The 72,089-nt window shown below is 46.6% G+C and overlaps 2 protein-coding genes across 6 annotated transcripts in view; both read right to left on the bottom strand.

Annotated features, from left to right (window-relative positions):
* The window catches only part of DNAH14 (dynein axonemal heavy chain 14), a 153,971-nt gene extending 151,101 nt beyond the window's left edge, over positions 1–2,870 (bottom strand). For 3 of the 4 annotated variants that reach the window (XM_072140043.1, XM_072140044.1, XM_072140045.1), the window contains exons 1-3: positions 2,731–2,870; positions 796–963; positions 449–579 (exon numbers count right to left, since the gene is read on the bottom strand). In XM_072140043.1, the coding sequence (XP_071996144.1) occupies positions 449–579; positions 796–963; positions 2,731–2,733 (302 nt within the window). In that variant the 5' untranslated portion in view covers positions 2,734–2,870. The remainder of the gene's footprint in view (positions 1–448; positions 580–795; positions 964–2,730) is intronic. The other variant, XM_072140046.1, reaches the window with a different exon arrangement.
* Positions 2,871–18,392: 15,522 nt separating this feature from the next.
* On the bottom strand, positions 18,393–69,033 carry CNIH3 (cornichon family AMPA receptor auxiliary protein 3). Of its 2 annotated transcripts, none has more exons than XM_072140041.1 (6): positions 68,601–69,033; positions 37,266–37,334; positions 31,558–31,605; positions 22,253–22,365; positions 21,967–22,110; positions 18,393–20,628 (listed from the first exon to the last, which is right to left on the bottom strand). In XM_072140041.1, exons 1-6 carry the CDS (start codon positions 68,679–68,681, stop codon positions 20,601–20,603), a joined length of 483 nt encoding a protein of 160 aa, XP_071996142.1. In that variant the 5' UTR covers positions 68,682–69,033; the 3' UTR covers positions 18,393–20,600. The 2 variants fall into 2 exon arrangements, with proteins under 2 accessions (XP_071996142.1, XP_071996143.1); XM_072140042.1 differs by lacking the exon at positions 68,601–69,033 and adding an exon at positions 65,780–65,982.
* Positions 69,034–72,089: the final 3,056 nt, after the last annotated feature.

Below are 72,089 nucleotides of genomic sequence, written 5' to 3'. Positions count from 1 at the left end.
GAACCTCACAATACACACCTCTGCGGCTGCAGAACCTCACAATACACACCTCAGCGGCTGTAGAACCTCACAATACACACCTCAGCGTCTGCAGAACCTCACAATACACACCTCAGCTGCCGCAGAACCTCATAATACACACATCAGCTACTGCACTACCTCATCAAACACATCTGAGCTGCTGCAGAACCTCCTTATATACACCTCCACTGCAGGCAAACCTCCTAATAAACGCCTCAGCTTCTGCAGAAACTTAATACACAGCTCACCTACTGAAGAACATCATTATTCACACCTCAGCTGCTGCAGAACACAATAATACACACTGCACCTGTTACGGAACCTCATCATACACACCTCAGCTGCTGCAGAACCTCTTAATATACAGAATAGCTGCACAGCTTAGCTGTATGACAATGCGGAGGGGATCAGACACACAAGTGCTCACATTTCTGGCTCCTTTCTGTAGTCTCGTCGCTTCCCCCTGCTCCTTCTCTCTCTGTCCTCCCTGCAGATGGTGGTGCGGATCGGGGGGAGACACAACTCCATGGATCCAGGAGGAGGTTTTGGTAAAAGACCCTGCAATAAGAGAAGGCAAACAAATCTTAAAACCCTGAGCACATTCACATTTCTATAGAAATCCCAAACTTTAACCCTTTAAGAATCTTTTTTATGTAAGAGTAGATATTGGGCCCAGGGACCCCCCTAGTTCATTGATTCTGGGTTCGGATCACAGGTTCCTCTGTAGCGAGTAGATAGCAATAGTGTCATGTGGATGGAGAAGGATCTGCTCACCAGCGGGTGACCCCGCTCATCACTGCGGGCGACTCGCCCGGGCATCACCGGACTCCTGGAGATCATCTGGAGAACATCCGAATCCTCCGCTCCAAGATGCAGGCGAGAGAGGAGACCTGTCCTGGGAAGGAGCCGGCGCTCTCCTGTGTGCATGACGGCTCTTCCTTCCTGGGGGGGAGAATGACAAATATTAGGTCACCAGATTTTACCCTTATTAAACTCCCGGTCCCCACAGGTAGGAGATGAAATGTTCTTTCTAAAATTCCCTCTGTTATGTTGCACCTCCCTCTTTTACCAATGAGCAGAGAAGAGTCATTTTTTCAACTGTATAAACTATGTTACAATGTATTCTTAACCTCCTACGTGGTGACAATCACAGGCTGTGGGTGGAGATTGAGACGAGTCATTTTTCCCCAATTCTTGCAGCTTTGTGGATCCCTCCTGGTCCTCATTTAGAGCGACTACGACTATCCCTCTGTTTAATGTAGTCCTGCAGGTATGGGATGGGCTGCTGCGTATAGGGCTGGTCTCTACCCGTCCTGGTCCGCTTTCTCCTCTGTCCTCTAATCCATTGGGTTTGACGGACCCCCTGTTCTTAACGGTCCCAGATAACTCAATAATCCAAGTCCGTTGCGTGCTATCCACAACGAGTCTGACGTCTCTGGGTGACATATTGCCGTAAACTATGGAACTATATTTTGCCTGTTGAGTCAAGTTTAAAGTCTGAAGGGGGAAAGTCACTTTAAACACCCTTTTTTTTTTTAGGTTCTATAGCACCTAGAAACAAAGTGCTGGTGTCATATTAAAGATAAGAATTCAACTTCTCAGATCACATCAGGTTTGTGGTTTTGAAAGCGACAGATACAAACCGAAGATACAGACAGCTAAGGAATCAATGGGATTTGGAGTTTTATCTGCAGCTTACATTTCCAACTATGCCTTTAGTTCCCTGCCCATTCTATCAGTAGCAATGAGTTGCACTGACAGGGCACTTGTACACCAGGTCACAGCTGGCCATAGCCTTCATCTGAACAGGCACAGGCAATAGGCGGTACACAGGTGCCGGACAGTAATACCGTGTGCCACCTCCCTTCCCTACTAGCATAGAGGGTGTAGTAGTCACAATGCCCAGCTCTACACCTCAATTTAGACTAAATCATGGCTTGTACACTAGTTGTCAAGCCTTGATAAATCCCCCCCCCCCCCTGTATCTCACACAGAACCTCAGATCTGAAAGATGAGAATCTTATCTTTAATAAGACACCAGCATCATGTTTCTAGGTGCTATCGAACCAAAGATAGGTAAGTCTGAAGTGACGCTCCCACTGCAGCCTCTAAACTTGATTCATCTCAGGCAAAATATGACTCTACTCTGCTCACTGTCACATGATGGGGATTTTTTATAGGTAAATGGGGGAGATTTCCCATAAAAGAGGGAATTCTAGGAAGGACATTTCATACCCCTGCCTGAGGGGGCCGGGAGTTTAATGGGGTTTAATCTGGTGACATGATCTCAGTGACTATAAGTGGACATTAGTGGAGGCAGCGGAGCTCTTACATCCATCATCATGTTTAGGAACAAATAGATCAAAACTAAACTGTTGATGGGAAAAACATTTGAACCACCAATCAGCAAATCAGATAATGGATTTCACATCCTCTGCTTGCTGTCAGCTCCCAGATCACCAGTCACACACGGCTGCATCGCCGCTCCTGTTCACATTGTGGGATTTGACATGGATTTCCACACAAAAATCTAAAAAAAAATCTGTGTCAAAATCCACTTCCCATTAACAGAAAAGTATAGGACCAAAGGGACAAATGCTAGTGTCTGGGTGATATGAGGGCTTCCATTCACTGACAGCAAGCAAAGGTGCCGCCACTGACACACAGTCACATAAGGAGTATATAGAGATAACCCGGGGCCCCTCTCACCATACACACCGCAGCTCCCGCCTCACACCCGGCCGCCCGGGCAGCTCCGGCCCCCGCAGTGCACGGACACTGAGCAATAAAGACTTGTTTGTTGTGATTTCTCAAAACTCTCGGCAGAGAGACGCTGCGTGGGGTTACCAAGGAGACCGGGGCGTGGTTTACACAGGGGACGAAAATAAACTCCTCCCCCTTATCTGTCAGTCACGGGAGAATAATAACATCATACCATGTGCAGAGAAGAAGGGGTTAATAAGATAAATGACCCCCATTGGATAGGACTTATTATTATTGTTTTTTCTCACTTCAGCTCCATGTTTTTTTAAGTGATGTGTACAGGGGAAAAGCATTTTATGTATTTATAATCTTACATTTTATTTTGCCTATTGCTGGTGGAGGGAAGTGTCTTGCATTATACAGTGAAACCTCTTTGCCCGCCCAATATTGGAAGAAAAATATAAATTTTTTTTAACCCCTTCCCGCTGAGGCCCTTTTTCATTTTTGCGTTTCCATTTTTCACTCCCCACCTTCAAAAATCTATAACTTTTTTATTTTTCCATGTACAGAGCTGTGTGACGGCTTGTTTTCTGCGTAACAAATTGCACTTCATATCGATGGTATTCGTTATTCCCTTTCGTGTACTGGAAAGCAGGAAAAAAATTCCAAATGCAGTGAAATTGGGGAAAAACCGCATCTGCGCCGTTTTCTTGTGGTCTTGGATTTTACAGATTTCACTGTACTCCCCAAATGACAGGTCTGCTTTATTCTTTGGTTTGGTACGATTACAGGGGATACCAAATTTGTATAGGTTTTATAATGTTTTCATACATTTACAAAAATTAAAACCTCCTGTACAAAAAAAAAATATATTATTATTTTGCCGTCTTCTGGCGCCAATAACTTTTTCATACTTTGGTCTACGGAGCTGTGGGTGGTGTCATGCTTTGCGACTTTTGATGATGTTTTCAATGGTACTATTTTTAGGACTGTACAACCTTTTTTTACACTTTTTATTGAATTTTTGATATTTTTTAAAATGGCAACAAAGTGCCATTTTCGACTTTGGGCGCTATTTCCCGTTACGGGGTTAAACGCAGTGAAAAACTGTTATTTCATTTTGATAGATCAGGCATTTTTGGATGCGGCGATACCTAATGTGTTTATGATTTTTACTGTTTATTTATATCAGTTCTAGGGAAAGGGGGGAGATTTGAATTTTTAGGTTTTTCTATTATATATTTTTTTTAAACTTTTTTTATTTTTATTTTTACTATTTTTCAGACCCCCTAGCATACTTTAACCCTAGGTTGTCTGATCAATCCTATCATATACTGCCATACTACTGGGGATTTTCCTCCTCATTCATTACAATGTGGTAATCGCACATTGTAATGAATGGGTTAAAACAAGACAGCCTTGGTCTTCGGAAGATTGTCGACCCCTGATGACGTCACGCGGAGCGACGTTCCTCGTCAAGATGGCAGTGCCCATGCACCGCCATTTTTTTTAAGCTGCCGGAAGCTTTGCCACCGGCGATGGACAGGTTAACACCCATTGCGGGTGCTACCGGTAAGTGTTTTCTGCAATATGCAGCAAAGACTAACCGACTGTGGAGAGGGCTCAGCCGGTGATCCCTCTCCATGCACCTGCACCCGGCGTGTGACGAACTATTACGTCACACGTCGGTAAGGGGTTAAAGGGAAGTTAAAATGGGTGAAAAAATCTTCCACTAAAAGAAAACCCGTCTTTTAGGGTGCGGTCACACGGTGCGTTCTTGATGCGTTTTTTCGGGTTTTCCTTGTGTTTGGCTGGTTTGAATCTGTTTTTCTTCATTTGTGGAAGTTTAGGCCGCTGTGAAAAAGTTAATACAGGATTCAAACTGTATTAAGGATACAAAAAAAACGGACCTTCTCTCCCTTGTCCCTCTCCCTCCATTGGGTCTAGGATCCACTACTTGTGTTGTTAACCCTTTGTCCTATTTTCAAAATATTTGTCGATAAATACAGTTAAAAAAAACGGACAAAGAGCGTTCCCAGAATGCACTTCTTCAGGAGAGGATTGGCTGTATACACTCACCGGCCACTTTATTAGGTACACCTGTCCAACTGCTCGTTAACACTTAATTTCTTATCAGCCAATCACATGGCGGCAACTCAGTGCATTTAGGCATGTAGACATGGTCAAGACAATCTCCTGCAGTTCTCCCGAGCATCAGTATGGGGAAGAAAGGTGATTTGTGGCCTTTGAACGTGGCATGGTTGTTGGTGCCAGAAGGGCTGGTCTGAGTATTTCAGAAACTGCTGATCTACTGGGATTTTCACGCACAACCATCTCTAGGGTTTACAGAGAATGGTCCGAAAAAGAAAAAACATCCAGTGAGCGGCAGTTCTGTGGGCGGAAATGCCTTGTTGATGCCAGAGGTCAGAGGAGAATGGGCAGACTGGTTCGAGCTGATAGAAAGGCAACAGTGACTCAAATCGCCCCCCGTTACAACCAAGGTAGGCAGAAGAGCATCTCTGAACGCACAGTACATCGAACTTTGAGGCAGATGGGCTACAGCAGCAGAAGACCACCCCGGGTGCCACTCCTTTCAGCTAAGAACAGGAAACTGAGGCTACAATTTGCACAAGCTCATCGAAATTGGACAGTAGAAGATTGGAAAAACGTTGCCTGGTCTGATGAGTCTCGATTTCTGCTGCGACATTCGGATGGTAGGGTCAGAATTTGGCGTCAACAACATGAAAGCATGGATCCATCCTGCCTTGTATCAGCGGGTCAGGCTGGTGGTGGTGGTGTCATGGATCCATCCTGCCTTGTATCAGCGGGTCAGGCTGGTGGTGGTGGTGTCATGGATCCATCCTGCCTTGTATCAGTGGCTCAGGCTGGTGGTGGTGGTGTCATGGATCCATCCTGCCTTGTATCAGCGGGTCAGGCTGGTGGTGGTGGTGTCATGGATCCATCCTGCCTTGTATCAGCGGCTCAGGCTGGTGGTGGTGGTGTCATGGATCCTCCTGCCTTGTATCAGCGGGTCAGGCTGGTGGTGGTGGTGTCATGGATCCATCCTGCCTTGTATCACCGGTTCAGGCTGGTGGTGGTGATGTCATGGATCCATCCTGCCTTGTATCAGCGGCTCAGGCTGGTGGTGGTGGTGTCATGGATCCATCCTGCCTTGTATCAGCGGGTCAGGCTGGTGGTGGTGTCATGGATCCATCCTGCCTTGTATCAGCGGGTCAGGCTGGTGGTGGTGGTGTCATGGATCCATCCTGCCTTGTATCAGCGGCTCAGGCTGGTGGTGGTGGTGTCATGGTGTCTTTGGGCCCCTTGGTAACGCCACAGCCTACCTGAGTATTGTTGCTGCCCATGTCCATCCCTTTATGAGCACAATGTACCCTGTAACATCTGATGGCTACTTTCAGCAGGATAATGCGCCATGTCATAAAGCTGGAAGCATCTCAGACTGGTTTCTTGAACATGACAATGAGGTCACTGGACTCAAATGGCTCCACAGTCACCAGATCTCAATCCAATAGAGCATCTTTGGGATGTGGTGGAACGGGAGATTCGCATCATGGATGTGCAGCCGACAAATCTGCGGCAACTGTGTGATGCCATCATGTCACTATGGACCAAAATCTCTGAGGAGCTTCCAGCACCTTGTTGTATCTATGCCACGAAGAATTGAGGCAGTTCTGAAGGCAAAAGGGGGTCCAACCCGTTACTAGCATGGTGTACCTAATAAAGTGGCCGCTGAGTGTATATACTGTATGACGCAGATGTATGATAGTTGTAGGATAAGACACTTCTGTTGGATTCTGTTTTCTTCTGGTGAACATTTGACGTTTTCTTCCCTCAGAGCGCGTTTCTCACACGGATCATTGTGCAGCCCGAAAATAGACCCACAATTAGGAAAAGCTTTTAACCATCCAGGCGTGATGTTATATCCATACCCAGGGGTCCGGAGGATTCCTGTATCCACAGCCCCCCTGGGGGTTACGGCCCTGCAGCAAATCTTCTAGGTGACTGTTCACACTGTGTCCATGTCACTCACATACACTGGGGGTCATTTACTAAAGGCCCGATTCGCGTTTTCCCGACGTGTTACGCGAATATTTCCGATTTGCGCCGATTGTACCTGAATTGCCCCGGGATTGTGGCGCACGCGATCGGATTGTGGCGCATCGGCGCCGGCATGCGCGCGACGGAAATCGGGGGGCGGGGCCGAACGAAAACCCGACGGATTCGGAAAAACCGCCGCATTTAAAAACCGCAAAAGTGTCGCTTGGGGATCGCTTACCTTCACTTGGTCCGAGGTGGTGAATTCCGGCGCGATGAGATGACTTTCAGCGCAGCAGCGCCACCTGGTGGACGGCGGAAGAACTACATTCATAAATCCCGGCCGGACCCGAATGCAGAGCAGAGAACGCGCCGCTGGATCGCGACTGGACCGGGTAAGTAAATGTGCCCCACTGTGTCCTCATCTGTCCTATATTCCCATAGGACACTGCGAAGGCACGGTCCACGTAGGTTGGTGGTCTGTAGATACTTACCTACATGTCAGATTTTTCCCACTGACTTTCTACATTAAGAAATACTCCAACTCCTTAGGTGTAAAAAAATTAAAAAATTAAAAAAGTCTATAATATTTTTACTATGTTAACCCTCCATAACCCCCGGGTCTCCCACAGTCTGGTTGTATGACTAGGCCTCAGTGACATTAGATGTCAGTTTTCCAGGCCTGACTTACAGACACTTGGCTGGTGGAATATTTTTGGATTTAAAAAAAAATTCCATTGCGCTTTCTGCCTCTTTAGATTAGACTTTTTATATAATGACACGTCTTATATAGAGGAAGATTTTCTAGACCCCGGCCACGTAACAAGGTGGTTCCAATAGGTCCTCAGGTCACAGCACAAGACAAAAACAAGTGTAAAATTTTATTTGAAACCTTTAAAATAAAATCATCAAAGTTCTTTAATTTTCTGTTCTGTGACTAAAAGGGGTGGTTAGAAAATACATTTATACCATATTTATCCCCAAAAACCCAAGCCCCGCTCAAATCCAAAACCTGTTCTTGTCTCTGCCATTTCCAGTGGTATTTTTCAGTTTTATACAATTCATGTTTTTTTTTTCTAAAAATAAGGTAATCGCTTATTTGCAAATAGGTATGCTAAACCCATTCCACATGACCAAATGGTGGCTTGTTTTTTGCCGGATAAGGTGCACATTTTATTGCCACTATTTTACAGTTATACACAATTTATTGCATAAATCATATGATATTTTACAAAGAATTCTATTCCTGTTTCCAGCTATCTTTTATTTTAGATTAGCTTCTCTGTGCACTAATTTCTTTTTGTGTATGCTCCCCAATTGCTACCTAACCCTATCGCTTTACACTAGCTTTGACATCTGACATAACAGTTAAGTGTAGAAAAGAAAATAAGTGCAGCACAATCTGGAGCCATATGGAGCCGAATTTGTTAGGAATTTGGGAAGACATGTCGGAAACTTTCCGCAGATGCCTGGGAATACTGAGTTCTATGAGGATCGCTCGGATCATATTGTGCTAATAATACATGACAACCCCTGGAAAGCCGCAGCCTTGACAGTCACGCTGCTTTTAATGACATTTTAATGTCTCCTTTCTCCAATAGTGTTGGGAGAGAACGGGAATCGGAGTATCCGGCACATTAGCCGAGTTGAATTTAGTAACTTTGTTTGAGGTTGCTCTGTGTGCGACAATCCACGGGGCCTCCGATCAACGTAAGGCGAGCAGCGGGGATGCAATCTATCACACTGCAAGCCCTCCCAGCCCTGCCCGCCTGTCCCCAATTAACTAATTACAGCACAAGCAGTTACTAATAATGGGAAAACGAGCGAGATGATAGAGTGCAGGGACTTGTCTTCCAGGCAACCATTTGTCTGCTTCACACACTCCATTTATCTGAGTGGTTTGTCCATTCATTATGTGTGTGTGTGGGGGGCTGACAGTGATAATAGGGGGGCAGGAGATACAACGCGTTTCATGGTACAGTTACTGATGACGGATCTGGCCGCCTGCTAATAAATGATGAAAGTGACTGTATTATGTGTGTTATTTGTTTACTTTATTACATTTAACTTTTGTAGGATTTTGTTGCTTTACAGAACACACCTCTCTACTGCCCCCACTGGTCGGATATCTGGAGAGGATGATCAGTGACGAACGTGGGGGATGTAAAGTCCTGATTACCCCATCTATACAAAGTGATTGCCAGTAAGAGTCCTGATTACCCCGCCCACACACAGGGATTGGTAGTGAGAGTCCTGATTACCCCGCCCACACACAGTGATTGGTAGTGAGAGTCCTGATTACCCCTCCCACACACAGTGATTGGTAGTGAGAGTCCTGATTACCCCGCCCACACACAGTGATTGGTAGTGAGAGTCCTGATTAGTCCACCCACACACACTGATTGGATGTTAGAGTCCTGATTAGTATGGCAACACAGTGATTGACAGTGAGAGTCCTGATTACTCGGCCCACACACAGTGATTGACAGAGAGATTCCTGGCTATCCCATCCACACAGTGATTAACAGTGAGAGTTCTGATTACTCTGCCCATACATAGCGATTGACAGTGACAGTGTAATGGCCCACAGGACGGGGCATTACAAACCAACTTGCTCCAGTTGGCATCCTGACGAGCTGATGTAGTCTGGCTTACTCTGTTAGGCAAAAATAGGTAATTCTATCTATTGCCAATTGATGCATTCCTTAGCCTGTGCTACCACCGAGTTTCTAAGGTACTACAACTAATTGGTGATATTCCTGTGAAAGAAGGGTTAATGTTCTAACTGTTTAAACTTAAATGTAACATTATGTTATTCTTCCCTGCAGCCAAGACCAGTCATTAGTTGGTGAGGCCAACATACTTCACCATGAGCTCCTGCAAAACTTTGTATAAAGGGTTCTGGGGTTGTTTTCATTAGTCAACATGAGAAGTTTTACTGGGACAGTCAGCCTGCAGCTTCTGTCTCCCTTCAGAGGGCACCCCTCTGCCAGATCAGTGACTCTGTGTGCTCCTCTCCACAGAGCTTGTACTAGATTGCTATCTAAGCAGCCTAAGCTACTGGACTAGGGCTGAGATCCTTTACCAGACTAAAGATCCAACAAGCTATTCCCTTGTGGAAGCTGCAGAAAGAAACCTGTTTAACTCAACTTGTTATCTGTTGCTGTGTTTGGATTGTCTGCTTAATAAAGAGATTGTTAGTTTATGTTCATCATCCCTGTCTGCACATGTGATCCCTGGCTGCTGCTAACATCATGACCTCCCATTCACCATCTGCCTCCTCTCACTGCATGTACCCAGGGGGAACCCTTCACTACATTGCAGCCTCCCCTTCTTCTTGCATCCCCTCACTGGCACTGACAGGCGTGGATGAGCCTGTTCACCTGGACCAAGCCACCTGTGACACAACTCTATAATCCAGCCACTCAGGTACCAGGGAATCCAGCTGCCCCCACACCAAGGTCAGGCCCTGGTAACTGGACAGTGCAGGAGTCCTGATTCCCCCACACACAGTGATTGGAAATGAGAGTCCTGATTAACTCGCCCACACACAGTGATTAGTAATTCAAATCCTGATCCCTCCACCGACCCACAGAGATTGACATTTACTGCCCTGCCCACTGTGCTATGCAACCAGTTTGAGTCACCTCTTGGGGCATTATCCCCAAACCTCCCCAGTTTTCACCCCGATCCATGAATTTGGTCTTTGCCGCTGGGATATTCAAAGGCTGTTACCTCTTATGGTGGTCCCAGTGTGAATAGCAATGGGCACAGAGACACTGGTGGGTGACAATTAGAGATCAGGGACAGTCTAAGGTCAGGGCAGGCAGAAAAGTAGCAAAATCAGGAAACAGTCACCAGGCAGCCTTGGATCGGAGATAAACCGCTGCTAATGTTACAATGTTTCATAGTAACATTTGGTTGGCATGGCTGGTGGTAAGTTGATTGCCCTATGGTGGTATCTGTAGCTGTGCAGTAGTATTCATCCTCTGCTTAGCCATTTAGTATGGGACACTGTCCAATCCCACCAAGAGGATGCTGGCACCTTGCTGTTCTCTCTCATATACGATTGACTTTACCTATGATTGATTGTCTAGTATGTTGGCTTAACCTATTGATTTCGTCAGAACTGGCCACCGGTCAACGCGTAACAAGGTCTTCTCAACAGGTGTTGTAAAAGATAGGGATGAAAAAGAATTGAAATCCAAATGCCAATGCATTTTATTCTCAGGGAAGCTTTCTCCCTTCTCCTTGTTCAAACAATAGAGTAAAAAGTGGAGTGTAGACTCCAGCACTGGCTCTTATAGCTTCTAGCTGCGCCTGGGGCTGTTGATTACTCTGCAGCAGTCTGCCTGCTCTTGCCAAGTAGTGAGCGTAGCTGAGCAGAGGGATATTCATTACTGTGCCGCTAATTAACCATACTCTTGGGCTGCTCACAGTGTGAGATTAAAAGGGGAGCTTCATAGGACGCTGTTATCCTAATGGCAATGTTAGAGCGCGGGGGTCTCGGGATGGCTCCCACCGACGTGCCGAGCAGATGTTACAAATTACATTTCTGAGAGCGAGCAATAAATTGCAGAGATGTGCCAAGTCCTTCCATCTTTCTACTGTGATATCGGTTCTGGGTTTTCGGCAAAATAAATCCCTGAACTGAAAGGTTTATTGAACGGAATAGGAAAGAGAGGAAAATCTCACATCAAGGAAAGCGATAGAAGCAGGGAGAGCGCCATAGGGCACCGGTGCGCGGATAATCAGTGACACATCAGGAAGATCCTGTATGTAGACTTCTGCTAAAACTGAATTGCATCTAAAATGAACAATTTAGCCACTTTGTTACAAGCCAGGTTTAAAAAAAAAAACTTTCATCCGTTTTGAGTATACAGCTCCCATGCAAACCCAAAAATCTAATATAGGCTACGCGTTCACACTTTGTAGTCTGATCCTGGAATTATTTGATATTTTACTTCGTCTCTTCCATTCTTTTCTTTTGTAGCTCATAAGGAAGAAGAGGCAGTAAAGTAACATGTTGCTTCAGGATCAGACTACATGGGGTCTGTTTGTAGTCTGTTTCCACTGAGATACTGTATATACATTTGCATATGAGCAGAATAAAAGCCTAATTTCTTATTATTATTATTTTGTGTAGGATTAGACCCATTTATAAAGTAGCAGGTGTCTTAAGGACATTGGGGGAGATTTATCAAACTGCCTAAGAGTAAGAATGTGCTTAGTTTCCCATGGCAACCAATCACGGCTCAGTTTTCATTTTACCCTTTATGTAGAGATCTAGGGTGAGATTTACTAGAAATCTGTTACAACAGAACTGTTCTAGTTGCCCATCGCAAACAATCAGTTCAGGTTTCATCTCCCCACAGCTGTTTATAAAATTAAAGCTGAGCTCTGATTGGTTTTCATGTGCAACTAGAACAGTTTTACCTCAGAAACTTATGATAAATCTTCCCTCTCGACTTTGTAGCAGGAAAACCAGCAATACTTCTTGGAGTAGCCTACGTTGAGTAACAGTTGACAGCTTGAGAGACACAAAGTTATAGGAAGAGTCATGGACAGGTCGAGGTCAGGGCAGGCAGAAATTGTATGTAGTAGTAATCCAGGTAGAGGTCAGGGCAGTCAGTACAGTAATTAGTCAGAGGTCAGGACAGAAGGAACCGGTCCAGGAAATAAGCAAAGGTCAAGAGGTATAGAAAGAGGTGTGGACAGGGGAGAAGTCAAGGTCAGGGCAGGCCAAGTTTGTATCCAGGTAGAGGTCAGGGCAGACAGCACAGAACCAGTACAGTAATTAGGTAGAGGTTAGGGCAGAAAGAATAGGTTCAAAACACAAGCATAGGTCGAGATGTATAGGAAGAGTCGTGGACAGGGGACAGGTGAAGGTCAGGACAGGCAGTCGGCACAGTAATTAGGCATAGGTCAGCGTAGAAAGAATAGGTTCAGAAACACAATCAAAAAGTCATGGTGAGGGGGTAGGTCAAGGTCAGGGCAGGCAGAATTTGTATGTAGTAGTAATCCACGTAGAGGTCAAGGCAGGCAGTTAGTATAGTAATTAGGCAGAGGTTAGGGCAGGCAGCCCAGAGTCATTACAGTAAATAGGCACAAGTCAGGGCAGGCAGAGTTTGTATGTAGTATCAATCCAGGTAGAGGTCAGGACAGGCAGTGAATATAGTAACTAGGCAGAGATCAGGGCAGGCAGTCATTGCAGTAATAAGGTAGAGGTCAGGGCAAGCAGTCATTGCATTAATAAGGTAGAGGTCAGGGCTGGCAGTCAGTGTAGTAATAAGGTAGAGGTCAGGGCAGACAGTCAGTGTAGTAATAAGGTAGAGGTCAGAGCAGGCGGTCATTGCAGTAATAAGGTAGAGGTCAGGGCAGGCAGTCAGTGTAGTAATAAGGTAGAGGTCAGGGCAGGCGGTCAGTGTAGTAATAAGGTAGAGGTCAGAGCAGGCAGTTAGTGTAGTAATAAGGTAGAGGTCAGGGCAGGCAGTCATTGCAGTAATAAGGTAGAGGTCAGAGCAGGCGATCAGTGTAGCAATAAGGTAGAGGTAAGGGCAGGCAGTCATTGCAGTAATAAAGTAGAGGTCAGGCCAGGCAGTCAGTGTAGTAATAAGGTAGAGGTCAGGGCAGGCAGTCAGTGTAGTAATAAGGTAGAGGTCAGGGCAGGCAGTCATTGCAGTAATAAGGTAGAGGTCAGAGCAGGCGGTCAGTGTAGTAATAAGGTAGAGGTCAGGGCAGGCAGTCAGTGTAGTAATAAGGTAGAGGTTAGGCCAGGCAGTCAGTGTAGTAATAAGGTAGAGGTCAGGGCAGGCGGTCATTGCAGTAATAAGGTAGAGGTCAGAGCAGGCGGTCAGTGTAGTAATAAGGTAGAGGTCAGGGCAAGCAGTCAGTGTAGTAATAAGGTAGAGGTCAGGGCAGGCAGTCATTGCAGTAATAAGGTAGAGGTCAGAGCAAGCAGTCAGTGTAGTAATAAGGTAGAGGTCAGAGCAGGCGGTCAGTGTAGTAATAAGGTAGAGGTCAGGGCAAGCAGTCAGTGTAGTAAAAAGGTAGAGGTCAGGGCAGGCAGTCATTGCAGTAATAAGGTAGAGGTCAGAGCAAGCAGTCAGTGTAGTAATAAGGTAGAGGTCAGGGCAGGCAGTCATTGCAGTAATAAGGTAGAGGTCAGAGCAGGCGGCCAGTGTAGTAATAAGGTAGAGGTAAGGGCAGGCAGTCAGTGTAGTAATAAGGTAGAGGTCAGAGCAGGCGGTCAGTGTAGTAATAAGGTAGAGGTCAGGGCAAGCAGCCAGTGTAGTAATAAGGTATAGGTCAGGGCAGGCAGTCATTACAGTAATAAGGTAGAGGTCAGAGCAGGCGGTCAGTGTAGTAATAAGGTAGAGGTAAGGACAGGCAGTCAGTGTAGTAATAAGGTAGAAGTAAGAGCAGGCGGTCACTGCAGTAATAAGGTAGAGGTCAGGGCAAGCATTCAGTGCAGTGATAAGGAAGAGGTCAGGGCAGGCAGTCAGTGTAGTAATAAGGTAGAGGTCAGGGCAGGCAGTCAGTGTAGTAATAAGGTAGAGGTCAGGGCAGGCAGTCAGTGTAGTAATAAGGTAGAGGTCAGGGCAGGCAGTCAGTGTAGTAATAAGGTAGAGGTCAGAGCAGGCAGTCAGTGTAGTAATAAGGTAGAGGTCAGGGCAGGCGGCCAGTGTAGTAATAAGGTAGAGGTCAGGGCAGACAGTCATTGCAGTAATAAGGAAGAGGTCAGGGCAGGCAGTCATTGCAGTAATAAGGAAGAGGTCAGGGCAGGCAGTCAGTGTAGTAATAAGGTAGAGGTCAGGGCAGGCGGTCAGTGTAGTAATAAGGTAGAGGTCAGGGCAGGCAGTCAGTGTAGTAATAAGGTAGAGGTCAGAGCAGGCGGTCAGTGTAGTAATAAGGTAGAGGTCAGGGCAGGCGGTCAGTGTAGTAATAAGGTAGAGGTCAGGGCAGGCGGTCAGTGTAGTAATAAGGTAGAGGTCAGAGCAGGCGGTCAGTGTAGTAATAAGGTAGAGGTCAGGGCAGGCAGTCAGTGTAGTAATAAGGTAGAGGTCAGGGCAGGCGGTCAGTGTAGTAATAAGGTAGAGGTCAGGGCAGGCAGTCAGTGTAGTAATAAGGTAGAGGTCAGAGCAGGCGGTCAGTGTAGTAATAAGGTAGAGGTCAGAGCAGGCGGCCAGTGTAGTAATAAGGTAGAGGTCAGGGCAGGCGGTCAGTGTAGTAATAAGGTAGAGGTCAGAGCAGGCGGCCAGTGTAGTAATAAGGTAGAGGTCAGGGCAGGCAGTCAGTGTAGTAATAAGGTAGAGGTCAGAGCAGGCGGTCAGTGTAGTAATAAGGTAGAGGTCAGAGCAGGCGGCCAGTGTAGTAATAAGGTAGAGGTCAGGGCAGGCGGTCAGTGTAGTAATAAGGTAGAGGTCAGAGCAGGCGGCCAGTGTAGTAATAAGGTAGAGGTCAGGGCAGGCGGTCAGTGTAGTAATAAGGTAGAGGTCAGGGCAGGCAGTCAGTGTAGTAATAAGGTAGAGGTCAGGGCAGGCGGTCAGTGTAGTAATAAGGTAGAGGTCAGGGCAGGCAGTCAGTGTAGTAATAAGGTAGAGGTCAGAGCAGGCGGTCAGTGTAGTAATAAGGTAGAGGTCAGAGCAGGCGGCCAGTGTAGTAATAAGGTAGAGGTCAGGGCAGGCGGTCAGTGTAGTAATAAGGTAGAGGTCAGAGCAGGCGGCCAGTGTAGTAATAAGGTAGAGGTCAGGGCAGGCAGTCAGTGTAGTAATAAGGTAGAGGTCAGAGCAGGCGGTCAGTGTAGTAATAAGGTAGAGGTCAGAGCAGGCGGCCAGTGTAGTAATAAGGTAGAGGTCAGGGCAGGCGGTCAGTGTAGTAATAAGGTAGAGGTCAGAGCAGGCGGTCAGTGTAGTAATAAGGTAGAGGTCAGGCAGGCAGTCAGTGTAGTAATAAGGTAGAGGTCAGGGCAGGCAGTCAGTGTAGTAATAAGGTAGAGGTCAGGCAGGCAGTCAGTGTAGTAATAAGGTAGAGGTCAGGGCAGGCGGTCAGTGTAGTAATAAGGTAGAGGTCAGAGCAGGCGGTCAGTGTAGTAATAAGGTAGAGGTAAGGGAAGAAAGAATAGGTTTAGAAACACAAATATAACTTCCCAGGGAACACAAGGACTTGTCACCCATTCGACAAGGTAAGACGCAGCGCCACCTTCTGCCAGCCACCAGACCTACACTATTAAATGCCAATAGCGGGCTAAGCCTTGTGTGGATCCCATCAGAATTCTGCCACCGAAGATCAATGGAAAACATTTGTGGTTGGACATCTTGTAACCTCAAAATCTGGAAATCCATAGATTGCTTCACTTTAGCTTGAAAAAACTCATCCAGAAACACAGATTTCAAGACAGGGTCTTCAGCAAAAATAGATCTGTCACATAGGAAACGGGAGATGATGTCGGGAATTGAGTTCTTACTATGAAGAACAAATAGGTCACTGAGGGGGCTGGGGGCCAGGAGGAAGTAACATCACCGCCGCTATGATAGAAAGCGTTATTTGTTAGCTCTGGCCAGCAGAAGATTCCATGGTGGAGGGCGATGCGGATAGGAGACGGGACGATGATTGGATGTGACAAGGTGGTTGCAATCCTCTCAGGACTTCATAAGGTTTCCTGATGAGATTGGGTCTGACAGCTGAGACACACAATGACATTAATGGACTGTGTTGGTGCGCGGGGCTTCAGCATGGTCCTCATGGTTGTTGGTGTCCTCTGACATACACCATCTACGTCTCCATAGGCGATCAATGTCTTCTTTCATATATATACCTTCCCACCAGAACTCTCGCTACAAAATTGTCATCTCTTTTTAATGCTATTGTATCATATTCTGTATTTTGTCTCCAGAGCAGCAGTTATTGAAAATCAGGAATAAGGATCAGACGCCCCAGAGGTCCACGAGTCCATCTAATCCAGTATTTTTAAGTGACGTATCATAAGTAGGGGTCCTGTTGCACACTTGAGGCTAAGGACCTTCACATTACACTTTTAAGGGGAACTGTCAGACTCTCCAGAGACACCAGTTTCTTACTAGGTGTCGCTCCACTGATTCCGGCACAGTTGGAATTTTCTCTCTAGCCCCTACCGTTCCGGAGCAATCAGAGCTATTAGTTAACCCCCCCCCCCCCCCCCAATATCACAAATACTGTCAGGTGGGCGGTCCTGGGCTAGAGGAAACTGCCCAACTGACAGTATAGAGGCAGATTAGCATATTCACTACTGGGACTAATAGTGCTGATTACTCAGGAACCGTGCAGGCTAGAGGTGCAGGAATCAGCAGAATGACACCTATTAAAGGAAATCTGGGAGAAATAGGGGAGAACTTGACAAGTCAGTACAACCCTTTTCAGTTGGACAACCCCTTTAAATGAACTCTACCATCAATATCAAACATGGTTAAAGCAGGTGCACTTACTCATAGATCCAGGCACCTGACTGTGGTAATCTTCTTAGGTTTGTTGTTATTGTTGCATCTAAAATCAACTATTAAAATTATGCTAAGTAGCCTGACTGACTACTAGAGTGGTTCTCACAGCTTCATTACACTTTGGAAAAGGGGAAGTTCTCCTGCACACTGTAAAAGCCTGAGAAACTGCAGCACGAAGGGGCTTTGGGAACAGCCCAGTAGCCCCTCAGGCTCATTAACATAATTGTAAAAGTTGATTTTAGAAGGAAGGAGGCCATGGATAACAAATATAAGACGTTTACCAAAGTCAGTCAAAGTACCTCTTCAGTCAGATCCTAGTAGCATCAAAGTCGCCCACAATACAATATCCTGCAGAGTCAGGCACAGTACTGGGAGGGTCAGCTCCTCCTCCCTCCCTTTACAATGACCTCTGCATAGGTCACAGAGCATGCTCACAATGCATCCCTATAGAGGCCAATTTTTTTCTGTGATATTATGGGGCAGATTTACTTACCCGGCCCATTCGCAATCCAGTGGCGCGTTCTCTGCGGTGGATTCGTGTCTTCCGACGATACACTAAGGCAGTTCCTCCGACGTCCACCAGGTGTCGCTGCTGCACTGGAGTCCGCCGAGGTCCGCCGGAGTTCACGATCCTATTCCTGGTGAAGGTAAGTGCGTGTCCCACAACACTTTTTTTTCTTAAATGCGTTGGTTTCTCCGAATCCGTCGGGTTTTCGTTCGGCCACGCCCCCCCGATTTCCGTTGCGTGCATGCCGGCGCCGATGCGACACAATCCGATCGCGTGCGTCAAAATCCCGGGGCAATTCAGGAAAAATCGGCGCAAATCGGAAATATTCGGGTAACACGTTGGGAAACCGTGAAGCGGGCCCTTAGTAAATGACCCCCTATGTCTTCTAATCTATGGAGTGCTTTGGAGCAGGATAATATGTCTCCCTCCATAATCACGGAAAAAATACATTAAAAAAGAAATATAGTTAATTTGAAAAAAACTTTGTCATAGATTTTTTAAGTAACATATAAAAGGGGATACATTCCCTTCCAAGCAGATGCAGCATAACTATTATATATACATGACATCTGAATACAAAATAAATTACTCCAACAAATTTAAAGTTTTTTTATTTTTTATTTTTTTTAGAAAAAAAAACTTTGAACAAATGCTCTCCACACAGACCCACATCCTTGCATGCATATAACAATTGAGCGCAACAGTATAGATTCTTCAAGTAGAATTGTATAGAGATGTGCAGGATAGATCTGGGATGTGGACAATGGATATGACGCTACAGCCCTTGATATATCCACCATGTACATACAAAGCATCAGGCAGATCAAGCAATCAAACCAAAAATTCTGCTGACCGTACCTAAATTTGGATATGCCAAAACATTAAAAAATATTCCACATTGTCCCACTATATAATGTTGCCAAATGATACAACTTTGCAAATTTTCTTATTATCTCCATAGTAACAGACTACAAACAAACCCTGTGTAGTCTGATCCTGCAGTCAGATTTACCAAATGCAAAAACTTGATTTATTTCGAAAGATTGGGGCAGATTTACTTACCCGGTCCATTCGCGATCCAGCGGCGCGTTCTATGTGGAGGATTCGGGTCTTCCGGCGATTCACAAAGGTAGTTCCCCCGACGTCCCCTAGGTGTCGCTGCTGCGCTGAAGTTCGTCGGAATGCACTGAAGTTCACCGTCCTACGCTGGGTGCAGGTAAGCGTGTGTCAAGTGACACTTTTTTTTTTAAATGCGGCGGTTTTTCCAAATCCGTCGGGTTTTCTACGGCCACGCCCCCAATTTCCATCGCATGCGCGGCGATGCGTCACAATCCAATTGCGTGCGCCAAAAACCAGGGGCAATTCAGGGAAAATCGGCGCAAAACAGAAAAATTCGGGTAACCCGAAAAAAGCGATTCGTGCCCTTAGTAAATGACCCCCATTGTTTGTAGTCTGTTACTATAAGGACGCATAGGCGCTGCAGACAATTATTGTCAAGGTTGCTTTAGATTTCGGAGTAGATCATTTTGACAGTCAATTATATGTTTTCGATTTTAGGGCATTTTCAAGATTGCTGTTTGATAGCAAAAATACAGACATGACACAGGTAGATACTGAACCTTTGCCCTATTAAAGGGGTTGGGTTCATATTAAGATCGCAAAATGCTGTAGAATGGAGAAGCAGGGAGCATTCTCTGCCTGCAACATCATTCAAAACCCTGTTCTCATGATTAGTTTCCAGTGGCCAAACTATCTACTGTCCTGTTGATAGGGGATACTTTAAAAACTTGGTCAACCCCTTTAAGAAAATGTGTAATTTATATACACAGTGCCCCCATTCACTGACAGCAAGCGGAAATGTTGACCAGACATCCCCTTTATGTCCCCTGTGTGTCTATGGATAGTCTTAGAACAGATACTTCTCAATATAAACTAAGATTAATAAATATACAAAATACAAATCCCCCCCCCCCTTTCATCCGCCAAAATCTGATCCGGATGAATTTGCATCCCAAATGCTCGGGATATATGATAATTCCGTGTCAAACTGAGAGATGAATTTAACTGAACACATGCAAGGCTGAAGGATGGAACAAATAATCCGTAATCACTGGTGGCAGGAAACGGCGGAGCCGGCTCTTCTTGGAAGAAATTACCTGTCCATTAGGAAGCTCCGAGTGGTGACATCTGGAGGGGCCGGATAATGAATTAATCAAAGGGAATGTAAGCAAATATACCCCAGAGCATCATCTCAAAGTGTCAAAGATGTAAAAAAGGTAAAGTATATTATTGCAATAGAGAAGAGACATGTCAACGACGTCTTAAAGCCATCTTGAAGACCACATCTCCGAGGAGAACTAAGCTCCTGATGTCCAAGAATCCGTCAAAGTTCATAATCCTGGGATGAGTGTCATGTATCGCTCCATAATTCTCAGCGACCCATGTGGTAAATCGTCTCGTTGGAAGTTAAGTCTATAGACACAATTATACCATCCGAGGTTAAGGACCTTCTCAGATCTCCAGGGCCACCACAACCATCCACCAAGATCACATCTCCGAGGAGAACTAAAGCTCCTGATGTCCAAGAATCTGTCAAAGTTCATAATCCTGGGATGAGTGTCATGTATTACTCCATGTGGTAAGTCGTCTCTTTGGAAGTTAAGTCTATAGACACAATTATACCATCCGAGGCAAGGACCTTCTCAGATCTCCAGGGCCACCACAACCACCAACCAAGGTTCCTTCCCGTAGAGTGATGTTGGTGGAAAGATAGATACGGTAATCTCTACACTGGGCAAGTCTTAGGAGTTTTCCCAATCTCCGAGCTTCTTCCTCCTTTAGGAACTCATTAAAGTGTATATCATACTGGAGAAGGAGAGAAGACAGTGTCAGTCACCATCAAACCATTGAACATTACGGTTGTGGACAGATTTAAAGTTGACCATTAATGTTGACCAAACCCAATGATTTTGGAGCGCGGTCATGTCTGCTTCTTATCTTTCCAAAACAAAGGAATGGGGCAGATAAACTCCACCTCGCTGCAATCTTATCTCCACCAATGGTCACCATCAAAGAGGAACAATGGTCACCATCAAAGAGGAACAATGGTCACCATCAAAGAGGAACAATGGTCACCATCAAAGAGGAACAATGGTCACCATCAAAGATGAACAATGGTCACCATCAAAGAGGAACAATGGTCACCATCAAAGAGGAACCAGGAGGCTCCGTACACATTAGATGATTACTAGGACCAGCCCAAATCGAAGCACAGTATCTGAACATATATGGAGGATTAAAAGCAATCCTCCACCCAGAAAACACTCGAGTATAAGCCTAGTTTTTCAGCACAAAAATATGTGCTGAAAACCCCAAACTCGGCTTATACTCCAGTAAAAAAAAAAATTGAAAACTCACCTTTCCGGCTTCCCCCACTGCTGGCTATATACTGGGGCAGGGGGCTGGCTATATACTGGGGCAAGGGGCTGGCTATATACTGGGGGATATGGGGTGGCTATATACTGGGGCAGGGGGCTGGCTATATACTGGGGCAAGGGGCTAGCTATATACTGGGGGATATGGGGTGGCAGGCTATATACTGGGGAGGCAGGTGCTGGCTATATACTATGGGGAAGGGTCCGGCAGGCTATATACTGGGGAGGCTGTGACCAATGCATTTCCCACCCTCAGCTTATACTCGAGTCAATGGGTTTTCCCAGGTTTGTGGTAAAATTGGTGGGAGTTCACTAAGACAAGGACACTATATAGGAGGAGCAAGTTGGAGGGAGGCTCTATCATGGCTAATTTTTGAGGGAAAGACTGATTGGGCTGGTGGATTTCAATATGTCTGATGTTCTCATGAAGATAAGTCCCTCATAAGGAGCATCAGGATCCAGCTGACTGCCTTCTCTACATTTAGATCTTTATGTATCTGGGGGTTCATTAGGAATATTTGTAGGCCTTATTCCAGAGGTGTAACTTGAAACTTCTTGAATCTGTCCCAGTATAGAACTGGTTGTGGAAAAGATGTCCCTAAGGTTCCCGGAGCCAGAAGCAACTGGACCCTCAAATGTGTGACTATCCTACAGGTCCATATTACAAGCCGATGGATGAACCCTGCGCTGCTGTAATGGACCACCAACAGCAAAAAAATTCCCTCTTGTGTCTTATATAAAATAAGCAAGTTGTGATGTAGGGATTTACCAGTATAGATAATAGAAGAAGGAGAGGAGATAGAAGGCGAGTTTGCACCAGGCTTCTTTCTGACAATAACTCAAGGTGCTGGCGTTCATTACTACAGGAGGGTCGTAAGCCAACTCCGAGCTGTCTGCCGGGCAGTGGAAGTACCTGGGGAGGAATAAAGACTGGTAAACAATGAGGAGGTCCAGAGCACAACACGTCACAATGTCAAATCATTAGAAATCACCCGTAGCAGCTCCCTCTCCCCTCTCACAGCGTAGAGTCTCAGCAAAGTAAAAAAAATTCTTACCTCCAGATATGGTAGAAGAGTAATGGGGCGTTTAACCCTAGTGTTAACCATTCTTCAGCACATAGGAACATTATGCAGAACAGGCTGTGAATGGAATATTCCGGAAGCACCAGCTGAAAGGAAAAGTTTTATGGAATTAATTAGGGGATTTTCTAACATACAGAGGGCTTCTACTTCTAATAGGGCACAAATATTAAATAGTAATAGTAACCCTCCTTTCTGCTCCTTCACAATAACGATGCTCACCTCTATCTATTAATGATGTTGTAGGGGACACTAAGGTGGTATGTGCAATATGTAGGGTGCTTAAAGGAAATCTACCATCAGGATGAAGGATTGTAAACCTAGCACACTGACATATTGGTGTGTGTTCCCCCTCTGGCAGCATCTGCTCTTCTTTAAGCTTCTTATGCCCTGGATTTTAAATTATGCAAATGAGTCTAAGGGGCTCCAGGCTCCATTAATACCTATGGAGCCTGGAGCCCCACAAACTCAATTGCATAATTTTTAAAGCCTTTTTTGTGAAATCCAGGGCATAAAAAGCTAAGTGAAGAACAGATCCTGCCAGAGGGGTCACACACCAGTATATTAGTGTGCTTGGTTTACAATCCTTCATCCTGGTGGTAAATGTCCTTTAAGGAGGGCACAAAGATGGAACTGTGTAGATTGAATTGAATACTCCCATTCCTTATATTCAGTCTTTTCTGCGCCAATTTTCAATAACGTGACCCAAGATGTCTAGATCCCCTTTGGGGAAACTTGCATAGAGTTTTTAATCCATGATGTCATCTGCTGAAGGGAAGGATTGAGCGCGGCGCCAATGTGCAAAGGATGAAAATAGCAATTCTCTGGGAGAAATATCATCAGCCTTCATTACGAGAAGAGACTTATGGCAGTCGCCTACACTGTGACTGTGCGTCTGCTATGTATAATGCATGGGGCCGTCAGCTCACACTCAGGGTTTTTGTGGGGGCAAGGAGAATATTTGATAGTAATTGCTGTCACAATTATTAACCCCTTAAGCACTAGGTCCTATTATAACTTAAAGAGGTACACCAGTTCAGTGTCAGACTGGAGTGCCTAGGGCCCACTGGTAAAATCCTGTAATGGGGCCCAGTGCTATACTCCATAGCTAGCCATAGATATATAGTCCTAGGGGCCCTGTCAGTAACCGGCTGACTGGTCTATGCCTTTAACTTAGATCCGTTTAGCTCTGTGAGCCAGCAATATGTATCCTGGGGGCCCACCAAGCTCAGGGGCCCACAGGTGGGTTTACCAGTGAGTCAGTCCAAGGCTCGACCAGTTCTGGAATTAACTAAAATGACCCTTCAACTATATTCATTCTCTGGAACTCCTAGACGTGAAGTTATTTAGTAATGTCTGCATAAAACTGATACATTAAAGATCTGTGGAGGCTACAAGACTCTGTGGCGCCTCCTATGGCACGGGTCATATCGACTCTTAAAATTAGACACTGTCCCAACACATTTGAGCCAGATGCCAGGTGTGGTTAAGACAATGGGGGTCATTTACTAAGGACCCGATTCGCGTTTTCCCGACGTGTTACCCGAATATTTCCGATTTGAGCCTATTTCCCCTGTATTGCCCCGGGATTTTGGCGCATGCGATCGGATTGTGGCGCATCGGCGCCGGCATGCACGCGACGGAAATCGGGGGGCGTGGCCGAGAGAAAACCCGACGGATTCGGAAAAAACGCCGCATTTAAAAAAAGAATTGTGTCGCTTGGGACGCGCTTACCTTCACTTGGTCCGGCCCGGTGAACTCCAGTGCGTTCAGATGCTTTTCAGCGCAGCAGCGCCACCTGGTGGACGGCGGAGGAACTACCTTGATGAATCCCGGCCGGACCCGAATCTAGCGCAGAGAACGCGCTGCTGGATCGCGAACGGACCGGGTAAGTAAATCTGCCCCATTGAGCCATATATTTCCTTTAATGGAGCTAGAACAAGGGGTTGGACAAGGAAAGGAGACCAGACTACAGCTCCTCGAGATATGAATTATGATAAGTTCCTTAAAGGAAATCTACCACCAGGATAAAGGATTGTAAACCAAGCACACTGACATACTGGTGTGTGCACCTTCTTGCATGATCTGCTCTTCATTTAGTTTCTTATGCCCTCGTTTTTTACCCAAAAAAGCTTTAAAAAATGTAAATTAGCCGGAGGGGCTCCGGGCTCAAATAAAGAGGACCTGTCCCCCCCGAAAAATACCCCCACCAAATATGTTCCCGCTAATTCTATCCGCAGCCCCTTTATATTTATTCAATTTTTATTACAATTTGTGTGTGCTAACATAGTTTTAATCGATCCGACCGAACACTCAACCACTGAATAAGCCCCTCTGCTACGCATTGCATAGAGCCGGCAGCAGCGCATGTATTGCGCAATCGTTGCCGGCTCTATGCGATGCACACACAAATTGTAATAAAAATTGAATAAATATAAATAAAAAGGGGCTGGGGATAGGATTAGGCGGAACATATTTGGTGGGGGTATTTTTTGGGGTCGACAGGTCCTCTTTAACAGCTATGGAGCCCAGAGCCCCTCAGGTTCATTTGCATGAATGTTAAAGGGCATAAAGGAGATAAATCAAGATTGGATCCTGCCAGATGGGTGCATGTAAGTGTGCTTGGTTTACAGTCCTTTATCCTGGTGGTAAATGAAACCAAGCCCATAGCAGGTCCTAGTTCAGCACCAGTTGGAGAGTCACAAGTTGTAGACACATTGGGGCACATTTACTAAGGGTCCGCAGCCGCGAATCCGTCGGGTTTTTCCCGAATATTTCCTCTTTGCACTGCATTTCACGGAATTGTGGAGCACACGATCGATTTTTGGCGCAATCGCGCCGACTTTCGCGCGACAGAAATCGGGGGGCGTGGCCACCGGACAACCCGAAGGATTCGGAAAAACCGCAGAATTTAAAAAGCCATTTGTGTCGCAAGATCAAGCACTCACATACACCAGGAAAAAGCAGGTGAACTCCAGCGGACCTCGGCGCAGCAGCGACACCTGGTGAATATCGGCGCACGGACCTTAGTGAATCCCGGCAGAACCCGAATCAGCGTCGGAGAACCCGCCGCTGGATCGCGACTGGACCGGGTAAGTAAATGTGCCCCATTGTATAAACAATGAGGGTAACGGATACAAACTATAGATCTGAGATCTGAGGCCCTGACCTAGAAGCCTCGCAGCAGGGCTCCGCGTGTTTAAAATATTTATCGCCCGTTTAATACAGAGATTTAACGATCAGATAAAAATAAATGCACAATAAAAGCCGACAGCGCGACCTTTCCCTCTTCGCTTTTCTAGTTGCTTTAGCAATTAGTTGTGTAAATCGTGACCTTTAAGAACTCGCAGTACGATGACTGGCGCAGCCGGTGGGGAGCTGGGAATGAGGCCTAATGCACTGGTTACATGGATACACACCATAGTCATGTGCCCGGGAATGATGAGGGCATCCCAAGAAGATGAGCTGTTCTTAAAGGAACACAACAATAGGGAACAGGAATTTTCAGAAACAATTCAAAGTTTCCACCAAACTAGGATTCAACTTTCTCAATCGTCAGCAGGAAGTCTGAGTAGACAAAGGTAAAGGTACAGCTTACTGAGATAGCCCCCGAGCCAAGCTATGACATCACTTCCTGCCATGCCGCTTATGGTTGCCGTTTTATCTCACATACGTCTTGCTCTGCCCGACAATTGCATGACACTAGTGATCAAAGCTTTCCATCCGTGTGCACTTCTTATACAATTATTCAAAATAGAATTTCTCTTAATATTTATCCTCCTTTTATCTTATTCTCTTGTTTGACAGCAATCCCATGATGTCTCAGCACAGCACCACTTTTGCACCAGGAAGCAGAACCATTTTAGCTCTACCATAAGAATACAGTCAGGGAGGCTGAGCTGTAAGCTGCTTATTTATAACTGTGTGACAGATACCCATCTCCCCATTCCTATTTATATTTACCTAATGTTTGATGACGCGTCTGTGGGGTCACATGCCGGGTCATGGACCTCAGAAGACCCGGGGCAGAAAGACACGTCATTACACGCGCCTGCGTCGGATCCGGCTTCTTCCTGGTCGGATCTCACCATTTGATAGGAGACGGAGGGTTGGTGGAGCAGGCAAATATATTGTTATTTTGGATTGTGATTCAAAATAACACCTGCCCCATGCGCCGCGTATCAGCACATTGCATGGGTCAGAAGCGGGCCTCTACCTGACAGCGGATCCGGTTGCGGTCAGACCCCTTGTAATCACGATCATTACGCCGGTGTCATTACCATAATTTTATAATTGTTTTTTCAGCAAAACCACTTGGTTCAGGGATTAAACAAGATATGTTTCTGCATCCGTGTAGCTACAGCATTCTCAAGGTATGCTTGGTTCACAATGCATAAAAACAAATGGTAAATTTCCTTTAAAGTGGACAACCCCTTTAAGTATATCATGTTTAGCTCTAGATGCTGTCTCGCTATCATATCCATGCACCGGTCGAGAAGGGGTTAATATCAGCATACGTCACAGACTGTAAATCACATCGACAGATATCAACACCCCGCACTCTGCCACCTACAACCTAAAAAAGGATCACCTACCCGGCGCAGACCTGCTCTTCCTACAGAGCTCATGAAATATGGATGGCTTTGTCAAAAGTTGTGACACATCTTGCGGGCAGCCCGCGATGGAGACTTTACATCACACGAGCTCCACAACAATATGTCCATGAATAAAACATGTTCCTCCGGCAAGGCAGAATTAATTACTGTCTGCACTCTAAATAGAATACTAGCGTCATGCGCCGCGTCCTTATGGGCGCTAATGAGCACTAAATGGCGCTATTAATGGCACTTCTCATGGAGCTTTATAAAAGTTTTCTGATACACCGTCCTCCCACCGGGGTCTGACCTAATGGATTGGGGGCCGCCGGATCAGGCACTTCTGAGATTGTTCTGAGATTGTTCTAAGATTGGTCTGGAACTTCCAGCCACAGGGAGTAAAAGTTACTTCTACTCTGGGTGGTCCAGTCATCCACCAATTAGGAAACTTGGGGCAAAAAAGGATTGACAAAGTTATAATTGGTCAACAATGAAACCCTCCCTTCCCAGGTGGATAATATTACAGCTGCTTTAACAGTTACAGGCGGTAGATGGTGGCAAATACAGGCAGTCCCCGGGTTGCATACAAGATTCCATAGGGTCCGGAGCTTTGTTCTTAAGTTGAATTTGTATGTAAGTCGAAACTGTATATTTTATGAATGTAGATCCTGACAAAAAAAAATTTTTGTCCCAGTGACAATTGGAGTTTCAAGATTTTTTGCTGTAATTGGACCAAGGATTATCAATAAAGCTTCATTACAGACACCTTACAGCTGATCATTGCAGCCTGGGGCTATAGTAACATCCAGAGAGGTCACCAGAGGTCACAGTAGGCAGAGGGGACTGTCTTTAACTAGGGGTTGTCTGTAAATCGGGTGTCCTTAAGTAGGGGACCGCCTGTATACAAGGGACTTTATCTGAAAGCACCTTGCTCTGTACAATGGAATTAGCCAGATCCCATGAACCGAACCAGGGTCCCAGATAAGTTGTTTAGGATCATAATGTCGCATGAAGTGGGACCAATTATGGGGAACTTTGTGCTGGTGCCAGATATTTCAGCATGAGTGGCTCCCCTTTTTAATTCTGGCACATTCCTTGATTGCGCCTCTATCCTGCAGCAGTTTTTCTCTGGCCCTCCTCGCTGCACACTTTTTGTGGAGATCAGGACGCAAATGTTTGAAAAGTCACAATTTGGAAATTGCGACTGCTTTTTGTGTGTCTTGACAACAAAAAACTAGCACCCATAATCCAGTGCGCAGGAATGGTGTCTTGTCAAGAGATAATGGGGGCACATTTACTTACCCCGTCCCTGAATGCACTGAAAGTGCATTGTCCATATATAATGCCCTGTGCCGCGATTCACTAAGATCGTGCGCCCGATATCCTGCATGTGTCACTTCCCCGCTCAGGTCCCTGGAGTTCACCTTCTTCTTCCTGGTGCATGTAAGTGCATTGTCCGTGTATAATGCGCTGTGCAGGGAGTCACTAAGCTCGTGCGCCCGATATCCTGCATGTGTCGCTTCCCTGCTCAGGTCCCAGGAGTTCACCTTCTTCCTGGTGCATGTAAGTGCATTGTCCCTGTATAATGCGCTGTGCGGGGAGTCACTAAGATCGTGCGCCCGATATCCTGCATGTGTCGCTTCTCCGCTCAGGTCCCTGGAGTTCACCTTCTTCCTGGTGCATGTAAGTGCATTGTCCATATATAATGCGCTGTGCCGCGATTCACTAAAATCATGCGCCCGATATCCTGCATGTGTCGCTTCCCCGCTCAGGTCCCAGGAGTTCACCTTCTTCTTCCTGGTGTATGTAAGTGCATTGTCCGTGTATAATGCGCTGTGCGGGGAGTCACTAAGATCCTGCACCCGATATCCTGCATGTGTCGCTTCCCCGCTCAGGTCCCCGGAGTTCACCTTCTTCTTCCTGGTGCATGTAAGTGCATTGTCGTGCGACACAATTTTAAAGTTAAATCCCGCGCTCAGTCCGAATCAGTTGGATCAACTGACGGCCGCCCCCCAATTTCTGTCACATGAAAGCCGGAGCCGCTGCACCAAAATCCGGTCGCGTGCGACACAATCCCCTTCTAAATCCCTGTCCCGGCTGTGAAATCCCAAAAACCATGAACAGTCTGATGGAAATGTGATCCCTGGACCCTTAGTAACCTCATTGTATTTATCAGGTTAAACTTTTCAGAAAGTAATAAATAGAACAAACTTGTGTATAATACGGTCCTTTAAGTCTTCGACCAATTAAATATTAACTATAGGAGCCGTGTATAATAGAGTAACCTCTTCCTATATCCGACTTGCTTCTTGTTACTGTAACGAGACGGATACAACTGATTCTGGGATCATTTCCAGCCATTGTTCCGGGAGCGGAGTCCTCAGCTGGAAGTTTGGAAGTTTCCTATGGAGTCTTATTGTTATGAGTGATGGGAAAGGCGCCATTCCACGTCTTCCTCCGGGGATAATTACAAGACATCTTGTACTTTTTGCAAACTTCATTAATTTAAGATTTTTTAAAACTTTTATTTTTTAATCTGTTTTCAAAATTTAAAGGGTGACTCCAGCTTTTTGCGACTAACTTTGAAGGGGGCGGCTTACAAAAGCCAACCATTTATTGGAGGTTGTATACATTCTGAAATGGGCTGATGAAAAATCCTTAAAGGGAACCTGAACCTTAAAGGGAGCTCCCTTAAAGGGCGCTTAATGGCTCCCAAATCACCCACAATTCTGCCAAGCATTGTGTATGGCAAATTATAAGGTTTTCAAATATATCTTTCCTGTTCCCCAAAGATCTGTCGTTTTGGAGAAATTGTTATTTATAAATTATTCTTTATGCAAATTCCATTCTCATTGCACTGGGGGTGTGGCCATAAGGGATAAGCCCACCTATTTCCTTCTTTATATACCTTGTTTCCGATCATCATGTATAGGTGCAGTGCCGGGTAGTAATGGGTAGGATACAAATTTTAAAAAACAGGTGCGCATGCAGGAAACTGCCACACCCCCAGTGCACCCAGAGGCTCATTTGCATAAAGATACAGATGGAATTTTCTCTTAAAGACTAGATTGTTAGGAAACATACAAGGTATTTGTTACATCTGTGTCAGGGTCTTCCGCAGTTCTTACTAAGAGGCTGAGATGGTGATGAGTTTCATCTGGTTCATCTCAGTTGGCAGTCTGAACAGGGCTCTAGTGGCTAGACTGCAGATTGAAACTAATTCACCAAGGTCTCCCCAAACTTTGCTCTGAACCAGAAAAAGTTAACATGCTCCCACTGTCAGAGCACCTGGAGCAGATGTCATACTCACATGTGCTTTTCTCTATGCTGGTTAAAGATTTTTTGCTAGCCCTATTGTCCACACTGCTGTTCCTGCTCTGCAGGGTTCTGCACCATGTGAACTACGACGTGTATCTGATTAACTATTGCCTCCATGTTTGATTAAAATGTAATGGGCATGCTGGACTCAGTACATTTAACATACTGATGATCTTCTGTACAGGGAACCAACAGCCCTGTTTGGTTGCCTCAGCGTATCCAAGGTGTTACGGAACAACCACGAAGACGGTCCTTCCATAAGTGTGTACACTTAACAAGACAAACAAACAACACAAAGGAGAGGTACACAATCCGGGTCACAACAAAGATAGTTAATCAAGCACAAAATCACAGATACAAAGCAATAGTCAGGTAAGAGTGCCAAATGTCAGAAACCAGAAATACAGAAGTAGCGAAGCAGCTGTACGGACGATAGAGCTATCAAAGAAACATTAACCAGCAAGAAGGACACCGCACACACAGGTTATCAGAGTATGACATTTGCTGCAGGTGAGAGCCCAGACACTAGAGCACTGTTCAGCATCTTCTCAGCCTAGGGACGGCCCAGGCACAGATGTAACAGTAGGTCTGGAAAGCTTCTTTTACTTGTGATTTGGGAGAAGGTAGAATCCCCTTAATAATTGTATTATAGAAAGTTCGGCAACTTTCTTATCGACTTCATCCTTCAGCTCCTCATTATTTTCAAGATCTCTGCTTGCTGTAAGTGAATGGAAGCCTAGCCATCCTATACTTTTGCATTGCTACCACTTTATAAGATCTAGACGGAATGAATGTTGGTGTAGATACAAAATTATAATTGTGATTGTTGACTTTTTGGAGCCACAATAATTGATTGTACCTATTAAACCCTTAACAAACCAGACACTGTAAGATGCTATACTGAGATTATGGTGTATTTTGGTTAAAAAAAAGTTTTTAAATTTGTTGCATTTTTCCTTAAAAATTGGAGGTGCTTGTACAAGCCCCGCCCAAAAGTGGACATTCCCTTGGAGGTTGGGGGCAGTTCTCTTGGAGGGGGGGGGGGTGGAAGTAAAATGTCTCAATTGTTGGCACCAGTCAGGCCAATCAATATTTCATCTTGTACAGTACTAATTAATTAAGACATTAAAACCCACAACTCACTCATTGGCAGGACCATTCCAAGCCCCGCCCCTGCAGAACCGGAAACGCCTAACACTCATTTGGAATGCACATTCCCGCCCACTTTGGGACTCATTTATAACCCAGAAAAAAGTAATTTTTTGAGGCATTTTTAACTGTACTGTAGTTTGCAAAAATGTCCACTGCAACTGGTTCAGAAAATTGAGAGAATTTCTGGAATTTATTGTAGCAATAGTGCAGACTCACCTTCCTGAGGAGGAAGCAGATTCGCTCAATGTTCCTCAGTCTTTCCCTCTGTAACAGAGAAAATTGATTACAATCAAGTGTGACATTATTCCGGGTTAAATCTACAAGTCTGTCATTTCTTAAAGGGAATGTCTTGTTTCAAAAACATACTGTAGTCTTATTGGTGATGCTTTTGGAGGGGAAAAACTTTGTAAATTATCCCCCCAAAATAAAGAAATCTGTCTTACATGATGGAGGTAGCTATCCTCTAAGTCAATGTCCAGACCTTTAAAAAGCCTTGAAATCCAAATAGGGATTTAGGCTAAGCCCCCATTGGTTGAAAATCAATGTACTTACAGAGTTGGCTCTTAATCCAGGATTTTGAAGAAGGAGGTTAGTTATTCTCTTTAAAGGAAATCTACCACTTGTTTTTATGCATTGTGAGCCAAACATACCTTGAGAATGCTGTTGCTACACTGACGCAGAAACATATCTTGTTTAATCCCTGATCCAAGTGGGTTTGCTCAAAAAACAATAATAAACTTCACGACCTTTGGAAAGCTGGGTGCTGCTGGCTGCCGTTCATAAACACATTACAGGGAGCTTTCTGAGCACTCCAGACAGGACTAATCAACCTTAGCTGGATGACTCATACACAGCAGCTGGGGGATGGTGCAGCGATTGATTACTTCTTCCTATCAGGGATAACACAGTGATTACATCATTCTCTGGAGCAGGTACATAATTAGTGTTAGAGAAGAAGCGCAGGGGCAGCTACAGGAGTGCTAGAGCCTCATTATCATTATTGTATAATTGTTTTTTATTTTAAGTAAAACCACTCAGTTCAGGGATAAACAAGATATGTTTCTGCATCAGTGTTGCTACACCATTCTCAAGGTATATTTGGTTCACAATGCATAAAAAACAAATGGTAGATGTCCTTTAAGAAAACCCAGATGTGCCTTTTTGCCAGTGCTTCATGGGAAAAATATGCAAATTAGATCTCCTCTTAAAGGCAGAAAACCCTTGTTAGTGCCACCTACTGGTAGTAGTTACACTGTAAGTCAATATCCAACCTTTTTTATGATCATTGCAATATCATTAGGCAAACTATCATGTCTCAGGGCTTCTTAAAGGGTCGGATATTGACATATAATAGAGTATCATCCACTCATAGGTGATGCCAGAAAGAGATTTCTTCCTTACAGGGGAGAGCTAATTTGCATAGTTTTAATATATGAGATAATACATTCCATCGATTGGCTAGGTTGATGAAATTACCGATGAGGGACAACTACAACTCCCAACATGCCCTGAGAGCCTCTGGGGGGAGCTGTAGAGCTATAGCTCAGTTTTAACCCAAATAACAGAACCCCCTCCCCGTCCAATCTATGGGCTCATAATCAGAATTTTCCTAACGATATCTCTGTTGGAACAGCAGTAAACAAGTCTAATCGGATTCCTGTGATGTATGATTGTATTTGTTACTGATTGTGCCCTGCGCTCTATGATACATTATCATCATCCTGCAACCCGAAGATTTATTGTAACAATTCAGAAGATTCTGTATCAAACCTCCACATCTGCTGCCGAGGAAAATGAGATCTTATATTAGTGCAGAGAATCAATGGATGATACAATCACCTGGCGTCTGTAAAAACCTCCATCCCTGCACCCCTTGCCCACTCGTAGTGTATATAGAAGTGTAGCGCAGCCTCCTTTCTGATCTGATCTGTTATCAATCTCATGATGCCTCAGCACAGCATCACAGAGGCAGCTATATTCAGTATTATATCTACTTTCTGGGGATACAGTGTGGTTATCCCTCATTCTATATCCTGCTAAAAATCAAAAAGATCATAAGTATATAGTCAGGGAGGCTGAGCTGTCATTCAGGGGTGGATTAAGATGGCCATGGGCACTGGGCTCACCTAATTATTTAATGGCATTTTATTCTTTTATTTGGTTCTGGAATCAGGGTTCTTAGGAAAGGAGGGGGTTCACTTTAGTCCACTTTTAGTTCTGCAGTTTTAGGACCTTTGGAGGACCTTCAAAGGTCCTAGAAGGACCCTTGTGTACATATATATATGTGTTTAAAGCTTGAGGATTTCATGGCTGCAGGTCCCTCTCTTTATTATCTTTACAGGACAGTATAAAACTTGGCGATTGCTTCAGGTGGCCATGGGCCCCCTAGAAGCCTCGGGCCCTGGGCGGCTGCCCAAACCACCTATGTTTTAATCCCCTTCTGCTGTCATCTCCTCCATTATAACTGTGTGACAGGACAGCAGCAACTGTGCGCTGCCCCCTCTGGTCAGACTTTGTAATGCACAGTTTTATTATAATGTAGATGTCTATTTTTTGGATACAGTCCTGACAAACAGTCCTGTACAAAAACCTCCGACAAAGTGTAAGACCCAAACTGGTAAGTGGTGGGAGGGCGACTTAAACATCCCTATTTTTGCTATAGTCAAATTATTTCCGGCTCTTGCACACCATGCTTTATACTGCAGCTCTTCTTGTTCCGTTCGACTCAGCACAAACTCGCTATGAAGAAAGTTGATAGAGATCCTCCCCAATGGGGTCTTGTGAGGGAAAGCAGAGGGTTTGGAGCAGTGTATCAGTATAGCGGAGCTTCGCCCACTTAGGAAATTACCATTGTTACTTCCGCTACATTACATTTCCATTTCCTGAAGGTCCGTAAACTTTTGCTGTTGTTTCTATGACCTTGAGGATGTCAGGTTCATGAGCCGCGAACATGTTGATGGCGGCTCGCGGAGTCTACAGTCATTGGACGCGATGGCGCTGCGATGTGATCCAGTTACCGCTGCGAATCGTCACAGCCACCGCGAGTCACAATCCATCCGATGGATGTAGGAGATAAGAGCGGAGATGTGACACAGCGGATACATGGGGAACGGCGGAGCACAGACTTCATGGAGTACACACGCTCCGCTGTCACGCTGGGATTATACAATCCATCCAATCCATAGATTCTCATCCGGGACAACACGTCACATAGCTGTGCATCACAGGGAACGTTCCTGGTTGTTGTTTTAATGACTCTTGAACCACGAGAGACATTACACATCTGATTGCAACAATTTATCTCTGATTGCAACAATTTACCTGTGAGAACATTCTAATCTTCTTTGATGTGTTACATGACGACCTTCCCCTTCGAAAAAACTTCCCCTTGGATCCAATATGGCGGCTATAGACTAAAGATAGATCCCCCTCCACTTGCTAGGGGATCAGATATGTCATTTACCTTTGTTTCTGAAGTTAAAAGGGGGCAGTGGATTTTAGAATAAATCAAGATATTACAGCATCTGCATGCAACCTTAAAGGGAACCTGTCAGCAGATATTGACCTAATAAACCACTACCTTATGTTGTCTAGCAGCTGAACACCTTCCAGATTGTGTTTCTTTCATGGTCCAGGGTGGTGGCAGCATCTAGAAAATCAGCTTTGAAATGAGATGTAAATTAGTTGTATAAAGTCATGGAGGCGGAGAGTTCAGCACTGAAGTCAAGCTCTCCCCACCTCAGAACATCTCCTTCACTGTAGTTGATAGTCCTCTATCCAAAAACATTAATAACCAGATCTCCAGAAGTCGAGTATCGCATTGTATCAATCACAGGGAAGGAGGTGGGGAGAGCTTAACTTCAGTTTTAAACTCTCCACCTACTTGACTTTATACAACCAGTTTACATCTCACTTTCGTTTTTTGAATGATGGAACCATGATGGGCCATGAAAGAAACATGATATGGAAGATGTTAAGCTGCTTGACAACCTATCTCATGACTCATTTTCACCTGAGACGAGTCAAGTTTATTGGTTACAGGAGTAGTGTTACTTCAGAATCCTACACTCACCGGCAACTTTATTAGGTACACCTGTCCAACTGCTCGTTAACACTTAATTTTTAATCAGCCAATCACATGGCGGCATGTAGACATGGTCAAGACAATCTCCTGCAGTTCAAACCGAGCATCAGTATGGGGAAGAAAGGTGATTTGAGGCCTTTGAACGTGGCATGGTTGCTGGTGCCAGAAGGGCTGGTCTGAGTATTTCAGAAACTGCTGATCTACTGGGATTTTCACGCACAACCATCTCTAGGGTTTACAGAGAATGGTCCGAAAAAGAAAAAACATCCAGTGAGCGGCAGTTCTGTGGGCGGAAATGCCTTGTTGATGCCAGAGGTCAGAGGAGAATGGGCAGACTGGTTCGAGCTGATAGAAAGGCAACAGTGACTCAAATCGCCACCCGTTACAACCAAGGTAGGCAGAAGAGCATCTCTGAACGCACAGTACGTCCAACTTTGAGGCAGGTGGGCTACAGCAGCAGAAGACCACACCGGGTGCCACTCCTTTCCGCCAAGAACAGGAAACTGAGGCTACAATTTGCACAAGCTCATCGAAATTGGACAGTAGAAGATTGGAAAAACGTTGCCTGGTCTGATGAGTCTCGATTTCTGCTGCGACATTCGGATGGTAGGGTCAGAATTTGGCGTCAACAACATGAAAGCATGGATCCATCCTGCCTTGTATCAGCGGGTCAGGCTGGTGGTGGTGGTGTCATGGATCCATCCTGCCTTGTATCAGCGGCTCAGGCTGGTGGTGGTGGTGTCATGGATCCATCCTGCCTTGTATCAGCGGGTCAGGCTGGTGGTGGTGGTGTCATGGATCCATCCTGCCTTGTATCAGCGGCTCAGGCTGGTGGTGGTGGTGTCATGGTGTCTTTGGGCCCCTTGGTACAACGCCACAGCCTACCTGAGTGTTGTTGCTGACCATGTCCATCCCTTTATGAGCACAATGTACCCTGTAACATCTGATGGCTACTTTCAGCAGGATAATGCGCCATGTCATAAAGCTGGAAGCATCTCAGACTGGTTTCTTGAACATGACAATGAGGTCACTGGACACAAATGGCTCCACAGTCACCAGATCTCAATCCAATAGAGCATCTTTGGGATGTGGTGGAACGGGAGATTCGCATCATGGATGTGCAGCCGACAAATCTGCGGCAACTGTGTGATGCCATCATGTCAATATGGACCAAAATCTCTGAGGAGCTTCCAGCACCTTGTTGTATCTATGCCACGAAGAATTGAGGCAGTTCTGAAGGCAAAAGGGGGTCCAACCCGTTACTAGCATGGTGCACCTAATAAAGTGGCCGCTGAGTGTGTATCTCTGGTTCTATAGCACCTAGAAATGTGCTTTTTGTGTCATATTAAAGATAAAAAATGTCATATTTCATCAGGCTTATGTAATTCAACATATGTAGTGACATTACTCAGATTTTCCAGTCAATCCTGCTCTGTATCTCCTGTTCGCCCCCCATGGCACGTGACGGCTCAGTTGTAAGTCCAGTCCAGGAGCTGTGGGGAAGGTGCGGCGCTGGATTGATGGATACAGCTCCAAGCCTGTATTTGAGGGCACATAACAGAACTATATGGACAACACCTTTAAAAATAGGCACATCTGTGTCATGGATCCTGTGAACTATGTTCTTGTAGTCTGCCGCTCACCCACTGCTGAAACACAGGTTGGTGACTATATAAGAACCATATGGCTCACCCGTCCTGGACGACCCGGGTGCCATGTGGGCGGGACATAATGACTCCCATGTATTGTGACCTCTATAGCTGCTTGAGCCTTGACCCGATATCATTAGACAAAGCGTGAACGCTGACACAGCGCGCGGATATCTTCAAAGAGCACTTACCGCGTGCGCAGGATTACACTGATCAATGGGGCTTTTGAAGTCGGTTCTTAATTCATCAAAGGCAATTATCTGCAAGAAATGATGAGAGTGATCTTAGTGCCGAGCAGCGGATCTGCATGTATTACATGAGACACATCATCTGGTTATTTCCATCCATAAGAGAATCTGCTGTAACATCACTGCACCCCAGATACAGGAGGCAATGATGGAAAACATATTGATTTTAAAGGGAACCTATCAGCAGGTGTGACCATATACACTGCATCCAGTGTTATGTATTGTCCCTGGAGAGATGTGTAATGAGAGATTATGTAATCAGAACTTAGTAGCAGCAGGACTGTGATATATGGGTTTATATTCCATGATTGTAGCTTCTCCATATGCACTTGGTGTCCTCTCACTGCTGTGCTCTGTGCTCTCTGCAGCCAGTGTTATGTATTGTCCCTGGAGAGATGTGTAATCACACCTCACACTGCTGTGCTCTGTGCTCTCTGCAGCCAGTGTTATGTATTGTCCCTGGAGAGATGTGTAATCAGACCTTTGTGTATGTTTTTATTAGCAGCCGGACTGTGAAATGTGGATTTATAGTCTAGGATTATACTGGAGGTGCCTAACACTTAGCTCTCTGCGTCTAACTACGCCAAAACTGCTCCTGATTTCTGTAGCATTCAACAAGAAGTGGAGCAGATCAATGTATAGAGCAATGAACACAGCAGTGTGAGGAAACTCCACCCCTCCCCCAGTGTATTTAGAGAAGCTACAATCCTGGACTATAAATCGATTATTTCACAGTCCTGCTGCTACTAACAACTAACACAAATGTATTACACAGCTGTTCAACGACAATAAGTAACACTGTCTGTAGAAAGCTCAGAGCACATTAGTGCCCCAGTACAATCCTGGAATATATATCCATATTTCACTGTCCTGCAGCTACTAACAGAATACACAGCGGTATAATTACACATATCCCCAGTGACAATACATAACACTTCCTATGGAGATCACACAGCATGAGGCCAGGTCTCCAGTACAATCCTCAAATATAAATCCATATATCACAGCCCTGCAGCTACTGATTACACATCTCTCCAGGGACAAAACACAACAGTGGCTGCAGAGATCCCAGAGCACAGCAGTGTGAGGCAAGGCCCCCAGTACAATCTTGAAATATAAATCCGAAGTTAACAGTCCTGCTGCTACTAACAGAATACACAAAGGCATGATTACACATCTCTCCAGGGACATTACATAAAATTGACTGCAGAGAGTACAGAGAACAGCAATGTGAGGACACACCCCCACTACAATCCTGGAATAATACATCACAGTCCTGCTGCTAATAACAACATACACAAAGGTCTGATTACACATCTCTCCAAGGACAATATATTACACTGCCTGCAGTCTGTATGGTAAGGTCTGTTCATAAACTCCCTTTAAAAACTTAGAGCCAATGGGGGTCATTTACTAAGGGCCCGAATTGCTTTTTTTCGTCGGGTTTCCCGAAAACTACCGGTTTGCGCTGAATTGCCCCGGGTTTTTGCTGCACGCGATCGGATTGTGGCACAAAGGTGCTGGCATGCATGCGACGGAAATCGGGGGCGTGGCCGTCGGATAACCCGACGGATTCGGCAAAACCGTGGAATTTTTTTTAAAAATGTGTCGCTTGACACGCGCTTACCTGCACCCAGGATAGGATGGTGAACTCCGGCGGACATCAGCGCAGCAGCGACACCTGGTGGACATCGGGCGCACTACCTTAGTGAATCACCGCGAGACCCGAATCCTCGACAGAGAACGCGCTGCTGGATCGTGACAGGACCGGGTAAGTAAATGAGCCCCAATGTGTATAAAAAAGTTGCAGAACGTCTTGTTGTACAATGAAAGCTGCAGCTATGTCACATACGAGGACAATGGTGGATACGTAGACAAGTGTCTGACTACCCGAGGATGTCCTCACCGCATAGCACCCGCTTATATGTAATATTAATAAGACACCAGGGGCAGGGGGTGTCTGCTGCGTCTGCTACTGAGATCCCCGGGTAACCCAGGTAAAATCTAACTCGTCTCTGCTCATTGTCATGTGACCTCGAGAGGAGAATTCACATGAAAGAGGGAATTCTAGGACGGACATTTCATCCCCTTCCTGAGGGGCTGCTTGTGTAATGGGACAAAATCTGGTGACATTGTCCCTTTAAATCTCAGAAACCCTGTTATTCCACAAAGACGCATAGACATGAGCTGTCACGCCGCGGCTTGTCATAGATGGAGATGTGATTTCTCATGGAATTATCCGCTGCCCCTGACATGATACATTTCACCTTTGGCGATTTCCTACTTATTCAGCCATTGATAAAACAGTTTTCTTATTACTTATACTGGAAAGAGCGGAAACACGACTGAGCTCAGAGACATCTCTAACTCCTGATATCTTCTCCATCCTTCTACTTCACCGCATCCGGGGAAATCTGTACAACTGATGCATGAAACGCTCTTATGTTTTCTATCTATCTATCTATCTATCTAGATATCTCATATCTATCTCATATCTATCTATCTATCTATCTATCTCATATCTATCTATCTATCTATCTATCTATCTATCTATCTATCTATCTCATATCTATCTATCCATCTACCTCATATCTATCCCATATCTATCTATCTATCTATCTATCTCCTATCTATCTATTTATCTCATATCTATCTCATATCTATCTATCTATTTATCTATCTCCTATCTATCTCCTATCTATCTATCTATCTATCTATCTATCTCCTATCTATCTATCTATCTATCTCCTATCTATCTATCTATCTATCTCATATCTATCTATCTATCTATCTCATATCTATCTATCTCATATCTATCTATCTCCTATCTATCTCATATCTATCTATCTATCTATCTATCTCCTATCTATCTCATATCTATCTATCTATCTATCTCCTATCTATCTCATATCTATCTGTCATCTATCTATCTCCTATCTATCTCATATCTATCTATCTATCTATCTATCTATCTATCTATCTATCTATCTATCTCATATCTATCTTCTATCTATCTATCTATCTATCTATCTCATATCTATCTCATATCTATCTCATATCTATCTCTCTATCTATCTATCTCCTATCTCCTATCTATCTATCTCATATCTATCTCCTATCTCCTATCTATCTATCTCATATCTATCTCATATCTATCTATCTATCTATCTATCTATCTATCTATCTCATATCTATCTATCTATCTATCTCATATCTATCTATCTATCTATCTATCTATCTATCTATCTATCTCATATCTATCTATTATCTATCTATCTATCTATCTATCTATCTATCTCATATCTATCTCATATCTATCTATCTATCTATCTATCTATCTATCTATCTATCTATCTATCTATCTATCTCCTATCTATCATCTATCTATCTATCTCCTATCTATCTATCTATCTATCTCATATCTATCTCATATCTATCTATCTATCTATCTCCTATCTATCTCCTATCTATCTCCTATCTATCTATCTATCTATCTATCTATCTATCTCCTATCTATCTATCATCTATCTATCTCATATCTATCTCATATCTATCTATCTATCTATCTATCTCATATCTATCTATCTATCTCATATCTATCTCATATCTATCTCATATCTATCTATCTATCTATCTCATATCTATCTTCTATCTATCTATCTATCTATCTCATATCTATCTCATATCTATCTCTCTATCTATCTATCTCCTATCTCCTATCTATCTATCTCATATCTATCTCATATCTATCTATCTCATATCTATCTCATATCTATCTCCTATCTATCTATCTATCTATCTATCTCATATCTATCTCCTATCTATCTATCTATCTATCTATCTATCTATCTATCTATCTATCTCATATCTATCTATCTATCTATCTATCTATCTATCTATCTATCTATCTCATATCTATCTATTATCTATCTATCTATCTATCTATCTATCTCATATCTATCTATCTCATATCTATCTCATATCTATCTCCTATCTATCTATCTATCTATCTCATATCTATCTCCTATCTATCTATCTATCTATCTATCTATCTATCTATCTATCTATCTATCTATCTATCTATCTATCTATCTATCTCATATCTATCTATCTATCTATCTATCTCATATCTATCTATTATCTATCTATCTATCTATCTATCTCATATCTATCTATTATCTATCTATCTATCTATCTATGCGGGTCCATAAGGATTGGATCCAGCGCCCTCAGCCTTATGTTCAGCATCAGGGACAAGACGTCACATAGCTGTGCATCACAGGGAACGTTCCAGTTTGTTGTTGCCACTTTCAATTGAACCACAAGATATATTTCAGATCTGATTGTAGTAATTAATATCTGAGACAATTCTGCTCTTCTCTGATCTGTCACATGATCACTTTCCCAATGGAAACAATTGCCGCTGATCCAATATGGCGGCTTTCAAGATGGCGGCTATGATCCATAGCTTAAATAATAGACCCCCTCACTTGTTACCTGCTGGGGTATCAGAAATGTCATCTTACCCTTCTTTACGGAAAATACAAGGGCATCTTCATGTAAAATTCAATTAAATGAAAAATGTCTAAAACAAAATAAATAGAAATAAAAATATAAATCACATTCGGAAATGAAAATTCCATGAATTTCTCTCCCTGTGATTGATAAATCCCCCACAACAATGATATCATCATACGGCCCAATGCAGGATAATCTAGAAGGCTCATAATAAGTGCCTGCCCCCCTGTCACCCCATCTATGTGTATTATAGGGGAGCGCGGGGGGGGGGGCACATATTTATTCACCTGCCGGAGACGGATAATTCCATCCTGGAGTCATTTATCCGGCTTTAGCCGGGAATTGTCTGTAATGTAACCTGATATAAATGATAATTTCCGACTTTCCTGGGGCTGAGAATAACAAGCTGTGAAAAGTTTGTAACACGTTGTGAGGTCTCCATCACGGCGCCCCCCGGAGGTGATAAAACCGAAGCATCAGGGATGGAAATGTTCAGGTTATCTCATTATAATCTTCTGTAATGACAGTCGCTGCCCGGAGCCAATACATTACCTGGATATGAAGAATTTTTTACCTGTTTATTGTTCTTCATAACCTACAGCATCATCACATAATGTGCAGAAGTATAATCCTCTATATCACCTGCATATACTGCAGCGCTGTACACAGTATTGTATCACCATCTGTCCCCAGTCAGTGTAATATTGTCCCCTTACTACCGTCCTGACACCTTTCTATCATAGCCAGCAGTGGTCAGGGGTCAGCATGGACGCTCTGACCCCTCTGTGACTACACCCCCCATACACAGCGAGCTGCCATGTCCTGTGTCCTGACACCTTTCTATCATAGCCAGCAGTGGTCAGGGGTCAGCATGGGTGCTCTGACCCCTCTGTGACTACACCCCCCACACACAGCGAGCTGCCATGTCCTGTGTGTCCTGACACCTTTCTATCATAGCCAGCAGTGGTCAGGGGTCAGCATGGGCGCTCTGACCCCTCAGTGACTACACCCCCCATACACACCGAGCTGCCATGTCCTGTGTGTCCTGACACCTTTCTATCATAGTCAGCAGTGGTCAGGGGTCAGCATGGGTGCTCTGACCCCTCTGTGACTACACCCCCCATACACAGGGAGCTGCCATGTCCTGTGTGTCCTGACACCTTTCTATCATAGCCAGCAGTGGTCAGGGGACAGCATGGGCGCTCTGACCACTCTGTGACTACACCCCCCATACACAGCGAGCTGCCATGTCCTGTGTGTCCTGACACCTTTCTATCATAGCCAGCAGTGGTCAGGGGTCAGCATGGGCGCTCTGACCTCTCTGTGACTACACCCCCCATACACAGCGAGCTGCCATGTACTGTGTCCTGACACCTTTCTATCATAGCCAGCAGTGGTCAGGAGTCAGCATGGGCGCTCTGACCCCTCTGTGACTACACCCCCCATACACAGCGAGCTGCCATGTCCTGTGTGTCCTGACACCTTTCTATCATAGCCAGCAGTGGTCAGGGGTCAGCATGGGCGCTCTGACCTCTCTGTGACTACACCCCCCATACACAGCGAGCTGCCATGTCCTGTGTGTCCTGACACCTTTCTATCATAGCCAGCAGTGGTCAGGAGTCAGCATGGGCGCTCTGACCCCTCTGTGACTACACCCCCCATACACAGCGAGCTGCCATGTCCTGTGTGTCCTGACACCTTTCTATCATAGCCAGCAGTGGTCAGGGGTCAGCATGGGCGCTCTGACCTCTCTATGACTACACCCCCCATACACAGCGAGCTGCCATGTCCTGTGTCCTGACACCTTTCTATCATAGCCAGCAGTGGTCAGGGGTCAGCATGGGAGCTCTGACCCCTCTGTGACTACACCCCCCATACACAGCGAGCTGCCATGTCCTGTGTGTCCTGACACCTTTCTATCATAGCCAGCAGTGGTCAGGGGTCAGCATGGGAGCTCTGACCCCTCTGTGACTACACCCCCCATACACAGCGAACTGCCATGTCCTGTGTGTCCTGACACCTTTCTATCATAGCCAGCAGTGGTCAGGGGTCAGCATGGGCGCTCTGACCTCTCTGTGACTACACCCCCCATACACAGCGAGCTGCCATGTCCTGTGTGTCCTGACACCATCTATCATAGCCAGCAGTGGTCAGGGGTCAGCATGGGCGCTCTGACCCCTCTGTGACTATACCCCCCATACACAGCGAGCTGCCATGTCCTGTGTGTCCTGACACCTTTCTATCATAGCCAGCAGTGGTCAGGGGTCAGCATGGGCGCTCTGACCCCTCTGTGACTACACCCCCATACACAGCGAGCTGCCATGTCCTGTGTGTCCTGACACCTTTCTATCATAGCCAGCAGTGGTCAGGGGTCAGCATGGGCGCTCTGACCCCTCTGTGACTGCACCCCCCATACACAGCGAGCTGCCATGTCCTGTGTGTCCTGACATCTTTCTATCATAGCCAGCAGTGGTCAGGGGTCAGCATGGGAGCTCGGAACCCTCTGTGACTACACCCCCCATACACAGCGAGCTGCCATGTCCTGTGTGTCCTGACACCTTTCTATCATAGCCAGCAGTGGTCAGGGGTCAGCATGGGTGCTCTGACCCCTCTGTGACTACACCCCCATACACAGCGAGCTGCCATGTCCTGTGTGTCCTGACACCTTTCTATCATAGCCAGCAGTGGTCAGGGGTCAGCATGGGCGCTCTGACCCCTCTGTGACTACACCCCCCATACACAGCGAGCTGCCATGTCCTGTGCGTCCTGACACCTTTCTATCATAGCCAGCAGTGGTCAGGGGTCAGCATGGGCGCTCTGACCCCTCTGTGACTACACCCCCATACACAGCGAGCTGCCATGTCCTGTGTGTCCTGACACCTTTCTATCATAGCCAGCAGTGGTCAGGGGTCAGCATGGGCGCTCTGACCCCTCTGTGACTGCACCCCCCATACACAGCGAGCTGCCATGTCCTGTGTGTCCTGACACCTTTCTATCATAGCCAGCAGAGGTCAGGGGTCAGCATGGGCGCTCTGACCCCTATGTGACTAAACCCCCCATACACAGCGAGCTGCCATGTCCTGTGTGTCCTGACACCTTTCTATCATAGCCAGCAGTGGTCAGGGGTCAGCATGGGCGCTCTGATCTCTCTGTGACTACACCCCCCATACACAGCAAGCTGCCATGTCCTGTGTGTCCTGACACCTTTCTATCATAGCCAGCAGTGGTCAGGGGTCAGCATGGGCGCTCTGACCCCTCTGTAACTACACCCCCCATACACAGCGAGCTGCCATGTCCTGTGTATCCTGACACCTTTCTATCATAGCCAGCAGTGGTCAGGGGTCAGCATGGGCGCTCTGACCTCTCTATGACTACACCCCCCATACACAGCGAGCTGCCATGTCCTGTGTCCTGACACCTTTCTATCATAGCCAGCAGTGGTCAGGGGTCAGCATGGGAGCTCTGACCCCTCTGTGACTACACCCCCCATACACAGCGAGCTGCCATGTCCTGTGTGTCCTGACACCTTTCTATCATAGCCAGCAGTGGTCAGGGGTCAGCATGGGAGCTCTGACCCCTCTGTGACTACACCCCCCATACACAGCGAACTGCCATGTCCTGTGTGTCCTGACACCTTTCTATCATAGCCAGCAGTGGTCAGGGGTCAGCATGGGCGCTCTGACCTCTCTGTGACTACACCCCCCATACACAGCGAGCTGCCATGTCCTGTGTGTCCTGACACCATCTATCATAGCCAGCAGTGGTCAGGGGTCAGCATGGGCGCTCTGACCCCTCTGTGACTATACCCCCCATACACAGCGAGCTGCCATGTCCTGTGTGTCCTGACACCTTTCTATCATAGCCAGCAGTGGTCAGGGGTCAGCATGGGCGCTCTGACCCCTCTGTGACTACACCCCCATACACAGCGAGCTGCCATGTCCTGTGTGTCCTGACACCTTTCTATCATAGCCAGCAGTGGTCAGGGGTCAGCATGGGCGCTCTGACCCCTCTGTGACTGCACCCCCCATACACAGCGAGCTGCCATGTCCTGTGTGTCCTGACATCTTTCTATCATAGCCAGCAGTGGTCAGGGGTCAGCATGGGAGCTCGGAACCCTCTGTGACTACACCCCCCATACACAGCGAGCTGTCATGTCCTGTGTGTCCTGACACCTTTCTATCATAGCCAGCAGTGGTCAGGGGTCAGCATGGGTGCTCTGACCCCTCTGTGACTACACCCCCATACACAGCGAGCTGCCATGTCCTGTGTGTCCTGACACCTTTCTATCATAGCCAGCAGTGGTCAGGGGTCAGCATGGGCGCTCTGACCCCTCTGTGACTACACCCCCCATACACAGCGAGCTGCCATGTCCTGTGCGTCCTGACACCTTTCTATCATAGCCAGCAGTGGTCAGGGGTCAGCATGGGCGCTCTGACCCCTCTGTGACTACACCCCCATACACAGCGAGCTGCCATGTCCTGTGTGTCCTGACACCTTTCTATCATAGCCAGCAGTGGTCAGGGGTCAGCATGGGCGCTCTGACCCCTCTGTGACTGCACCCCCCATACACAGCGAGCTGCCATGTCCTGTGTGTCCTGACACCTTTCTATCATAGCCAGCAGAGGTCAGGGGTCAGCATGGGCGCTCTGACCCCTATGTGACTAAACCCCCCATACACAGCGAGCTGCCATGTCCTGTGTGTCCTGACACCTTTCTATCATAGCCAGCAGTGGTCAGGGGTCAGCATGGGCGCTCTGATCTCTCTGTGACTACACCCCCCATACACAGCAAGCTGCCATGTCCTGTGTGTCCTGACACCTTTCTATCATAGCCAGCAGTGGTCAGGGGTCAGCATGGGTGCTCTGACCCCTCTGTGACTACACCCCCCATACACAGCGAGCTGCCATGTCCTGTGTGTCCTGACACCTTTCTATCATAGCCAGCAGTGGTCAGGGGTCAGCATGGGTGCTCTGACCCCTCTGTGACTGCACCCCCCATACACAGCGAGCTGCCATGTCCTGTGTGTCCTGACACCTTTCTATCATAGCCAGCAGTGGTCAGGGGTCAGCATGGGCGCTCTGACCCCTCTGTAACTACACCCCCCATACACAGCGAGCTGCCATGTCCTGTGTATCCTGACACCTTTCTATCATAGCCAGCAGTGGTCAGGGGTCAGCATGGGTGCTCTGACCCCTCTGTGACTACACCCCCCATACACAGGGAGCTGCCATGTCCTGTGTGTCCTGACACCTTTCTATCATAGCCAGCAGTGGTCAGGGGTCAGCATGGGCGCTCTGACCCCTCTGTGATTACACCCCCCATACACAGCGAGCTGCCATGTCCTGTGTGTCCTGACACCTTTCTATCATAGCCAGCAGTGGTCAGGGGTCAGCATGGGCGCTCTGACCCCTCAGTGACTACACCCCCCATACACAGCGAGCTGCCATGTCCTGTGTGTCCTGACACCTTTCTATCATAGCCAGCAGTGGTCAGGGGTCAGCATGGGCGCTCTGACCCCTCTGTGACTACACCCCCCCATACACAGCGAGCTGCCATGTCCTGTGTATCCTGACACCTTTCTATCATAGCCAGCAGTGGTCAGGGGTCAGCATGGGCGCTCTGACCCCTCTGTGACTACACCCCCCATACACAGCGAGCTGCCATGTCCTGTGTGTCCTGACACCTTTCTATCATAGCCAGCAGTGGTCAGGGGTCAGCATGGGTGCTCTGACCCCTCTGTGACTACACCCCCCATACACAGCGAGCTGCCATGTCCTGTGTGTCCTGACACCTTTCTATCATAGCCAGCAGTGGTCAGGGGACAGCATGGGCGCTCTGACCCCTCTGTGACTACACCCCCATACACAGCGAGCTGCCATGTCCTGTGTGTCCTGACACCTTTCTATCATAGCCAGCAGTGGTCAGGGGTCAGCATGGGCGCTCTGACCCCTCTGTGACTGCACCCCCCATACACAGCGAGCTGCCATGTCCTGTGTGTCCTGACACCTTTCTATCATAGCCAGCAGTGGTCAGGGGTCAGCATGGGAGCTCGGAACCCTCTGTGACTTCACCCCCCATACACAGCGAGCTGCCATGTCCTGTGTGTCCTGACACCTTTCTATCATAGCCAGCAGTGGTCAGGGGTCAGCATGGGTGCTCTGACCTCTCTGTGACTACACCCCCCATACACAGCGAGCTGCCATGTCCTGTGTGTCCTGACACCTTTCTATCATAGCCAGCAGAGGTCAGGGGTCAGCATGGGCGCTCTGACCCCTATGTGACTAAACCCCCCATACACAGCGAGCTGCCATGTCCTGTGTGTCCTGACACCTTTCTATCATAGCCAGCAGTGGTCAGGGGTCAGCATGGGCGCTCTGATCTCTCTGTGACTACACCCCCCATACACAGCAAGCTGCCATGTCCTGTGTGTCCTGACACCTTTCTATCATAGCCAGCAGTGGTCAGGAGTCAGCATGGGTGCTCTGACCCCTCTGTGACTACACCCCCCATACACAGCGAGCTGCCATGTCCTGTGTGTCCTGACACCTTTCTATCATAGCCAGCAGTGGTCAGGGGTCAGCATGGGCGCTCTGACCCCTCTGTGACTGCACCCCCCATACACAGCGAGCTGCCATGTCCTGTGTGTCCTGACACCTTTCTATCATAGCCAGCAGTGGTCAGGGGTCAGCATGGGCGCTCTGACCCCTCTGTAACTACACCCCTTATACACAGCGAGCTGCCATGTCCTGTGTATCCTGACACCTTTCTATCATAGCCAGCAGTGGTCAGGGGTCAGCATGGGTGCTCTGACCCCTCTGTGACTACACCCCCCATACACAGGGAGCTGCCATGTCCTGTGTGTCCTGACACCTTTCTATCATAGCAAGCAGTGGTCAGGGGTCAGCATGGGCGCTCTGACCCCTCTGTGATTACACCCCCCATACACAGCGAGCTGCCATGTCCTGTGTGTCCTGACACCTTTCTATCATAGCCAGAAGTGGTCAGGGGTCAGCATGGGCGCTCTGACCCCTCAGTGACTACACCCCCCATACACAGCGAGCTGCCATGTCCTGTGTGTCCTGACACCTTTCTATCATAGCCAGCAGTGGTCAGGGGTCAGCATGGGCACTCTGACCTCTCTGTGACTACATCCCCCATACACAGCGAGCTGCCATGTCCTGTGTATCCTGACACCTTTCTATCATAGCCAGCAGTGGTCAGGGGTCAGCATGGGCGCTCTGACCCCTCTGTGACTACACCACCATACACAGCGAGCTGCCATGTCCTGTGTGACCTGACACCTTTCTATCATAGCCAGCAGTGGTCAGGGGTCAGCATGGGCGCTCTGACCCCTCTGTGACTACACCCCCCATACACAGCGAGCTGCCATGTCCTGTGTCCTGACACCTTTCTATCATAGCCAGCAGTGGTCAGGGGTCAGCATGGGCACTCTGACCCCTCTGTGACTACACCCCCCATACACAGCGAGCTGCCATGTCCTGTGTGTCCTGACACCTTTCTATCATAGCCAGCAGCGGTAAGGGGTCAGCATGGGCGCTCTGATCGACAAATCTTTGTCTATTGACCCTTAAAGGGATGGGTATCACATTACGTCCCATACCCGCTTCTTCCACTGCTGATCTTGTCTCCGTATTAATACATTCATTTTCATAATGAAATGTTAAGTGTTTGTGGAAGTAGATATGAGCATCATCTATTTTTTGCACCCCATGAATAGTTAATTTGTACAGTCTGCATTTTGGGCCATTTATCACCCTGGAGGGGAGCACAGCTCTGCGGGACGGGCGCCCCATAACAGCGTCCCTTTATCTGATGATGGTAAATGCGCTATTTGTTTATGTCTATGAAAGCGGCAGGAAGAGAATGAAATGAAATGAATAAATCTTAGGAGCGCGGTCGGTTACCAAGACGCTGTCACATTTCTAGCCAAGTATCATTATAGCGTCCAATTGACATTTATTTAAAGGGATTGTCTTATCAGACACCATAGTGTCCAGGACTAAAATAAAGTCTATGTTAGAATTCTGGAAAATCCAACCTACTTTGAACAAAATGTGGGCGTGTACAAAAGGTTGGGAGGGGATCTAGGGTGGGACTTTAGGTGATTGTGGGAGGGGCTTTGGTGTCCTAATGAGCGGAATTTTTTCATTGGAGAGGTGATTAATACCAAATCGGAAGGGTTATTACACCCAGCACTCCCTATCGATCATCTGGGGCCTTCAAGTGAATGGAACTGAGGTGTAGTACCAAGCATGACCACTATAAAACATACGGCGCCATACAGTCACTTAGTGAAGTATCTATTAACCTCTTTAAATAGCTAACTGTTGGGCTGCTGTTGTTTTGGACCCCCACTAATCTGATATTGATTATCATTGTTCACGATAGACAATTGTAACCCATTCTGTGTCCTAATTAACGTGGTCCTGGTATCAGGACCACCACTTATTATCAACAGTGATAGATGTGATAGATGACCCTTTATCACCAGGCTATAAATTCCAGGTTGAAAACAATCTCTTTACATGAGTTATCCATCAACAGTAGCAATATGAGAATTAAAATCTTACTGCTAATGAACCCCCCAACCCCAAAATCAACCTATAGTATGGCCGCCTCTTGTGACACATTTGTGGCCAATGTAAAGTTTGAAACCAACAAAACATCATTATTATGGGTTCCGAGGAGGAAGGAGAAAAAACCTTGTCCCAGAAACATTGTCCCTGTATTAGTGTTCAAGTGTAAAAATCCTCACCTGTTGAACTTTTTATATATATCTTGTTGAAATAAAACTTCTCCCATAAGAAACAAGCCCCCCCATACATGACATATGTCAAATGCGGGTTTGTTTTTTACAGATTGGGGCTCACGATAATGCACATCTTCCGCGATCGTGCGCCCGATATCCTGCATGTGTCGCTTCCCCGCTCAGGTCCCTGGAGTTCACCTTCTTCTTCCTGGTGCATGTAAGTGCATTGTCCGTGTATAATGCGCTGTGCGGGGAGTCACTAAGATCGTGCGCCCGATATCCTGCATGTGTCGCTTCCCCGCTCAGGTCCCTGGAGTTCACCTTCTACTTCCTGGTGCATGTAAGTGCATTGTTCGTGTATAATGTGCTGTGCGGGGAGTCACTAAGATCCTGCGCCCGATATCCTGCATGTGTCGCTTCCCCGCTCAGGTCCCCGGAGTTCACCTTCTTCTTCCTGGTGCATGTAAGTGCATTGTCCGTGTATAATGCGCTGTGTGGGGAGTCACTTAGATTGTGCGCCCGATATCCTGTATGTGTCGCTTCCACGCTCCGGTCCCCGGAGTTCACCTTCTTCTTCCTGGTGCATGTAAGTGCATTGTCCGTGTATAATGCGCTGTGTGGGGAGTCACTTAGATCCTGCGCCCGATATCCTGCATGTGTCGCTTCCCCGCTCAGGACCCCGGAGTTCACCTTTTCTTCCTGGTGCATGTAAGTGCATTGTCCGTGTATAATGCGCTGTGCGGGGAGTCACTAAGATCCTGCACCCGATATCCTGCATGTGTCGCTTCCCCGCTCAGGTCCCTGGAGTTCACCTTCTTCTTTCTGGTGCATGTAAGTGCATTGTCCGTGTATAATGCGCTGTGCGGGGAGTCACTAAGATCCTGCGCCCGATATCCTGCATGTGTCGCTTCCCCGCTCAGGTCCCCGGAGTTCACCTTCTTCTTCCTGGTGCATGTAAGTGCATTGTCCGTGTATAATGCGCTGTGCGGGGAGTCACTAAGATCGTGCGCCCGATATCCTCCATGTGTCGCTTCCCCGCACAGGTCCCCGGAGTTCACCTTCTTCTTCCTGGTGCATGTAAGTGCATTGTCTGTGTATAATGCGCTGTGCGGGGAGTCACTAAGATCGTGCACCCGATATCCTGCATGTGTCGCTTCCCCGCTCAGGTCCCGGAGTTCACCTTCTTCTTCCTGGTGCATGTAAGTGCATTGTCTGTGTATAATGCGCTGTGCGGGGAGTCACTAAGATCGTGCGCCCGATATCCTGCATGTGTCACTTCCCCGCCCAGGTCCCCGGAGTTCCCCTTCTTCTTCCTGGTGCATGTAAGTGCATTGTCTGTGTATAATGCGCTGTGCGGGGAGTCACTAAGATCCTGCACCCGATATCCTGCATGTGTCGCTTCCCCGCTCAGGTCCCCGGAGTTCACCTTCTTCCTCCTGGTGTATGTAAGTGCATTGTCCGTGTATAGTGCGCTGTGCGGGGAGTCACTAAGATCCTGTACCCGATATCCTGCATGTGTCACTTCCCCGCTCAGGTCCCCGGAGTTCACCTTCTTCTTCCTGGTGCATGTAAGTGCATTGTCCGTGTATAATGCGCTGTGCGGGGAGTCACTAAGATCCTGCGCCCGATATCCTGCATGTGTTGCTTCCCCGCTCAGGTCCCCAGAGTTCACCTTCTTCTTCCTGGTGCATGTAAGTGCATTGTCTGTGTATAATGTGCTGTGCAGGGAGTCACTAAGATTGTGGGCCTGATATCCTGCATGTGTCGCTTCCCCGCTCAGGTCCCTGGAGTTCACCTTCTTCTTCCTGGTGCATGTAAGTGCTTGGGCTTGCGACACAATCTGAATCTTAAATCGCGTGCGACAGAATCCCCAATTAAATACAACGGCGCAAATCCTGAAAACGTCGGAAAAACCGACAAAAGTGCGCCCGCAGATCCTTAGTAAAGCCCCATTGTTTTTTTTTTTTTTGTTTTTTTTTTATGGCCATTAAAAGCACAGTATTAGGGCTTGTTTTTTGCAGGATGATCTTAGGCTTTCCTGGGTACCAGTTTCAGGTGCCGCTGATTTTCTGATCAATTCTTTGATCAATTTTTTTGTGTCTGCATATCAGGTGGGTCTAGATGGAAAAATAAATTACAACTACAATCCATAAAAAGAGACTGGGAAAAAAAGTTTCTCTCTCTTTCTGATCTCAATTAGACTCCATTTTAGAAAAAAGATAAAAATAATGTACTTGTAAGCACGCTCTGTCGTGTATCATACCCATATTATGTGCACATGGTCGATATACCCAACTGTCTGCTCGAGTCTATCAGCTGCGCAGCGGCTCTGCCCCGGGTCACATTACTGCGGAGACATAATCCTGTCTTGTCTCATCTATGTTCCTGCCTCTCATTGTCCCGTTCTTGTGTGGAGCAAGCTGCTCTCCTACGAGACGCGGCTATCCCTCCAACACACAGTATGGGAGACTTCGCTCCGCGCAAAATTAGAACCTTTGCTAAAATCCAAGCCGCTCCAATACAGAAACAGAAGATATTTATTCACGGATAACTGCGCCTGTGTGATGCCATGAAGATAGTGGATTGTCATTAGCGTTAAAGGGGTTTGCCCATGAAAAAAAAAAAAAATCTCAAATTTCAATCCCCTAGAGATCATTTTTAATCCCTTACGTTACAATGTTACTCGGTGTTATTGCTGTTTTAGCCCCTATCACTCAGTGTTAGATCCCAGAGTTTGACCGTGGACTCTCTAAACAGACACTTCATGATTCCTCTAGTGCTATGAGATGCTGTGAGCTGACAATGTGCCTAGATTATCAGGGTTCAGGTTTATATACACTTTTATTTAGCTTCTGAACATTCACTAGAATCTGACACATAGAAAGAGAGCTGACAAAGATCAGAGATGATGAGATCCATGAGATGCATATAACACACAATGACACAGTCAGCTTTACTACATCTCTGCTACACACACACATACACACACATACTGTCAGCTCTGATGTGCCTCCCTCCCCCTCCCCCGGATAAAGACGTTATCTGTCTGTTGCTTGTAGCTTTACTCTCCTCATGCTGTTGCTGGCAGGAAGTCTATGTGTGTGTGTGAGCTGGTCCTGGAATGCAGGGGTGGGAGCTGGAGTGCAGAGCAGAGTTCAAACAGGAGAACTATCTGCCCTGCCCAACCCTACACTTCTGATTTAGGGTCGGATCCCGGGGAAAACAAAATTATATACACCTAGAATGATCGAGAAAGGTTGACATAATGGGACAAATTTACTTACCCGGTCCATTCGTGATCCAGCGGCGCGTTCTCTTCGGAGGATTCACTAAGGTAGTTCCTCCAACGTCCATCAGGTGTCGCTGCTGCGCTGAAGTTCATCGGAATGCCCTGAAGTTCACCAAGCCAGGCCGGGTGCAGGTAAGCGCGAGTCCGGCAACACTTTTTTTTTTTAAATGCGGCGGTTTCTCCAAATCCATTGGGTTTTCGTACGGCCACGCCCCTGATTTCTGTCACGTGCACGCCAGCGAAGATGCGCCACAATCCGATCACGTGCGCCAAAAACCCGGGGCATTCAGGGAAAATAGGCGCAAAACGGAAAAATTCGAGGAAGCCCACCGTAAAAACACGATTCAGGCCCTTAGTAAATGACCCCCAATATCTGTGAAATGCTGTATTTTTAAGGCAGCACAGATACGGAAAGTATATTGGAAAATTGTTTAACTTTTCACTACACAAACAATATCAATTATTTGCTGAAAGCCAACAACCCCTTTAAGACAATATTTGGGGGGAAAGGCCTAAAAACAGGGGCGTGGCTTATGTAAAAAATGAATTCCATTGTAATATGTAATGAACATTGATAAAGTTCGTTCCAGGTTCAGCCACTAAGGAAATAAACTTTTTTCAAGGGTCAAGCGGCAGAGGATCCACGAGGTACGGCGTTCCGCTAAGTTTCCATTGTTTATGTCGCGGTGCAGCCACAACATGGCGGACATTAGGGTAATTTCACATCATATCAGGCTGACAGAACATGGCACTGATACTAAATTATCCAGCAGTAGAAATACTTCTAAGAATCTCTTCTCCCTGCTGGAAACTCCACGTCAATAATTCATCAGCGGAGTCCAGAACCGTGAATGAGAGCGGAGGAAGTGACAGCTGGACGCCAGCGGAAAGTGAACGCGGTCGTACACAGCGGGGAACGCCAGCGATTAGCGTGAACTGGTGTAAATACAGCCATGAAAATTTCATGGCGTTATACCCGGGACACCACACATTCAGCGACAAGCTGTCGTTTTGCGAGACTGTCCTTAAAGGAGCGTTTAAGAGGAAGTATCGTGTCTTCTTAACTATTATCCTGGGTGAAAGACTTAAAGGGATGGTCCAGGAGTAGGAATACAAGGGGCTGCGTTCTTCTAATAAACAGTCTTTGGTATTGCAACCCATTTCTATTGAAATTATCACAGCTGCAATGCCAAGAATAGCCACTAGACAGGTGTGGCGCTGTTGCTTTATTATGTTTGTTGTACTGTTTAATAAGATTTAGTGCCCTAAATTGCTACATTGTATAATTTTGGCTCTTTGTAAGACTTTTGAGCTGGAACATGGGTTGGCCCTAGGTTATAAATTGGTAATCCTAAACTAGGTCTGCTTAATCTAGTCTGGTCTAGGATGCAGATAGTCCTGCAACAACGCAGGGCAGAATTGAACCCGTAACGTGGCTATAAATCCCCTGCCTAATAACCCATAGGGGGAAATTTGCATGGGGGGTGTAAAGGGATTTTGTCACCAGATTTTAACCAAACTACTCGCCTCCCTCAGGTATCCTTTCTAGAATCTACTCTTTTGGGGGTCATTTACTAAGGGCCCGAATCACGATTTTCCGACAGGTTATCCGAAAATTTCCGATTTGTGCCGATTTTCCCTGAATTGCCCCGGGATTTTGGCGCACGCGATCGGATTGTGGCGCATCGGCGCCGGCATGCACGCGACGGAAATCGGGGGGCGTAGCCGTACGAAAACCTGACGGATTCGGAGAAAACTACGCATAAAAAAAAAGTGTCGCTTGACACGCGCTTACCTGCACCCAGCCCGGCTTCGTGAACTTCAGTGCATTCCGATGAACTTCAGCGCAGCAGCGACACCTGGTGGACGTCGGAGGAACTACCTTAGTGAATCCCGGCAGAACCAGAATCCTCCGTAGAGAAAGCGCTGCTGGATCGCGAATGGACCGGGTAAGTAAATCTGCGCCTTTATGTGAAATCTCACAACAATCTGCTCCAAAGTTATGAGGCAATGAGCTGAGAAGAGTCATATTTGCCTGAGATGCGTCAAATTAAGAGGCTGCCGGGGTAGGTCACTTCAGACTACACTATCTCCAGTTATATAGCACCTAGATACATGCTACTGGTGTCTTACAAAAGATAAGAATCTCCTCTTTCACATCGATAGGGAATAGTAGAACAGCTTGACTCATCTCAGGTAAAATCTGACTCTTCTCTGCTCATTTTCACATGACTTTGGAAGAAATTTTTTTCATTGTTGACAGATGAGATTCCACATAAAAGAGGGAATTCTAGAAAGGGCGTTTCTTACCCGATCTGATGGGGGCGGGGGGGGGGGGGGGTCTGGGAGTTTAATGGGGTAAAATCTGGTAGCAGGTTCCTTTTAATGCATCCATACTGCACATATATCAAACTATTCTTCATATTATAAATGAAGACAATTAGGTTGTAATAGTTTCCGGAGACAGTGACTCACAGGACCAGATTCTGTCCGTTTCATCCTATGCGGAAGTTTTCACGCTGTAAAGTGCAGGCGCCCGAGTGAAACTTTGTCACCGGGAGACAGATTAATCTTGTTGGCCCAGATACCACACAGCGCCAGACTGCAATTAGATGGGAACGACGATCTAATATCCAGCCTAAGGAAAGCCACGCTACCTACACATATAGAGAACAGGTCACAAGGATACCTTATCCGAACCCCCAGGCCCGGCCCCTCGAGGAGTCTACAATGATAGTCATGTGTCCTCCAGCAATTTCTGGACAAGATCTTGTTTAAAATAGTCTAAAGTAATGAAACAAAGTCTATTCTCAACTTTTACATATCCCTCTGCTCCATTGCAGCAGTTCTGGTCCCCACCAGTGAAGGGGACCAGAGCAACAGTGATGGAGCGGAGAAGTGTAGTTTTACAAAGTTCGGCTTGGACAATTTCTAAAATAATCTCAGCCAAACCTTCTCTAACTTAATAGGGCAGATTTACTTACCCGGTCCATTCGCGATCCAGCGGCGCGTTCTCTGCGGTGGATTCGGGTCCGGCCAGGATTCACTAAGGTAGTTCCTCCGACGTCCACCAGGTGTCGCTGCTGCGCTGAAGTCCGCCGAGGACCGCCGGAATGCCCTGAAGTTCACCGGCCTATTCCTGGTGAAGGTAAGCGTGAGTCCTGCGACACTTTTTTTTTTTAAATGCGGCGGTTTTTCCGAATTCGTTGGGTTTTCGTTCGGCCACGCCCCCCCCGCTTTCCGTCGCGTGCATGCCAGCGCCGATGCGCCACAATCCGATCGCGTGCGCCAGAATCCCGGGGCAATTCAGGGGAAATCATCGCAAATCGGAAATATTCGGGTAACACGTCGGGAAAACGCGAATCGGGCCCTTAGTAAATGACCCCCAATATATAACATTTTCTTGAATGTCTGCATGAAACAACTGCATTTATGAGTCACCAACTAATACTAAAAATAGTCACAGAAAGGAACAAAACACAAAATACATAGTAGACATAATCTGCACATTTTAGGCATTTTGAAAATTGGAAACAAGATATAAACATGTGCAATATTCTTACACATTATTTAAATTTTTTTTCATAAATATTTATATAAATTCTTGCCAGCAATCGAAGAGTTAAAGAAATAGAAAAGGCTTCTAAACAACTAAAGACAAATGTCACGAGAACCCAGGGGCGTCCACATCTAAAGCCAGATGTCAATGATGGATTTTAACGCTTTAAAAGCTGCAAGGAAACTGCCCCCCAGAGCAATTCATCAGCTATGACTGCGAATCCTGCAGGGGCCGGATAAATACTCCAGCAGTTATCATATAATCAGGGAGAAGGCCACATATGGGGTCTACGAGCAGAAAAGAAACATCAAGAGCCCAGGAGAAGATGCCAGCCGGGACCAAGAATACCGCAATACTGGGTAGTAAACCTCATGTTCTCCCATTAGCAACCACCAGACACTGTTAAGTGTTCATGTAACATTTCCCTACATGCATGTATAAGATTACAACTACTATAACACTGCTCCTATGTACAAAAATATAACTACTATAATAGTGCCCCTATGTACAAGGATATAACTACTATAATACTGCCCCCTATGTACAAGAATATAACTACTATAATACTGCCCCCTATGTACAGGAATATAACTACTATAATACTGATCCCTATGTACAGGAATATAACTACTATAATACTGCCCCTATGTACAGGAATATAACTACTATAATACTGCCCCCTATGTACAGGAATATAACTACTATAATACTGCCCCCTATGTACAGGAATATAACTACTATAATACTGCCCCCTATGTACAAGAATATAACTACTATAATACTGCCCCCTATGTACAGGAATATAACTACTATAATAGTGCCCCTATGTACAGGAATATAACTACTATAATACTGCCCCTATGTACAGGGATATAACTACTATAATACTGCCCCCTATGTACAAGAATATAACTACTATAATACTGCCCCCTATGTACAGGGATATAACTACTATAATACTGGCCCCTATGTACAGGAATATAACTACTATAATACTGCCCCCTATGTACAAGAATATAACTACTATAATACTGCCCCCTATGTACAGGAATATAACTACTATAATAGTGCCCCTATGTACAGGAATATAACTACTATAATACTGCCCCTATGTACAGGGATATAACTACTATAATACTGCCCCCTATGTACAGGAATATAACTACTATAATACTGCCCCTATGTACAGGAATATAACTACTATAATAGTGCCCCTATGTACAGGAATATAACTACTATAAAACTGCCCCTATGTACAGGAATATAACTACTATAATACTGCCCCCTATGTACAGGAATATAACTACTATAATACTGCCCCCTATGTACAGGAATATAACTACTATAATACTGCCCCCTATGTACAGGAAAATAACTACTATAATACTGCCCCTATGTACAGGAATATAACTACTATAATACTGCCCCCTATGTACAGGAATATAACTACTATAATACTGCCCCCTATGTACAGGAATATAACTACTATAATACTGCCCCCTATGTACAGGAATATAACTACTATAATACTGCCCCCTATGTACAAGAATATAACTACTATAATACTGCCCCTATGTACAGGAATATAACTACTATAATACTGCCCCTATGTACAGGAATATAACTACTATAATACTGCCCCTATGTACAGGAATATAACTACTATAATAGTGCCCCTATGTACAGGAATATAACTACTATAATACTGCCCCTATGTACAGGAATATAACTACTATAATAGTGCCCCTATGTACAGGAATATAACTACTATAAAACTGCCCCTATGTACAGGAATATAACTACTATAATACTGCCCCCTATGTACAAGAATATAACTACTATAATACTGCCCCCTATGTACAGGAATATAACTACTATAATACTGCCCCTATGTACAGGAATATAACTACTATAATACTGCCCCTATGTACAGGAATATAACTACTATAATACTGCCCCCTATGTACAGGAGTATAACTACTATAATACTGCCCCCTATGTACAGGAATATAACTACTATAATACTGCCCCCTATGTACAAGAATATAACTACTATAATACTGCCCCTATGTACAGGAATATAACTACTATAATACTGCCCCCTATGTACAGGAATATAACTACTATAATACTGCCCCCTATGTACAGGAATATAACTACTATAATACTGCACCCTATGTACAGGAATATAACTACTATAATACTGCCCCCTATGTACAAGAATATAACTACTATAACACTGCCCCCTATGTACAAGAATATAACTACTATAATACTGCCCCCTATGTACAAGAATATAACTACTATAATACTGCCCCCTATGTACAGGAATATAACTACTATAATACTGCCCCCTATGTACAAGAATATAACTGCTTTAATACTGCCCCCTATGTACAAGAATATAACTACTATAATACTGCCCCCTATGTACAACAATATAACTGCTATAATTCTGCCCCCTATGTACAAGAATATAACTGCTATAATACTGCCCCCTATGTACAAGAATATAACTACTATAATACTGCCCCCTATGTACAAGAATATAACTACTATAATACTGCCCCCTATGTACAAGAATATAACTACTATAATACTGCCCCCTATGTACAGGAATATAACTACTATAATACTGCCCCCTATGTACAATAATATAACTACTATAATACTGCCCCCTATGTACAAGAATATAACTACTATAATACTGCCCCCTATGTACAGGAATATAACTACTATAATACTGCCCCTATGTACAAGAATATAACTACTATAATACTGCCTCCTATGTACAATAATATAACTACTATAATACTGCCCCTATGTACAGGAATATAACTACTATAATACTGCCCCTATGTACAAGAATATAACTGCTATAATACTGCCCCCTATATACAAGAATATAACTACTATAATACTGCCCCCTATGTACAAGAATATAACTGCTATAATACTGCCCCCTATGTACAAGAATATAACTACTATAATACTGCCCCCTATGTACAAGAATATAACTACTATAATACTGCCCCCTATGTACAAGAATATAACTACTATAATACTGCCCCCTATGTACAGGAATATAACTACTATAATACTGCCCCCTATGTACAAGAATATAACTACTATAATACTGCCCCCTATGTACAAGAATATAACTACTATAATACTGCCCCCTATGTACAGGAATATAACTACTATAATACTGCCCCTATGTACAAGAATATAACTACTATAATACTGCCCCCTATGTACAAGAATATAACTACAATAATACTGCCCCCTATGTACAAGAATATAACTACTATAATACTGCCCCCTATGTACAGGAATATAACTACTATAATACTGCCCCCTATGTACAGGAATATAGCTACTATAATACTGCCCCCTATGTACAAGAATATAACTACTATAATACTGCTCCCTATGTACAAGAATATAACTACTATAATACTGCTCCCTATGTACAGGAATATAACTACTTTAATACTGCCCCCTATGTACAGGGATATAACTACTATAATACTGCCCCCTATGTACAAGAATATAACTACTATAATACTGCCTCCTATGTACAAGAATATAACTACTATAATACTGCCCCTATGTACAAGAATATAACTACTATAATACTGCCCCCTATGTACAAGAATATAACTACTATAATACTGCCTCCTATGTACAAGAATATAACTACTATAATACTGCCCCTATGTACAGGAATATAACTACTATAAAACTGCTCCCTATGTACAGGAATATAACTACTATAATACTGCCCCCTATGTACAGGAATATAACTACTATAATACTGCCCCCTATGTACAAGAATATAACTACTATAATACTGCCCCCTATGTACAAGGATAATCCAGGGCCGGCTCCTGTGCCTTCATGTCGAGACAAGAATAGAAGAAATGGACACAGAACCAGATGCAGAGCCTGTTATAATTCCCAGTTAATGTTTTACTTTGTATCTTTACATGAAACTTAATAACCTGATACATAGGGGCAGATTTACTTACCCGGTCCATTCGTGATCCAACGGCGCGTTCTCTGCGCTGGATTCGGGTCCGGCCGGGATTTATTAAGGCAGTTCCTCCGCCGTCCACCAGGTGGCGCTGCTGCGCTGAAAAGCTTCGGAACGCGCTGGAGTTCACCGAGCCAGGCTGAGTGAAGGTAAGTGCACGCTTCGCGACTGTTTTTTTTTTTTTTTTAAATGCAGCGGTTTTTCCGAATCCGTCGGGTTTTCATTCGGCCACGCCCCCCAATTTACGTCGCCACAATCCGATCGCGTGCGCCAAAATGCTGGGGCAATTCAGGCGCAAATCGGAAATATTCGGGTAACACGTCGGGAAAACGCGAATCGGGCCCTTAGTAAATGACCCCCATTGTATCCCCAGTGATGTAGGCAAAACAAGATTCACAGAATTCCCTGCCCTCCATAAATGTTATCAGTGTATGTACCATAGCCCACAGTCTAAAGAGACATGACTGTACCTCCATTTAAATATTCCAGTATACATCCAAATATCCGCTGGGTACCCTGAAGCTGTACAAGATAGCAATATCTTGATATTGCTCTGCCAACCTACACTATACACATACAACTGTATGCCCTGAAAACCTCACCAGTTCACTATAACCACAAGTCCAAGATATGCACGCGCCTGTCCCCCATTATATACCACCACACATAACTCTTGGGATGTCCCTGCCTCCCTCTGTGCCCATAAACATGTAACTTCTGGATATGCCCCTGCCACCTTCTGTGCCCCTAAACACATGACTCCTGGATGCAGTGTCGGACTGGTGTACCTTGGGCCCACCAGAGAAAATTTGGGGAGGGGGCCCACCGCAGTGTGAATGCACACTAACTGTGTCCAATCATCGCTGGGAAAACATCTTATTAAATTACAGTGTACTGCGGCTGTAGCTCCATGTATGGCTGTGTACTGCGGCTGTAGCTCCATGTATGGCTGTGTACTGCGGCTGTAGCTCCGTGTATGGCTGTGTACTGCGGCTGTAGCTCCGTGTATGGCTGTGTACTGCGGCTGTAGCTCCGTGTATGGCTGTGTACTGTGGCTGTAGCTCCATGTATGGCTGTGTACTGTGGATGTAGCTCCATGTATGGCTGTGTACTGTGGCTGTAGCTCCATGTATGGCTGTGTATTGTGGCTGTAGCTCCATGTGTGGCTGTGTACTGTGTCTGTAGCTCCATGTATGTCTGTGTACTGTGGCTGTAGCTCCATGTATGGCTGTGTACTGCGGCTGTAGCTCCATGTATGGCTGTGTACTGCGGCTGTAGCTCCATGTATGGCTGTGTACTGCGGCTGTAGCTCCGTGTATGGCTGTGTACTGCGGCTGTAGCTCCGTGTATGGCTGTGTACTGCGGCTGTAGCTCCGTGTATGGCTGTGTACTGCGGCTGTAGCTCCGTGTATGGCTGTGTACTGCGGCTGTAGCTCCATGTATGGCTGTGTACTGCGGCTGTAGCTCCATGTATGGCTGTGTACTGTGGCTGTAGCTCCATGTATGGCTGTGTACTGGGGCTTGTAGCTCCATGTATGGCTGTGTACTGTGGCTGGAGCACCATGTATGGCTGTGTACTGCGGCTGTAGCTCCGTGTATGGCTGTGTACTGCGGCTGTAGCTCCGTGTATGGCTGTGTACTGTGGCTGGAGCTCCATGCATGGCAGTGTACTGTGGCTGTAGCTCCGTGTATGGCTGTGTACTGCGGCTGTAGCTCCATGCATGGCTGTGTACTGTGGCTGTAGCTCCGTGTATGGCTGTGTACTGTGGCTGTAGCTCCATGTATGGCTGTGTACTGTGGCTGTAGTACCATGTATGGCTGTGTACTGTGCCTGTAGCTCCATGTATGGCTGTGTACTCCGGCTCTATCTCCATGTATGGCTGTGTACTGTGCCTGTAGCTCCATGTATGGCTGTGTACTGTGGCTGTAGCTCCATGTATGGCTGTGTATTGTGGCTGTAGCTCCATGTATGGCTGTGTACTGCGGCTGTAGCTCCATGTATGGCTGTGTACTGCGGCTGTAGCTCCATGTATGGCTGTGTACTGCGGCTGTAGCTCCATGTATGGCTGTGTACTGTGGCTGTAGCTCCATGTATGGCTGTGTACTGTGCCTGTAGCTCCATGTATGGCTGTGTACTGCGGCTGTAGGTCCATGTATGGCTGTGTATTGTGGCTGTAGCTCCATGTATGGCTGTGTACTGTGGCTGTAGCTCCATGTATGGCTGTGTACTGCGGCTGTAGGTCCATGTGTGGCTGTGTACTGTGTCTGTAGCTCCATGTATGGCTGTGTACTGTGGCTGTAGCTCCATGTATGGCTGTGTACTGTGGCTGTAGCTCCATGTATGGCTGTGTACTGTGGATGTAGCTCCATGTATGGCTGTGTACTGTGGCTGTAGCTCCATGTATGGCTGTGTATTGTGGCTGTAGCTCCATGTGTGGCTGTGTACTGTGGCTGTAGCTCCATGTATGGCTGTGTACTGCGGCTGTAGCTCCATGTATGGCTGTGTACTGCGGCTGTAGCTCCATGTATGGCTGTGTACTGTGGCTGTAGCTGCATGTATGGCTGTGTACTGCGGCTGTAGCTGCATGTATGGCTGTGTACTGCGGCTGTAGCTCCATGTATGGCTGTGTACTGCGGCTGTGGCTCAGTGTATGGCTGTGTACTGCCCCTGTAGCTCCATGTATGGCTCTGTGCTGCAGCTGTAGCTCCATGTATGTATGCGTGTGTACTGCGGCTGTAGCTCCATGTTTGTATGTATGTGTACTGCGGCTGCAGCTCTTTAAGTAAAAGTTTTATTTTCTCCTCAGGACAGTCACAGCACAGGAGAAATGCTGCAGCATTGTGAGTTTAGGGGTAATACTCAGTCCCTCCAGTAGCCAGTATAGAGACAGGGCCTCACCCCCCACCCCAGGATAGAAATAGGGCCTCACCCCCCACCCCAGGATAGAAATAGGGCCTCACCCCCCACCCCAGGATAGAAATAGGGCCTCACCCCCCACCCCAGGATAGAAATAGGGCCTCACCCCCCACCCCAGGATAGAAATAGGGCCTCACCCCCCACCCCAGGATAGAAATAGGGCCTCACCCCCCACCCCAGGATAGAAATAGGGCCTCACCCCCCACCCCAGGATAGAAATAGGGCCTCACCCCCCACCCCAGGATAGAAATAGGGCCTCACCCCCCACCCCAGGATAGAAATAGGGCCTCACCCCCCACCCCAGGATAGAAATAGGGCCTCACCCCCCACCCCAGGATAGAAATAGGGCCTCACCCCCCACCCCAGGATAGAAATAGGGCCTCACCCCCCACCCCAGGATAGAAATAGGGCCTCACCCCCCACCCCAGGATAGAAATAGGGCCTCTCTCCCACCCCAGGATAGAAATAGGGCCAAACCCCCCACCCCAGGATAGAAATAGGGCCAAACCCCCCACCCCAGGATAGAAATAGGGCCAAACCCCCCCACCCCAGGATAGAAATAGGGCCAAACCCCCCACCCCAGGATAGAAATAGGGCCTCACCCCCCACCCCAGGATAGAAATAGGGCCTCACCCCCCACCCCAGGATAGAAATAGGGCCTCACCCCCCACCCCAGGATAGAAATAGGGCCTCACCCCCCACCCCAGGATAGAAATAGCGCCTCACCCCCCACCCCAGGATAGAAATAGGGCCTCACCCCCCACCCCAGGATAGAAATAGGGCCAAACCCCCCACCCCAGGATAGAAATAGGGCCAAACCCCCCACCCCAGGATAGAAATAGGGCCAAACCCCCCACCCCAGGATAGAAATAGGGCCAAACCCCCCACCCCAGGATAGAAATAGGGCCAAACCCCCCACCCCAGGATAGAAATAGGGCCAAACCCCCCACCCCAGGATAGAAATAGGGCCTCACCCCCCACCCCAGGATAGAAATAGGGCCTCACCCCCCACCCCAGGATAGAAATAGGGCCTCACCCCCCACCCCAGGATAGAAATAGGGCCTCTCTCCCACCCCAGGATAGAAATAGGGCCTCATCCCTCACCCCAGGATAGAAATAGGGCCTCACCCCCCACCCCAGGATAGAAATAGGGCCTCACCCCCCACCCTAGGATAGAAATAGGGCCTCACCCCCCACCCCAGGATAGAAATAGGGCCTCATCTCCCACCCCAGGATAGAAATAGGGCCTCATCCCTCACCCCAGGATAGAAATAGGGCCTCATCCCACCACACCACCACCCCACCCCAGGATAGAAATAGGGCCTACCCCCCACCCCAGGATAGACAGACACACACAGAGGGCCTTACCATGCAGCAGCTGCGGGAACTCGCCATCTCAATTAGACACAGGCCGCACTGAGTGTCGGCGCGGATGCGGTGACGTCACCGCCGGAACACAGGATGCCGGGACCCACCAGACCAGCAGCAGACATCGGGCGCGCGGGGCCGCGCTGTCATAGAAGCGCCGGGGCCGCGCTGTCATAGAAGCGCCGGGGCCGCGCTGTCATAGAAGCGCCGGGGCCGCGCTGTCATAGAAGCGCCGGGGCCGCGCTGTCATCGGAGCGCCGGGGCCGCGCTGTCATCGGAGCGACGTGGCCGCGCTGTCATCGGAGCGACGTGGCCGCGCTGTCATCGGAGCGCCGGGGCCGCGCTGTCATCGGAGCGCCGGGGCCGCGCTGTCATCGGAGCGCCGGGGCCGCGCTGTCATCGGAGCGTCGCGACCCACAGGCATCGGAGCGTCGGGGCCTACCGGAGGATTCTCCGGTACTCCGGTGGGCCAGTCCGACGCTGCCTGGATGTGCCCCTTCCTTTCTCTAAGTCCCTTAAACTGATAACTCCTAGATACCCTTATTACCTTGTTTTGTCCTATACATATACATCCTTAATATGTGCAGACCACCCTCTGTGCCCCCAAAACACATAACTTATCCATGTAATTCTGGCACCACCTGCGCTCCTACAAACATAACTTTTGAATCTTCTCCTTCTACAGTCTGTACCTCCTGTGCCACCCTCTGCGCCCCTTTTTACAAAACTTGAAGATATGCCCTTTCCCCCACATTGCCCCCCATACACCTGGAGATGCCCCTGCCATCCTCTGTGCCTCCTTTAGACATAACTACTAAAAATGCCCCTGCCATGCTCTGTGCCCCATATACACATACTTCCTAGATATACCCTGCCATCCTCTGTTCCCGCTATACACATAACTCTTGGAGATGCCCCTGCCATCCTCTGTTCCCCATATGTCCTAGATATATCACTGCCATTATCTGTGCCCTCTATACACATAACTCCTGGAGATGTCCCTGCCATCCTCTGTGCCCCCTATACACATAACACATGGAGATGCCCCTGCCATCCTCTGTGCCCCCTATACACATAACACATGGAGATGCCCCTGCCATCCTCTGTGCCCCTATACAGATAACTCCTGGAGATGCCCCTGTCATCCTCTGTGCCCCCTATACACATAATACATGGAGATGCCCCTGCCATCCTCTGTGCCCCCTATACACATAACACATGGAGATGCCCCTGCCATCCTCTGTGCCCCCTATACACATAATACATGGAGATGTCCCTGCCATCCACTGTGCCCCCTAAACACATAGCACCTGGAGATGCCCCTGCCATCCGCTGTGCCCCCTGTACACATAACTCCTGGAGATGCCCCTGCCATCCTCTGTGCCCCCTATACACATAACTCCTGGAGATGCCCCTGCCATCCTCTGTGTCCCCTATACACATAACTCCTGGAGATGCCCCTGCCATCCTCTGTGCCCCCTTTACACATAACTCCTGGAGATGTCTCTGCCATCCTCTGTGCCCCTATACACATAACTCCTGGAGATGTCCCTGCCATCCTCTGTGCCCCCTATACACATAACTCCTGGAGATGCCCCTGTCATCCTCTGTGCCCCCTATACACATAACACATGGAGATGCCCCTGCCATCCTCTGTGCCCCCTATACACATAACACATGGAGATGCCCCTGCCATCCTCTGTACCCCCTATACACATAACACATGGAGATGCCCCTGTCATCCTCTGTGCCCCCTATACACATAACACATGGAGATGCCCCTGCCATCCTCTGTGCCCCCTATACACATAATACATGGAGATGTCCCTGCCATCCTCTGTGCCCCCTATACACATAACACATGGAGATGCCCCTGCCATACTCTGTGCCCCCTATACACATAATACATGGAGATGCCCCTGCCATCCTCTGTGCCCCCTATACACATAACTCCTGGCGATGCCCCTGCCATCCTCTGTGCCCCCTATACACATAACACATGGAAATGCTCCTGCCATTCTGTGCCCCTATACACATAACACATGGATATTCTCCTGCCTTCCTCTGTGCCCCCTATACACATAACTCCTGGAGATGTCCCTGCCATCCTCTGTGCCCCCTATACACATAACACATGGAGATGCCCCTGTCATCCTCTGTGCCCCCTATACACATAACTCCTGGCGATGCCCCTGCCATCCTCTGTGCCCCCTATACACATAACACATGGAGATGCCCCTGTCATCCTCTGTGCCCCCTATACACATAACTCCTGGCGATGCCCCTGCCATCCTCTGTGCCCCCTATACACATAACACATGGAGATGCCCCTGCCATCCTCTGTACCCCCTATACACATAACACATGGAGATGCCCCTGTCATCCTCTGTGCCCCCTATACACATAACTCCTGGAGATGTCCCTGCCATCCTCTGTGCCCCCTATACACATAACACATGGAGATGCCCCTGTCATCCTCTGTGCCCCCTATACACATAACTCCTGGCGATGCCCCTGCCATCCTCTGTGCCCCCTATACACATAACACATGGAGATGCCCCTGTCATCCTCTGTGCCCCCTATACACATAACACATGGAAATGCTCCTGCCATTCTGTGCCCCTATACACATAACACATGGAGATTCTCCTGCCTTCCTCTGTGCCCCCTATACACATAACACATGGAGATTCTCCTGCCTTCCTCTGTGCCCCCTATACACATAACTTCTAGGAGGTGCCCTGTCATCCTCTTTGCCCCTAAAAACATAACTCCTAGATATGCCCCTGCCACCCTCTGCCCCTTCATACCCATTACTTACATGCCAAATCGCAAAGAAGATGAGGGCAGCGCAAAGGACCAGGGACAACATGTAGCAGAAGGCAGCGAAAGTAAATGCCATTGTGCTCCAGGGCGAGGAGGGGTCTCCCAGGTGGGCTCACTCCATGCAGTATATCCTCCTGAAGCACCCTGGTCCCTGCACAGGGCATCAGTCTCCTCCAGGCTGATCCTTCAGCAGTGCAATCCTCATAGTGATGAATGATGCTTTACACCTGGGTACACAGCTGCCTCCTCTCCAGCACCCAGGTACCAGGCTGCAGCCTCTGTCCTGCATTCCCCCAGCACACACAGGACACTTGTGGAGAGCTGGATGCCCATACAGGGGGCATGGGTACTGCCAGGGGAGGAGGAAGGATGAGAAGAACTGAAGGAGGAGCTGCCCAGCAACTTACTCCATGTGCTGCTGCTGATGTGACTGCTGAAGGATCAGTGTAATCTCATGGGCAGGAGAACTTCCCAGCAAATCCCAGTCCAACCCATAATAAGACCAGATCTGGGGGCATTAGACAATCAGGTCTATCAGGGGCAACGCAGGTTACAGGATCCTCTGTGTATAATATAATGTATGGGAGATCCTGTGTGCATGATAAAATGTATGGGAGATCCTGTGTGCATGATACAATGTATAGAACATCTTGTGTGTATGATACAATGTAACAGAAATCCTGTGTGTATGATACAATGTAACTAAGAAACTATGTATGATACAATGTATGGAAAATCCTATGTGTGATACAATGTATAGAAAATCCTGTGTGTATTATACAATGTATGGGAGATCCTGAAAATTTGAGAGATCAGGGTTAGATCGGTTACTAGATGGTGGACAAGAAGACAAGAAGTTCCATTTTGGAAAGATTTAGTTTCAAGAAGATAGAGGACATAGTGTTAGAGACAGCAGAGAGACAGTCACTAGTGTTCTGAAGTAAGGCAGGGGTGATGTTACATGTAGAAGTATATAGCTGGGTGATGGTACTGGAAACCAAATCTGTGATGCTTTATAAGATGGGGGCAGTATAGCGGGAGAAGAGAAGAGGACCTAGGACTGAGCCCTGAGGAACCCAGAGAGTGAAAGGAAGATGAGAAGAGAAAGATTCAGAAAAGGAGACACTAAAAGTGCGGTCAGAGAGATAGAAAGAGAACCAAGGAGGTGCTGGGTTTAGCAGTGAGGAGATCGTTGGAGACTTTAGAAAGAGCAGTTTCAGTGGAGAACAAAGAGCGGAAACCAGATTGTAGGGAAGTGATGGCAAACCAAGTGCCAAACTACCACCAAAACCCACTCATTTATCACAAAGTGCTAACACGTAACTTATTGCTCCCAGCTCTGTCACAGCTTTCAATCGTATTAGCATCCTGAGGACACCAATACAGTAGCTTGAGAAGAAGAATTGCAGTGGCTCGGAAAAGAAGATGCATGGATAGTCAACACCTCTTTCCTCCTCTTGTATGCCGAGGCAGCTGAGGATGAGCCACCTAAAATAGTGCAGCACATCCTTGACTTACTTGATTCTGTCTAACAAATTCGGTGCTGGGGGTCACAGCCTAAGTGCCCAAAGAGAGGGCTCAGAATGCCACCCCAGGCACCTGTGCCATAGGTTTGCCAACACTGTAGTAGGGGGGGTCAAGGAGGGAGTTATTAGAGAGATAGCGGGAATAGACCAGGCGTTTCAGGAGTTTGAAGATGAAAAGGAGACTGGTCGGTAGTTAGCAGCACAGGATGGGTCCAGGGAAGGTTTCTTTAGTAATGGGGTAACAACAGCTTGAAGGAAGAGGGACAGACACCAGAAGAGAGAGAGAGGTTGAAGATTTTAGTGAGGTGAGAAGTGACTGCTGGGGAGAGAGACTGTACCAGATGTGAGGGGATGGGGTCACTGATGCAGGTAATGGGGCGAGCAGAGGAAAGGAGCCTGGACACTTCTTATTCTGTGACTGGCTCAAAGAAAGAGAGCGAACAGAATAAAGTAGTGAAAGGAAGGGGATTAATGGAGTTGGTGGATTGGGATATGAGTTCCTGTTGAATAAAGTCAATTTTATCTTTAAAGTAGGTGGCCAGATCTTCAGCCCGATGGTTTGTAACAGTTGGCCTAACCTTTAGTATTAGTAAGGAATGAAAAGTATTGAAGAGCTTTTTAGGATTGTTAGAGAGAGAGGATATTAGATTAGTGAAATAGACCTGCGAGATTGAGGGCGCTGTTATAAGATCCAAGCAAGAATTCGAAGTGCAGAAAGTCTGCAGATGTGCATAATTTTCTCCACAGACGTTCGGCACTCCTGGAGCACTGCTGGGGTTTAGGGCGTGTGCCAAGGTTGCCGACGACTTTGTTGAAATGTTCGGACTGAGGGAGGTGCCACCTCATCCAGGGCACTTTTAAGGTTGTGATTGTAATGGTTAGTAACCAGGTTAGGACAGGAGAGAGAAGAAATGGGGAACAATGATGACTGCAATGTTTCTGTGAGACCTTGCGCATCAATGGCGCGTGGGTTCAGGTAAGTACGATGGGTAAGATAGCTCCCCTAGGAGCCGGGGACGTGCGGGGAGAAGCCGGTACGGGTGGCAGAGCGTGGCGTGGTGAGTGAGGATGGTGGGAGAGGGGCATAGGTGCGCCTGCGAACCAAGATGTGGGTCGCATGAGCACTCGTGACAACAGTAAAAGAGAGAAGGTTATGGTCTGAGAGTGGAAAGGCAGAATAAGTGAAGTCAGATAAAACATCATGGGGCATATTTATCAGGGCTTGTGCCCCCAGTGTATGATAAAGGTGCCCCTAAGAATGTTTTCATTATTTGGGAATTATTTGGTCTGAAGTCGCTATAATTGGTCATCCTTTTAGTCTTTTGTAGTGTTCGTACACAACATAGCTTCCAGATGGAAAGTTCAACAGCGAAGGAAACAGGCAACAATATACAGAGATATGCAGTATATAATAATAATAATAGTAGTGTATATATACTTTATCAAAGAAAATATGAAGCGGCACTCACCAGATACATGCGGAAAGTTTATTGGAACCAACAGAGTGATGACATGGACAGATTGCAGACCGCGGCAAGCGACGGGCCGTTTTGCGCCTGTGTGGCGCTTTCTCAAGCCTACGGTGTATATATGAGTGTAGAGATGCATTGATGACATCTCTATCATTGATGATATAATAGTATAATAATTATCTTTATATAGCGCCATCATATTCCGTAGCGCTTTACAAATCATAGGGGACATATACAAATAAAATACATTACAGAATACACACAGGTCCTACAGACCTATAGGAGTAAGTGCCCTGCTTGCAAGAGCTTACAGTCTATGAGAATTTGGGGAGACCAGGGAGGGGTGACCGGAAGCAGTGCAGTCTACACAAGGTTTCTGACTTTTGGGAAGCTCCTCCTGGATATTTAAGGAAAGGCTTGAACCAAGTCCTTTATTAGGTAAACCCCCCACCCTAATAGGGATAAATAGATGTCTCCACCATTTGA

This window comes from Engystomops pustulosus, chromosome 3 (genome assembly GCF_040894005.1).
Source record: "Engystomops pustulosus chromosome 3, aEngPut4.maternal, whole genome shotgun sequence".
Lineage (NCBI taxonomy): Eukaryota > Metazoa > Chordata > Amphibia > Anura > Leptodactylidae > Engystomops > Engystomops pustulosus.
This window is presented reverse-complemented; position numbering and strand designations above follow the sequence as displayed.

Excerpts from the sequence above, each read along its gene's own strand:
- CNIH3 (XM_072140041.1), bottom strand. The coding sequence starts at position 68,681 with ATGGCATTTACTTTCGCTGCCTTCTGCTACATGTTGTCCCTGGTCCTT. Across the intron at positions 22,366-31,557 it reads TCTGCTTCCTCCTCAGGAAG|CTGGTGCTTCCGGAATATTC; the intron begins GTGAGTCTGCAC and ends TTTTCCTTTCAG. Across the intron at positions 20,629-21,966 it reads TTCTTCTATTATCTATACTG|TATGATATACACTTTAATGA; the intron begins GTAAATCCCTAC and ends CTCCTTCTCCAG.